Consider the following 62,180-nt stretch of genomic DNA (forward strand, 5'->3'; position numbering starts at 1 on the left):
TAAGATATGAGAAATTATCAAAATGGGAAGGGTCTTGTTTAGAGTTGGTAAATTGGTTCATCCGATTATTGCCTGTCGGGCCATGATGAGAACCTGAGATGGGCCGGGCGGATTTTGTTTTTAGGATTCATCGATGACTCGGATTGGTCTTAATTTTTTGTTTATTTCTCGAACTAGGGTTAACTGTTTTTTTTTTTTTTCCTGAAAACTTTTTCAAATTTCTACTTTTAATTCCTGATCTAAATTTTGATCGGTCTCCACTTTTAGTCTTTGCATTTAAGTGATAAACATAACAACAACAAAAAACTATTTGTTACTTATATACAATGTCCAACGGAGTAAAAGATTAGCACCCGGAATTATAACCTCATAACGTCGTAATTCAGTGCAATGCCATATGGTAAAAAAGGTGAGTTGCAAAGGACAACTTTTTGAGAAAAGCAATATGGTACGTATAATACTTGAATACTTAGCTCAACAATTGGAATTTTTTTCTTCCCGATGTACTTATACAATAATGAGCATGAACAATGTTGGAGGAAGTGTTTTGGAGGTAGAGGGGTTAAGTTGCGAGAGAATGAAAATGATGATGATCGAGTAGGGTCGGTGTGCTATGTGGTTGTCGTCCCACGCTAAGGTTGAGGTCATGGGTTTACTGTCTACCAAATCCCAGTCCCCAATGACTTTAACTTGTGTTTGGGGATGTAGGGTAAAAGCAAAGAATGTTTAGGAACAAATGCGTTGGGCGTGATTCCATTGTTTAACAATATGTTGACACCTCTAACCACTACAACTATTACAGAATTACATGCATGCTCTCGGATCTCATGTGCTTTTAGTTTACCTCACCTCACCTCTTCTTCAGTGTGATATCCTCCCACAATGGAGTAGTATTAAATAAAACACAACCTCCTAATCTATTGTTAGTTAGTAGTAATTGATCACGTTAAGCATACTAAAGATTTTGTTAATCATTAATTATCCTCAAAGAATTACTACAATTAGGGTACTCTTAAGGCAATAATTATAGTAATTGATGAAAATTAATAGTACTACTATTTATTACTTTTTTCTTCTTTATATTAGTTTACTAGATAATACTGATTAAAAAATAATTCATATTTGGATCATCCGATTGATTTTTTCAAAAAAATGACTTATTTTTTTTATATACAATGCTTGAAGTACTATGGATCGTTTGTCCGATTTCCCCTCAACAAGAATGACTTACCCTTAAGCATTTATGTCAACATACTAAATGCTTGGAGGATTTTGAACCGTTTAGTCAACTTCTCCAAAGAGGATGATTCATACATAATTGTGACGGATGGGTTCAAATCATATGCCATAGGAAGGGTGAAGATGGCTAGGTCCACCATATTCCCATAGACTGACTTAGATATCTCAAGAAATTAGTCTTGTATCAATATATACGAGCCAAACTGTTGAGGCATGATGACAATATTACAGAGACGTTGAGTCTTCACATATTAGATGCATACAATCATGCACCATGTACCATGTACGTAAGAGACATGACTATGCTCGTATAGTGGTGTGATGCCAAAGAACCAATAAAACTAGGACATATGGATAAATTTGTTGAGGAACATCCTGCATAAATTGGGACGGGCAACATAATTCACCTCAAGTTCATGGTTAGACATACCTAGGGGAGACACTCGTGGAGGCTTGAGATAGAATTTTTTTGTTCTTCTCTCTATGTTTTCTAACGTAAATAATATTCTTATTTATATTAAAGTTATTGTGATTTGTCTGATATGATCTCATTTTTCATTACTTTCTCATGTTTGAAACTTGAAATATTTAAGAATTGAACATTTCTTATTTTATAGAAGTGTTTTAGAAAGTTATATCTTGAATGTGTTTTAGAAAAATTCTAAAAATATTATCGTACTACAATACTCTTTGTTCAAAAAGTAAGTAGGTTTACCTTAATAAATCTCATAAGAACTCTGTCAAAAAAAAATCTCATAAGAACTTATTATCGTACACTCACATATTTTTAAGGGAATGATTAGCAAATTACACCTTAATTACGTGTATTTTTTTAAAATTCAAGTCAAATGTACATTAACAATTTACTTTAAGAATTGGATATAGATAAAAATATAATAAAAAAGATGATAATTAATATTGTTTTAGTTTTAAACTAAACAGGTAAATGAAAGAATTTTTTAAAGTAAACATTTTTTTTAAAAAAAAACAAGTGAATAATTTCCTATTCAATGTTTTTGAGGTACTTAGTTGTTAAGGAGATATTGTAAAGTACTAAGATGATAACTAAGAGGATTTAATCAGTTGGTTAATGAATTGTTGCAAATTTTTTATACTTGAATTTGATTTTGAGATAAAAAAGTATAAGAGAATAAGTAAAAGAATAGTGTTAGGAAGTAAATAAGATAAGTTATTTTTTTAAAAAAAATTGCAAATGTTTTGTTTATATAAAGAAAGTGTAAAAGAACATGTGCAAATTTGAGGCGTATCTAACTATAAAAATATGAAATGGTACAGTAAGATACATTGTTATAAATTTTACATATTCTTTGAAAAAGTCGGGACTAAAAAAATTTCAAATGTTGAAACGTTGAGTTCGGAGCTTAGTGGAGGAATGAAAGTACGTTCCGTTGACGATAAGCGTGGAGAAAAAAAAAAGGTGTGTGAATATAGAAAAAAAGAGTCTTGTCAACAAATATTTTTAAGATATTAATTAAGAAATATTTATTATATGAAAACATAAAAAGATCGTAAAAAAAGTTATGAACAATATAATTTTATACATTTGAATAAGAATTATTATTTTTTAATGAATATTTGAACTACTTGATTAATATTATTTGACAGATGAGGAATGGGTAAGAGAGAGTGCGTGACAGAAAAGGAAATGAAGTGGCATGACTCGGTCCTCGAAGTTGAAGAGAATGTGTTTCACAGTATTGTAATTGTAACGGCGGCACACAGTGGAGCACACACGCCGAAAGAAGGTACACGCGTATCCTTGGGAGTGGTCCCCATGCATTCAGTGTCACTGTGAGTGTCGCACCTTAATGAAAGATGGATCTGATTTTTCTATTATTATTTTTTTAGTTGTTTCTTGTTTCTTAAAAATTATATAACTTTAAAATTGAATTCAAACACCTCGGACAGAAGCAGAAGATAGCTCTAATACCATATCAAGACATCCGAAAGGTTCCCTTAAAAATCGATTCATAAAAGAGTGGTTTATCCAACTATATAAACACTTATCATGTTCATAAATTACCCGATGTGGAATTATTCTTAACAGATTCCTCTATCTCTATTTCTCCATCCTTTCCACACACTTCAAGACTCCTATCAAATACCACTCTTAAATTATTTCTTTAATTAGATATACTCCCCATAACGTGAATTGCCTGGATTTTCGTATATTTAGAGCATATTTGGATAATTTATTTTTCTTTATATTAGAAAACTTGGTTTAAGTTGTAGTATTTTACTATTGATTTTGAATGAAATTTAACTCTAATTTCTTTTTAAATGAAGTTATTCCTACTAAAAAGAAGAAAGAAAAAATGCATTCATTCTTTATCCTATCATTTTAATTATGCCTCCCTATTTAATGCAAATCTCTATAGATGAGCTTAAAAGATTGGTAGGCCCATTGAATCCACTTGTCTTTGAGATGAAGAGTTTATTAATCTAATCACTTATGTGAATGTGAAAGGTACTTGTAAACACATCAAACGCTTAAGTCAATGTTTAAATTAGTATAGTAACAGTATGTGAAAAAAAAAGTGTATTTACTCAATGTCTTTGCATGTAATATATTTATAGAATTCATATGTGGATGAGTCACAGCTTTGAATGTGGGTGAGTTAATACTAGACCATTTGGTCATGGCAATGACGTATTCCTAATTCTAAAATGTTTTAGAGTTCTTAATGCATGATGTGAGTGGACAACAAACATTTTATGCACCAAGCATATGAATTTTTTGTGAGCTTCAAATAGCTCATCTACCAATAAGAGTTTGTACCCAATCTCTTATTCTCTGCAATAACATATATTGTTGCATTCATTGTCCTTGTCTATTCAGTTTCTACGTATGGAGTGAAGAAAATAAACCAAATGGTTAGGGAGGTAGGGGGAATATATAAACACAAAACTATATCATAGAACACCCAAATATTTGAGACTAGAAAATAATTTTTGATGAGTTGAATGGTCAATTGGGTGATATTCCCTTCGATCAACAACCTTACAAACAATTTCCTTAACCACATGAGCAACATAAATGGTTCCACTTTTGGACTTGATCTCTTATTCTTTGTAATAACATCACATTCATTGTCCAAGATTTTTTTTATCAGCATTCATCGTCCAAATTTATTCACTTTCTAGATTATCTTCATGTGCATCGACATTTTCAAAAGACAGGGCAATGCCCTCTTGATTATCCTATTATTGTCCCTTTCATTTCTTCGTCAAGATACTACTCTAGCCTTTCGTTATCAGTCATATTAGCTAGGATCCATCTCAACAAAATTGTATTGTTGATTACCAACTATTTTCAATGAACGAAATCATAGTCCCAAATATTTCATTGTTATGGAACCTTCTCAAACGTCCCCGAAGTAGCTATAATTTATAGCTACTTTCGAAGCTAGGTTTTGATCTACAGACTACAATCTATACACCATCAAGTCGTAGAGAAACCATATTATAGAAAAGAATATTCGGCACACATGTTTTTATTGGAAATTTGTGGGTTTATTTTTGCAATTAATTTATAGGGTTATAAATGTTTATTATGTGTAACATAGCAGTAGCTAATTTATATAAGCATTTTCTTGCTCAAATATTTGGGTATTCCGTGATTATGTTTAAACTTTTTTTCCTCTCTAAATTTGTTCATAGGTTCATGTTACCCAGTTAATGGATATTTGTACCATATTAATAATTACGTGATTTGTTATAACTCCTATATTGATTGTAGAGATTTTTTTTAAAAAAAAAAGAAAAAAAGAAAATAGGGACTTATTTAATTTTTTTATATAAGAACTAATTAATATAAATAACGTACTTATTATAGGACCAAAAGGTTAATTATTATCACTTACTATCCTTATTGTAAGCTTAAACCCCTTAAATAAGTCTCTCTATTTTAAAGAATTAGGACTGGACTCATTATCGAGGAATATTTTGAGTTCATCCAAAAAAAAAAACTTCCCTAACAAAAGATTTTTTTTAACATATTGTTAAATAGATAAAAAAGAGAGACTAAAAAAAACTATATAAACTTTAACTTATTTAATTTTGGGGAGTGTTGACCCAAATGGAGGTTTGGAAGTACGTTAGCTATCCTCGTGGCCAAACAAGAGGTAGGAATAGAAGAATAGGAGGACGTGGGTGAGACTGTGGGATGAGAGGTTGTGGTTATGGGAATGAGGAGGATGAGTATTTTGCACGCAGTGCCGATGAAAGCAACAATGGCCTTCACGCCTGGGTCCACATTCATCCCTTTCTCTTTGTGCTTGGGGCTTGTCGTCAATCACACGCCACACACCTCTCTCTCCTCCTCCATTCCCTAATCTAATCAAATTTCTTAATATTATAACCACATATCATCAAATTCTCATTCTTATTATATAATACTACATCACATGAAAAAGCTACAAGACATATATAATGTAACATGAATACGATGTATCTGAAATATAATAGCTAATCTATATACTTATCCTCCTCTTTCCTTCTTACCCCACACTCTCAGCTTTATTGCCATATGCATTGGTATATACTACATACTTTGCTCTAGCTCTTATCACTACTAATATTTTTTTTAGGTTGTTCCTACTAATATTATTAATAAAAACACTTGTAAACGAGAAAAATAGGGTTTGGATACTAGCGATGAGGTTGGCGTACCCCTTTGCCTTAATTTGGTGGGACATGCTCGTACTGTGTGCTTCTCTTTTAAGCTATGCTGATTAAGACTTTATTACTTTGATTGATTCCATTACCCAAATTAAAGCGATATTACTCTCTCTCTCTCTCAAAAAAAAAAAAAAAAAACTCTAAGGATAAATAACTTTTCATTGGTGCTCTATAAACTAATCCATTGCTACTATTGGAGCAGAATGTGGAAGATCTATTGAGGATAAGCTTAATTTTAGTTTGTCTTAGAATGCGGAATGTTCAAGAATCAAACTCCACTTTCACTGATCTGCCATTATACCTTCTTCTTTACCCAATTATTTTATGAGAACTAGTAATTTAATTTACCCATATGGTGGAGAAGTTTGGAAAAGAAGGAAGGTGATATCTATACACATATATGGGCCATTGCCTTTTTTATTGACTTTACAGATTCATTTTCGGCGAATAAAATTGACTTGGCGATCTTCTTTTGTGCTAAGAAAATTTTACTAGAAAAAGGAACGGCACCTTTTATATCATATATCATATCATATAATAAAACAACATGACCAGGAAAATAAAAGGTGTATTTAGGTTTGTAATTGGGGTTGTAAAGCGAGTTATAATTGGCCTCAACCAAGCTGAAAGATGCTTTATTTTGATGATCAACATACTAAAAAAATAAATTTTTCTGTTGCACGCCATTCAACCCAGAAAGACCTGTAAGAGAATCAGGTGATTAGGATTGGCCAAGTTATTCATTTACATGAAAATGAAAAAGAATGGCCTCCTAGCCAAAAAGAGTACAGCAAATAGTTAGGAAAATTATTAAAATTCATAATTTCTTCGCTAAATTTTTGCTAATAAATTAAAATTATCATTGATTATTACATGAGAGAATACATAGGAACTATAGGATGCACATAGTAGTGGAGAGTTCAAAACGGTGGGTGTTTGGTTTAACATAGACAAATTCTAAGTGAAGAATTAATTTTATAAAAAAAATTTCATTTAAAATTAATTTTATTAGTATTCATTCAAACACATATAAGTGATTTTTAATAATATTTTTTTTTGTCTAACAATTAATAAAAATATTATTAAAAACTTTTGACAAATGTTATTAAATATGAATAAGTATTATTAATATATACAAAATATTTAATAAAATATTACAAAAATATTAATAATATTTATTCATATTTAATGATATTTTTTTAAATGTTATTGAAAATTTTTAATAATACTTTTACTAAATATTAGGGGGAAAAATATTATTAAAAGTCATAGATGATATGTAACAGTGAATCTACCCTCGTAACGTCTTTGGTACATTAAAAAAAAAGACGAGTGAATAGTTTTAATTACTTTAACTTGTTAAATAATTATTTTGGTTATCATAAATTCTTACGAAAACGAAATTCTATCTAGGTTTGTCGACTGTATAACATTTTAAAAGTTATGGAGTACTTAGTTTCATGAACCTAACTGAAATGACCGATTGTTGTGGGTCTACAAAAGAAATTATCAGTGGACCTAAATATTATTTATATAGCAATAATATCGTTAATTGAGTTAATAATCACAGAGAAACTCAAGCTGCGTGTCGTTCATTTATTTGATATCATGTAATTATTGGGCAATATTCATGTTGAGCAGCAATTATCAAAATGTCAGACATTAGTTACAATTAGAGACTCAAATTGTTTGGTAAGAGCGTGTTGACCAATCCATTTACGATTTTACGCTAAATTTTCCTGAGGAAACCCTTCTTTTTTTTAAAAAAATATTTTCATTTTCTCAAAACTATAATGTCTTTCTTTTCTTTCTTTTTTTTTTTACTAAAAATTCAATTTTATCAAATTCGAGTTCAACAAGTATGATCAATATAATCAACTAGTTAGGATAAGATGTGGGAATATTATTTCCCATGGGATTCCCCTATAGTTCCTTTGTTTTCTTTTGGGGCAATAACCTTCTTTTTACATGCACAAAAATATTAATCTAATTAAAATATTTCCTCAGATATATTCTAAAATTGTAAATATATAATTATATAAAGTGCCTCATGTATGTACCCAAAAAAAAAGTGACATATGTGATAAATAAGGACTGTGATATATTAACTTAATATCAGCGTAACTCTTTTGCATTATTTAATTAATATATTTTTTTGAATAATTTTATCTTAAAACGATAAAAATCAATGTTGAATCAAATAGTTATAGGTTAAATTAGTATTTTGATTTTTAATTTATTATTTAGGTTTAATTTAATCATTTAATTTTTTTGGTTCAATTTGATTTTCTAATATTTTAAATTGACTTATATAATCCTTTTGTTTAAATTATACTTTGTGGTATTTTAAAATTATCACTAAATAATTTTATATTGATACAAAATGTATATTTTTTAAAAAATGGATCCATTATAAAAATTGGAGGATCAAATTATATTAAAAAAATTATAGGATTAAATAACTATATCACTATAACAGACTACAAAATATTAAACTTTTAATTAAAATTTTTGTTAAGCAATTAAAAGATAAATATATATATGTATCCAACTGATATGAGAATGAGATTAAAATTACTACCCACATAGACATGGAGAAAATATGAGTATTATAAATACGAATATAAAGACGAATCCTATATGATGTTATCCAAACTGTATCCATTACCATCCCTAGACTTGAGTACCTAGTATATATGAGATTATAAGTTTTAATCTTAGTATCAGCATTATACACACAAAAAAGTGTTTATCAAAATCAAATCAATGTAATATACATTTTTGAAATATACGAGAACAATACCATTTGATTATTTTCTTCATTTTATTTAATTTATACAAAAATTGTTATGAATAATCTAAATAATATATAATTTTTTTGAAAGAAGATAATATATAATTCTAATTCTAATTCAATAGCTATATAAATAAATAAAAAATTATATACAGTCATTTTTTTTTTGGCTTTACCGGAGGTAAATGTCAATATACAAGGTTATTAATAATGTAAAAGCAAATACAACTTACATTACTGTAAGTTTATCTCTCCTCGATTTTTTTTAACTCACCAATAAAGTCTGACAAGTGATAAAATTAATTGATAGGTAATTAAATTTTAAGGATGTTAAGGTTCAATTTCTAATTAATTGGATATACGAAAAGAGATTTATTAAGAAAGACATAATCTATTTGGTAATCTTTACATTTTATAAAAGATTAATCTTGTATTATTTACAAGAGAATATCCTTATTTTACAAAAAACAATTTTCAATTCAAAATTGTGATATAGGAATTAATAAATAGTCATGTAAGTGCACACGCAAAGTATATATAAAATTCTACATTGGCAGCATAGAATATTTTACATTAGCTACTCAAATAAATATTTAAAAATGCATAATATTATGTAGGTGATATTAGAATCATACAGATCGAATACGCATATTTCAAAATGCAATTTCGCATATATCCAATATTCTCTTTGTTGAGTTTGTCTACACCTGTATACTTCACAGTTCACACAAACAAATTTAATAAAAAAATTCAGAAAAAATACAATTGTATATAAAACCGTGTATGGCGTGGGAACATAACTAGATATTACTATTACTTTTCCAGCTGAAGTATGTCTAAATTTAGTTTATTATCTTATTAATTATGTATTTTCTTGGATCACTAATTTCATCTTTAAGTGCTATGGTCTACGATTACAAGCGTATGGCCCGGGATTCGCGTTTCTCTTTAGTCTTAACTTCCATGGATGTAGAAATGAGAGATTTGAAATTGAAATAAATACATGAAATAAACAACCGCTTTAGACTTTAGCATAATTATTTTGACCAAGATGATCCTAAAATCAGGATACGTAGGGCAGCAATGTCGACCAACATATAGGAAAATAAAGTAGTCGACAAAATATTTTGTATATTCCACTACTTAAATAGGGTTATTTTTTTTCCCTATAAAGACCCCTATTGATCAGTTCGCGTATAATAATGAAAATAAAAGAGGATTATTTTTTTCCTCTCCCTATGCTGCCAATGTAGAATGCTGTATATACTTTGCATGTGTATTTACATGACTTTCCCATGGCGATAAATATAACCTGCGTTTTACATATTTATGACATGGTCAGATTCGAATTCCCACCCCCTGTTCGTAGTGACTGGGAGTCAAAAACTAAGAAGTGAATTAATACATTCTACTCATCTTATGGTTAGATCCAATTTCTTTAAATTTCTGTAAAAAACTTATATTTTTATATGAAAATATAATATAATAATTTAACTATGTATTAGAAAAAAATTGTATATTAATTATTAAAATTTGGATTTGCTTTTATTGGCAAAATATCAACTTAATTAATAAAAATAAACTGTTAATTTAGATATTATAATTTTTTTGGATAATTTAAAAGGGGAAAATCCCAAAAACAACTGTAGATTTACACTAACACGGTTTTAAACACCAGATAGAAAAAAATCTTACTACATCATATAATTTGTATATATTAAATTGTCAGCATAAACTATTTGTATTAAATAATGATTAAAATAATGAAAAACGTGTTTTTCTTTTTATTAGTAGATGACATTTTTTGTGATATACTCTAGCTTTTATTTATTTTCGATAATCTCTCCTCTTTCGTAGTATTTTCTAAATCTGCCGGTGGACAATTGGTTAATTTGATGTAGGAAGAAAAGAATTTGTCTATATATATATATAAACTGTATGCAGATATGGGTGAACTGGTGTTATTTGAAATTAAACCTAGCTAGCTCGTCCGCATGCAAAAAACCCTAATTATGTTGTCTCAGTGATGCGCATACAAGTCCATCAACTCTCAAATATCATATTGAGGCGACACAGACATAATTATGGAGTCAAGAAAAATGATGAGCTCGTTTCTATATATAAAACCATCTATGAATCAATGAATATTTCCCAACATACCTCTCACATCTCAACTACTTAATTACCATTATTCTCTCTCCTCTCACACATAATATATACGCAGAAAATAATAAATATATATTCTCTAATCGATTAATATCTAAAGAACTCACAATATATAATCAGGAAAAGGACAAAAATATAGAGTCGTTTATGTGCTGCATTTCGACTGCTAGCTGGAATTTATATATGACTTAATTCTTATTGTTATAATAAATGGTTAACCTCTATTTTTCTTTTTCATTAATTAACATAAGTAATCGGAAGACAACAAAAAATACTGTCATCTTTGTAGCTCACCTGATCATTGCATCAGTTTGACGTAATATATACTAGTTGAGATCATTTTGTGGTGTACATGTTAACACTTACTGGGTTGAATTTAGAGGAAAAAGTTAAGACCCCACGATAGTTGAGATCATTCTGATGTGTCAACACTTATGGGGTTGGGTCCAACAGAAAAAGTTATAGGACACCTAAATAGTTGAGATCATAAATGTGTCAACGCTAATTACTTATGATAAAAGATACATGAAGGAAAAAAAATTCTGACATATCAACACATCAAATAATTTGTAATTAAAAGATCTAATTTAATTGATTAAACAGTAAATTATTACAAATCCTATGATATGTGATTAAAACGTAGCTTGTTATCCGATATATTTATTCATGGCTGTAAGCGTATCACCAAAACTTGTCCTCAATAACCCCCCCCCCCAAAAAAAAACTAGTTGTGGAGTGTGGACCATGCACATACGGTATAAACTATGATGCAGCATGGGACAAAGGGTATATTTGATTTGATTTGAAGGAAGCAGGACATAAGATAACACATTTTTGACAGTGGCAGTGCCATACAAAAGAAATGAAACGAAACGGTATCGGGTTTTGTCTAGTGTACATTGCCCAACGTCACTTTACAGTTTTTACAGCGCACGCGTCGTAAATGAGAGTGTGGGTCGCATATACTGTACTTATTTTTTTCCCATTTGTTTCTCACAAGTCACAACCTTTGCGAGATGAGTGGTAATAATAAGAGAGAGAGAGAGAGAGAGAGGTTGCAAAGTGCCAAAATGAAGTAGTGCAAGAAAAGCAACAGCAAAAGCAACAGGCAAAACAGCTAAAGCAGAGGGAGAATGATGTGAAAACAAAAAATGTTCGCTTATTCTGTCTGATATTTGGGGTTATTCTCTTATAAGCAACCCCATCTCTCTGTCCCAATCCCAACATACCCCCAACTGGTCCTTTTCCATTCTTTATACAGACACACACACAATAAAAGAAAAGAAAAACTACGTTTTCCTTTCACTTCTCTTTTTCTCCCTCTCTCTCTCCCATATATGATCCAATATATTATAATACAATAGAACCAACAACTGTGACAGACAAACTCTGAGTAGTACCTCTTTTATTCTCCTCCTCCTCCTTCTCTTTCATTCTCAAAGCACTCCCATAGTCTTTTCTTTCACCACCCCCTTAATGAAACCTCTTGGTTTGTGTGGTTGAAATAAACAAAGATAAGTAGTAGTAATAATAATAAATCGGGTTGGACTTGGAAGGGATGATGACGGTGAGTTCAGCCTGCAAAGATGGGAGCAAGGTGGCACTGGACAACGGCAAGTACGTTAGGTACACACCTGAACAGGTTGAAGCACTGGAAAGACTCTACCATGAATGTCCCAAACCAAGTTCCCTCCGCCGCCAACAACTCATCAGAGAGTGTCCCATCCTCTCCAACATCGAACCCAAACAGATAAAGGTTTGGTTCCAAAACCGAAGGTAAATTAACTAGTCCTCCTACTCTCTTGGCCTCTTTGCTTTCTTCAATTCTTTTCCTTCCTCTATTCACCTCATCAGAGAGTGTCCCATCCTATACTTAGCTTTCAACATTCATACGCATATATATATATATATATGTGTGTGTGTGTGTGTGTGTGTGTGTGTGTGTGTGTGTGTCATGTTGAAACTTGAAAGTAAATGAATTTGATTCATTTGATCAAAAGGGTCGTTTGGTTTGTGTAAATCTGGCTTTTTTTATGTTCTCTTCATGTTTCTTGCCTCCTTTTCCTTTAACCAAGTTTTTTATTTTCTATTTTTCCTTGACAAATATTTAAAAAGATTGGGGTTAATTTTTCATCTTCCACGACCCCCCTACCAAAGTTCCTGTTTTTCTTCTTTATCTCTTCTTCCTCATGGCCTTAATTATTTTTTTTGCTGTTAATTATTTGAGGGGACTAATAATTATGGTGTTTTTGTTCTGTTGGTTGTTTCAGGTGCAGAGAGAAGCAGCGGAAAGAAGCATCACGGCTGCAAGCTGTGAACAGGAAGCTAACAGCAATGAATAAATTACTGATGGAGGAAAACGACAGATTGCAGAAGCAGGTGTCACACCTCGTCTATGAAAACAGCTTTTTCCGCCAACAGACACACAACAACGTAATAATTCTATAAAAACATGTTTCTTTCATTACATTCTATTTTTTACTTTCTTATGCTTCCTAGTCTGTTTGGTTAAATTTATATATATCAAGGGGCCTATGCAAACAAAAATGAATACTCATTACTCATAACTATTGCAATGATTTTCTTTCATCATGTGATGTACGGTTGAACAGGCTACGCTTGCCACAACGGACACAAACACAAGCTGTGAGTCGGTGGTGACGAGTGGTCAGCGGAACTTGACACCGCAGCAGCATCCGCCGAGGGATGCTAGCCCTGCAGGGTGAGTGAACAGTGAACAGTGAAACTGAAAAAATAAAAGCATGGTTCTTGTTGGATCCTATGTTTTTTCTCTATCCTAGTACTGATGGAATATTATTATTCTCGTGCTTTGCGTTGTCTTCTTTGTCTCTATTCTGCAGACTTTTGTCCATCGCAGAGGAGACTTTAGCAGAGTTTCTTTCAAAGGCCACTGGAACTGCTGTCGAGTGGGTCCAAATGCCTGGGATGAAGGTTACCGCACTTTTCTTTTCAAACTGTTATTTCCATTTCTATTTACTGAAAAAATAATTAGTACATCCACCTTCTTAAATTAAGCAAACCAACTTGTTAATTAAACACATCACCTTTCTACTTCCTAGCTCCTATCCTCTACGGACTAAACTGTTTTCCTTATTTATTTTGTATTTTATCAAGGCCTCATACTAATTTCGTTTTGAAGCATCAATTAAACAGCTTGATTTTATAATTTCTGAGAACACACACATCAAATGATTTCTTGGTTTTCTCTGGTTAATGTGATAAGCGGATGTGGACTTTTACTATTTCAGTTATTGGGTGTGCTAATTTTATTTGAAAGGGCACTATTCTAGTGTTGTGTACTATTTAATACTTTGGCCATGCACAATTTTTTTTTTTTGGTTAATTGTGTAATGTAAATATTAATTTTTGTTCTGAATGTTTGTAGCCTGGTCCGGATTCCATTGGAATCGTTGCTATTTCTCACGGTTGCCCTGGAGTGGCCGCACGTGCCTGCGGCCTTGTTGGTCTAGAACCTGCCAGGGTATAAGTTCCTTCCTCTTTGATATTAATTTAGATGACTGATTCCATTGAAGTAAGTGTGGATAAATTGATTGAAAATGAAAATGGAAATGATGTGTGCAGGTTGCCGAAATACTCAAAGATAGGCTCTCATGGTTTCGTGATTGCCGAACTGTGGATGTTCTAAATGTGATGTCCACTGGAAATGGTGGAACCATTGAGCTGCTTTACATGCAGGTACTTTAGTCTAGTTAATATATATAATGATTATAATCTGTATCTCAATAAATTAGTATATGGAATCATTGAGCTGCTCTAAATGTGATGTATCTCAATAAATTAGTATAATTGTGATGAGTATTTGGAATTGAATTCTTGCTAAATAAACATTTCAACCTGTGTCATCTGGTTTAGTTGTATGCGCCAACAACTTTGGCACCTGGTCGTGACTTCTGGTTGCTGCGCTACACATCACTTTTAGAGGACGGTAGTCTTGTGGTATGTAGCATTGTTATTTGTTATTTTCAGAATAGTTCTTCAGTTTTATTTCACTCCTTCAGCCTAACTCAAATGCTTATGTGATTGTGACAATGTTAGGTCTGTGAAAGATCACTAAATAACACTCAGAATGGTCCTGCTATGCCCCCAGTGCAGCATTTTGTTAGAGCAGACATGCTGGCAAGCGGGTATCTGATAAGGCCTTGCGAAGGAGGGGGATCAATTATTCATATTGTTGATCATATGGTTCTAGAGGTTTGTATTGTAAATAAATAATACCTTTATTGGATGATGTGAATTTGTTCCTTGCTTGATAATTTAAAATTGACTTGCTGGTTCAGCCATGGAGTGTACCTGAGGTTTTGCGCCCACTTTATGAGTCATCAATGCTGCTTGCTCAAAGGACAACTATGGCGGTAAGACTATTGTTTCTGCCTATTAGCTTTCACTATACTCTTGTGATTGTACAACTTAATTAAACTTTGTATTTCCACTTGCCAAGGACAGTTCTAATTGTATTTGTAATTGTCATTCAGGCCTTACGTCATTTGAGGCAGATTTCTCAAGAGGTTTCTCAGCCAAGTGTAACAGGATGGGGAAGAAGGCCTGCAGCTCTACGTGCGCTGAGCCAGAGATTGAGCAAGTTTGTGCCCTTAATTATCCTTTATTCGAGATAATTGACTAGTTATGGAAATCTAACTTAAACTTCCTCTGTGCAGGGGCTTTAATGAAGCTGTCAATGGGTTTGCAGATGATGGCTGGTCCATGTTAGAGAGTGATGGCATTGATGATGTTACCCTTCTTGTGAATTCCTCACCTAGCAAGATGATGGGAGTTAACCTTGGCTATAACAACAATGGATTTCCTTCTGTAAGCAGTTCTTTGCTATGTGCCAAAGCATCCATGTTGCTACAGGTATGCAATTAATACACAATCAATGTGGATAAATGCTTTTCCTTTCCAATTACCATCTACTTTCATTGTATTAAGTTGTCTCATGCTCTCTTTCTGTCCTTGTAGAATGTCCCTCCAGCAATTCTTCTTAGATTCTTGCGGGAGCACCGATCAGAATGGGCAGATAGCAGTATTGATGCTTACTCAGCTGCTGCCATTAAAGCTGGTCCTTGTAGCTTGCCAGGGGCCCGACCCGGAGGTTTTGGGGGTCAGGTTATTCTTCCACTAGCCCACACAATTGAGCATGAAGAGGCAAGTTATTTGGTCCTAATTAAACACATACTTTTTTGGCCTTCAATTTTTGAATTAACATTCTTGTGGTTTTATCTTGAGTGTTTATTGCTTACTTGCTGACATTTGATCTCTAAAACAGTTCATGGAGGTTATCAAGCTTGAAAACATGGGCTATTATAGGGACGACATGAATATACCTGGTGATGTTTTCCTCTTGCAAGTAAGTAATTATTTTACAATAGCATTTTATACAACATATTTCTTTCCAGGTGCTCAACCCTATAGCTAATCATCCATGGTTTCCACTCTTTGCAAAGAATAAGATGCAACCATATATCAGGAATGGGGATTTGAACAGTTGTAGGGATATTTTAGACTAGGGATCTATGTTTGAAATATGAACAAGTGTTGATTTGGATTTGAATTGAATAGCTGTAACAATGATATCTGCATATAGATAGTTCAGAAGGTTCTTTCCAACATCAAGTCCATAGCTAACAGTTCTTCTGGTTGCACCTGTCCGCAGCTTTGCAGTGGAGTGGATGAGCATGCAGTTGGCACCAGCGCAGAACTTGTTTTTGCTCCAATCGATGCATCTTTCTCTGATGATGCGCCCATTTTACCTTCTGGTTTTCGCATCATACCTCTTGATTCTGGCACAGTAAGTCTATTAGCTAGCATATAGTTTGATTGTATTGTTTTTGAAATTGGTTGTTTAAGTAAGGATTTTGATTTTCTGTTTTCTGTTATATTGTTGGTCTCTTATAGTGATATGATATGATGCAGGATGCTGCTAGTCCAAACCGTACACTTGATCTGGCTTCTGCACTTGAAGTTGGAACAACAGCAAACAAAGCAGCTGGTGACAACTCAGGTCATTCCGGGAGCACAAAGTCTGTGATGACAATAGCATTCCAGTTTGCGTTTGAAGTCCACCTTCAGGAGAACATAGCAACCATGGCCAGACAATATGTTCGTAGTATCATTGCATCTGTTCAAAGGGTTTCATTAGCACTTTCTCCTTCGCGCTTTGGTTCTCACAATGCTTTCCACTTACCACCTGGCACTCCTGAGGCACAAACACTTGCTCGATGGATCTGTAACAGCTACCGGCATGTTACTTCTAACCTTGACTATGCATAACTGAAGTTTCTTGAATTACCATGGAAGCATGACCTATATTATGATTATCTGTTTGGCAGGTTCTATCTTGGGGTAGAACTTCTAAAATGTGAAGGCAGTGAATCCATTCTCAAGTCTCTTTGGCATCACTCAGATGCAGTTTTGTGCTGCTCTTTAAAGGTTATTTCTTTATTCCCACTTATGCTAATAAATTTCATTTGTGATGTTCTACACTACTACTTTTGTAAGAATTTGATTATTTTTTTTTAAATGGATGTCAGTTTTCATTTCAGCTTGTATTAGACAATTTGTTGTTTCCCAAGTCATGAGCCTATATATCCTTATCCTTATTTACCGTCTTTTAAGTTTTATTTCCATCATTTTTCTTATTCTACAATGATAATATTAAGGAAAGTATAAATATATATGATTTTTTTGCCAGGCATTACCCGTTTTCACGTTTGCAAATCAAGCTGGACTTGACATGCTTGAGACAACATTGGTTGCACTTCAAGACATCACTCTGGAAAAGATTTTTGATGACAATGGAAAGAAAACTCTGTGCACCGAGTTCCCCCAGATAATGCAGCAGGTAAGATGTATTTTTTTACTGGACCGAATAAAAATAATTTTTCATTTTGATTACTTAACTAAGTAGAATTTTATTTATTTAAATGCTATATCATCAGTGCTTCTCTGTTTTAATTAATTGTTACTCGGAACAGTTGGACTTCACTTTGTAACGATGTATGTATTATTTTGGTGCAGGGTTTCATGTGTATTCAAGGTGGTATCTGTTTATCCAGCATGGGAAGGCCAGTATCCTATGAGAGAGCAGTTGCATGGAAAGTGTTAAACGAAGAAGAATCTGCTCATTGCATCTGTTTTATGTTCATCAATTGGTCCTTTGTCTGATAGATTAAACAGTATTAGGATGTAGGAAAGAAAAGTAGAACAGCACAAGAGTACCTAACTTTGGCGAATCCCTAGAATGCTTTAAACTCTAGTGGGGCATATGCGCCACCAAAATCTATCTATAGTCCCATTTGTTTTTTTTTTTTTTTTTTCAGTTGTTGTCTCTCCTTATTTTCTTTTATGCTTCTTTAATATTCGTGCATATCACTTTTTTTTTAAATAATTATGTTTTTTCATATTCTAATATTAATAATTCACGTCATAGCAACAAGAGCATGATATAACTCTGGCTGAGCAACCATAACAAAGCCCTTTATTTGAGAATGTTACAGTAACAGTCCACAGCTTTCAGTATCCTTTTCGTAACATCCCCAGCCTGTAAATTTTGAAGTACATGTTATAAATGATTAAAATCTAAAGCACTTGTAAGATATCCCAATTTGATATGCCGTCTAAGTTTATATATCTAGTTCATACAAAAGAATTTGACACTTGACATTCTCCCTTCTAAGTATGTTTCTTTTAAGCCATAATTACACGCAGTCCATATTAAGCAACATGAAAGATGAAAGAGTAGAAACTTGAGAGTTGAGAGGGATACGTTTTGCATTCATTGATTCCATCATCCTGGTGAAAATTTATGAAAACTGGGTTGGAGATAAATGTATATATACAAAAATTTAATCCATCATATTATCAATTTTAATATATAATTATTTTTATTTTATTATCATATTTATTGTTTTATTAAATTATTAATTTAACAAATTCTTTTAAAAGTTTGTTATCATGATAGAGATTATGATAATGAAAAATAAATTCTTTATAATTTTAATTTAAATTGTTCTTGATCATAAGATTATTATAAATAAGATATCAATAATCCAAATAGATTATGTATATTTATTGGATAAATATTAATAGATCTCATTTATTAATTTACATATATAGACGAGTCACATATGAATGTGATTATTGAACTTACTCACTTGAAATTTTCTAATAATTAAATTTGTTATGTTTTGATTTCGGACACCTAATGCTTTAGAGCATTCATTGAATGGATATTGAATATGACTAAATATCTATATAATTAATGATTAATCAAAAAGAAATCTATGAGAAATGAGTTTCTTAAGTAATTATAGGTTAACTCAACTCAAAAGAGTTTCACAGTAATATTCTATTCTAAAGTTAACCGAGAGCTCGACAGATACATGTTAAATGTCTACCTTGATTAATATATTACCGATTTAATATTAAATCCACCGAATCACACACAAATGAGTGTTTTGATCTCAATTAAAAAAATTATTTTACTATTTGATGATCAATTAAATTAGAGAATTTAATGTGATCAAATGATTAATTAATTTCCTAAGTAGAATATTATTATATATTTTTTGCAAAAATATAAATAATATAAATAATTTGAAATATTTGGTGAAAGAAAAGAAATAAACTGAAGAATTTTATGTTTGAAAATCTTCACATTATTGAAAAAAAGTTTCAAGAGTTCATCCACACGTAAAATATGTTGTCCATTTAAATATAATTTAAATATAAAATAGATTCTTTTTTATTCCGCATAACACCTTCTTCCTTCAAACTATTCTCAATATTTGAGTGCAAGTTTAACATTTCCCATGAACCATGACATCTTCTTTCATTATCTAGTCAGTACTTAGGACTTTCCTCTCCTAATTTTGTCCTGATATAAGCAGTCTTTAACTGGTGCTATATATGATAGAAGTTATGCTCTGACTGAAACTATTTCCTTTGCTTTATACATACGTGACATAACTGTAACTAAAACCTGAAATGGTAAAGAAATTATAACTTGCTCAGCAATTACCAATTGACAAACAGTAGTAGTAAATTCTTCTTTCATTTCTTAATAGTTGCACAATTTGGAAGGAAGGAGAGGTAGATATTTCCTTGTTAACTTGTGGGTCCAATCAAGTCTACAACACTCATTTAGTCATCTTAACGTAACAAGAAATTCTATAGTAATTAAGAGAGTCTATAGCTCAAATCACGGCCAATTGATGGCACCATAAGTCTTAAAGTCTATGGGTGTCGCTGTGTAGGGGATAAGGAAAGAACATCACTACCTCCTCAAGGGAAGAACTCACAATAAGGACGTTGTGTTTTAGCAGAGGTTTCTGCAAAATGTCAGGTTAATTTTGTTTTTTTATTTCTTGGTCTGGACTTGACTACCAGAGGATTGCATGATTTGATGAGTTTTCTTCCGGATACCCTGTCTTACAAAATAGGATGATGATTCTACGAATCTACATTTAGGAGCGCAATTTTGACGGCCTTGGATGATTGATTCCCTTATGTTGTCATCATTAGTTCTTGTCAAACGATTGCAAAGAAAATGAAAAAAAAAAAAAAACAAGAATTTAGCATACGTATGTGCTCTGTTTGCGGTGAAGTTATGATTATCATCTTATTTCTTTTGGCCTTGTATTCTGTTGTGATGTGTGCATGAAAAAAAAAAACAAGAATTTAGCCTTTTACTGTTTTTTTTCTTTTAAATTATTTTTCCTATGCTTAACCTATTTTTTCTTTATCAGATAAACCTGCAAAGACGAAGGCATTTAGATCATATTATAGCATTCCTAAGAGCAACATCTCACCTAATTTCAAGGAGAAACTAGGTTTATGTGAGAACCAGATTATAAACTTCCTAAATAAAAATAGACAAAGGAAAAAACTATGCCTCCGCTGCGGTCAAGGTTTCCCCTACCTCATAAAGATTGGCGAGAAGTGTATCGAAAGGTAACATGCTATTTTCTTATCATCTTTGTTTCTTTAGTGAATTGGGTTGAACAACAGATATTTCCCACGTGAACAACACGTAAAATAATGAAGATTGATGGCTTTTAGTGTGAGAAATTTTCTTGCACAAGAAATTACAAGGTTTCTAATCCATTGATTATTTGTTTTTGTTGATTTTAGTTGTCAGATTAAATTCATGAAAGAAAGTTACGAGTTTGAATGAAATGTACCAAAATCTTAACTACTGCTCTATGGATAAAGAAAGTTTTTTTTTTCTTCTTATTATTGTTAATAGTAGTATATGTTTTTAAGAGACTAAAATCAAATTTTTTATATTTTAAAAGGACCAAAAATATATTTTATATTTATTACTATTATATGCTAAGCTTTTTATTGTTGTTTGTTCGCATAAATTATTTTTAATGTGTTTAACCCTGTATCTTTTATTTTTTATTTTTTATAAGCACAACTCCCTTCCACAACAACCAAAGTCATATAAACTTTGAAACGTTGGAGAAAGTTATGACATTCCTTCATGTTTTCAAGAGAAACATTTCACCTAATTACATGTTGAAAAGCAGATAATAAATTTCATAAATATAAATAGACCTAAAAACAAGCCTATACTTCTGCACAAGTTCCCCCACCTCATATGCACTTCATATCACAATGACAACCCCAAGTTACTCATGTGCAGTATCATAAAAATCAATTGATATGAGTAAATTTTACACTTTTATATAATTTCTCACTTATCAATATGAAGTAAGGAAGAAAAAGCATGTTCAGTATTCATTTTTTATATTAAAGTCTATTTTTCTTATATAAAAAGTATGAATTAAAAAAGAATTAAAAATAATAAATATGAATATATAATACAATATCATTATTAAAATTTAATTACAATCGTTACAAAAATAAAAGTCATACGAACAAATATTTACTACAAATCTTCATTACAAAGTTTAAGCTTCGATCAATAATCAATATTTGTTTTTGTCTCCTTTATTTAAGTCAATGATTATGTATTTGTTAATATATTAAATTTGTTACTAATAATAAGGTCTGTTAAATTTAATTTAATTAGATTAGATCAATGAATATTGTAAAATTCAAGTCTCCATCAACAACCTATGCTGCTTTTAAAACACTTTTTTAAATTATTATTTTTTGTAAAATATATATTTAAATAACTAAATTAAAAATAAAGTACAATAATATATATACATAATTTTTTTTTAAAAATATACCCTTAGTTATTTTAAAGTTAACTATGTATTTACAAAATCATCTAAGTTATTATAATATTTAATGTCACCACTTAACATTAAAATTATCAAAGTTAACATTTAACCATTAAAACTGTATAATAAATAACATGTTATTACTCAAGATAAATATAAAAAAAAATATTTTTAATTATTAAAATTAAATATTAAATAGTATTAATGTGAGCAGTTTATATAATTTTCATTATATACATATATTAAAAAAAACATATGATCAATGGATATGATAAAATTGAAGCTTTGATCAATGGTCATCATTTGTTGAAGTGAAGTTTACCATATAATATAAACAACATCATCAACAATAATAATAATACTAATTATTATTCTAACATCTACCATATTTAAAATTTGAAAAAAATTAAATTAAAATTGAGTACACTAATATATATATATATATATATATATATATATATATATATATATACTTAATATTAAAATTGTCAAAATTAATATTTAATTATTAGATTTTTATATATAAATAACATTAATGTCAACAACTTAATTCTTCCTTAAATACAATTACAAGCATTAAATTTAATTGGATTTAACGGCTGTTATAAGTTGAATGATCGATCTAACTGTTAGAAAAACTTCAAGTGAGAAACAAGAGCTTGTCCTATAAATTTAATTAGATGATCAAACCATTTTTGCCACTGGTACCCCTCCATGGTTTTGTTCCTTTACTTGTCCTATAAGTAGAGCCCTCCAGCTGAGAAACAAGAGCTCTTGGAGTCTTGGTACTTTTGCAGCGATGCTGCTGCAAAATTCGTGTAGAACTTGGAGCTCATTCCCATCACCTTCATTTTTAATCATCTAGCTTGAGAGACATCATTGAGTAAAGGAAGCTTACCCTTATATGTGTTCTAGTGATTTTATTTGTTTATGACGTATGATAATGTTGTTGAACATATCGGACAAGCTAGTTGTTGATCAAGGTATACTTGCAGTTAAGTTTTTGAAGTTATGTGAAAGTTGTTTAAATAATGGTAAGAATATATTTTCTTCATTCAATTTAGTGCATATTTAATTTAACATTTTTAAAATAGAAATTACATATTTTCCTTTTTTAATAAAATTCTAAAAACTAATAATTATTTAATTTTTTTAAAACTAAACATATGCTTAATCCGAATATTTGAATAAGCTTGACTATTTTTTTTAGTGGAGTTGGATAATGAATATCAACAACGAACAAATAACATGTTGACGCGGTAATTCTGTATGACAAAGTGTCTTCTTTCATCTTCTTTATGATAGATATTCAATTATTTTTGTGATAATTATTATTTAGAAAAAAAATCTCGTCATGACTACTGGTCATCATTGTCACGATTCCATTTTCAATGAAGGAATCTTTATCAATATTTTTGGTCACTTTATTTAACTGTGATTTGTCAACAAGCACAACCATTTGCTTCAAATTTACTCGAAATGGTTAGAATTGTAAAATGATGAGACTATTGAATATAATTCAAGCACCTTTAAAAGCATAAAAGAAGAAGCTGTTTTTACATGGTGGTAAAGGTGTTGTGACTAAAGGTGATTACCTAATGGAACTGTACTTAATTTCTTTAAATAGTTTTGGTTTTGTATTTTGTGGATAGAATAACATGCTTGAAAAAAAGAAATTAAAGGTGATTAACTAAATTTTTTATAAAAAGTTAACTATCAGCCAAATAAATACTCACATTAGTAAAATTACATAATAATAGATATAAATGGTTGATGTGTGTCTATCACATAGTCAAAAATTAGTTAAACTCAAAAACAAATTGCAATTTATAGAAAGTACGGACGTTTTATTAAAAATATCTGATATTCAAATTCAATAAGTACTTTTTTAAAAAAACTTACAATTTGAGTTATTTAATTAAAAATATTTTTTTATTTAAAAAAACTAAAAATATTTTTTAAATAGCATGACACTGACTTCTTTACTAAATAAATTTAAGCCCAATCAAACCTTAAATGGGCTAGCTAGGTTAGAGGCCTTCTGTCAAGAGTATAATCATCATTGCCAATTCAGAAAGAATAATAATTATTTTGTTTATTATTTAAAGAAAAAAATTAAATATTTTTTAATTACTATAGTATTGAATATTTTTACTTCTCAATTTCACTTAATATTTAATGTTTGAAATAGTAATTAGGATGTAAGATGATATATTGCTCATTCAGATTTAGACTGGACTTTTTATCTGTACCCACTGCATTATAAAACAACTCCTGGTGGAATTGAAGGACAAGGGGGGCTCACCTTCCTCGTTATGTTGCTCATTTGTGTCCATTAATTAGGCCATTAGCTTAGGCATAGCGTGAGGTAGCTATATGGATCTAAAGTTGAAATTTATCTGTATATGATTATAAAGCATTTCACAGATTTGAATCTCTCGGATTCCATTTCAAGAAAACGTTGAGTGGCTATAAATGATTAAAAACTCAAGCACGTCTATATATGATATCCCTATTTGATATATATGCCTTCTAAATTTATATATCTAGTTCCTACAAAAGAATTTGACACTTGATATACCCTTCTAAGTATTATTCTTTTCCTAAAGCTATCTTTATACAGCGTCCTTATCATTATCAAGTTCAAGTATCATGAAATTGAAAGGTGAAGATCGATTAGAGTCTGTCAAAAAAATAAAATAAGGTGAAGAGTAGAGACTTTGAGAGTGATATATGTGTCACATTCATCGATTCCATTTCTTACCTTCCACTAATTCCTTTCCCCTTTGAGTCCATTATTCTGGCCAAATTTATGAAAACTACTCTCTATATTTAACATTTTCTACGAACCATGACCCGACTTGCTTCATCAGTACGTACTTAGGACTTAGTTTCCTCTCCTTCCGTTACAACGGTTTGTTTCTTACATCTACAAAGCAAAATTTATATATGATGAATCAAATTAAATTAATATAATTTTGATAATTATTATATCATTTTATAATTTATATAAAATGTGATTTTTGTGTGGAAGAAATTTTTAATTCAAAACTAAATTTTAGAAAAATATTATTTAACTGAAAAATATAAAATAATCTAATAATTATTAAAATTAGACGGATATAATTTTATTCCTATTATATATATATAGATCCCTTTACATCATGTATAAAACATTATACTTACATCAAATCTTTTGTTAATTTCATTTAATTTGAGGGTTTAGATGATTTCAATTATAAAATCTAAAATTAACTTTAGTTAGTGAGGTGCTTTTCTCTTCTTCCTAAAAGATTATTGTTTCTCACTCCCTCCGGACTCAGGCGCTGTCCTTCTAGACTCTGTTGTCAGCACAATGTCTTCTCGGTCTCCATGGCCACAATCACTCACCCACGCGTCCACTACTAGGGAATGCTATGCTCTCCATGTGTCCATGGCCCTTCTTCTCCATTTTGATTTTCGTTTCACCTTTTCCAATCCCTTGTTCTTCTCTATGGGTTTCCAGAACACCACACAACACTACACACACGGGATATAAGACCCAGGTTCCATTTTCGTTTGATGACCAATATTATTCCTTTTCAACCAAATTAAATTCTGTTTATAATTAAACAACGACTAAAAATAAATCAGAAACAAAGATCAAAGAATACGTTTTGAAGAGTGTGTTTTCACGTGCTGCTTATAAAGAATGGGTTTATTTTCAAAGGTCAGGATATTGAGAAGGTTTTCTTTAAGGATTCGATTTTATGTTATGGAATGGAGTACTAATAGCAATATTGTTATAAGCCGGGATATACTGTGTAATGTATACACTATACACTGTTAAGTTGCCTAGAATTTCAATGGGCCAAACTCTAACGTCCTTCGATACGAGAGACAAAAAGTTTAAACGAGTCTAATTTCAATTGCCAAGAAATAGAGAAAAACACGCGATTAACTAAAGCTAATATTAGATTTTATAATCGAAATAATGTAAACCGTTAGATCAAATGAAATTAACGGATAAGATAAGATTTGATGCAAGTATAATATTTTACACATGTTATTGGATCCTAACCCTATATATATATAAAATTGATTTAACTGCCTGAAACTATTTCACTTCCTTTATACATAAATTACATAACTGTAACTAAAACTGGAAAAGGTAATTAAAGGAATTATAACTTATTCTGTAATTACCAAGTGACAACCAAAAGTAGTAAATTAAGCTTTAAACGTCTCCTTTCATTTCTGAACTGTTGAAATTAAGAACAATTTGGTATCTGAAAAGGATTTAATGCAAGAGAAAATACAGCATGTATTGATAGTGTAAATTATATCATCCCATTACAATTATGTACAATAGTTATCTTGATTTTTACCATAATTATTTTAAAAATTATGTTTAATATTTTATTAATTTTTTTATCGGTAAAATTCGAACACAAATACCAAAAGATTTACAAAAGTTCATACATCTTATTCAATTAAGTTAAACCTCTTGATTATCTTGTACAGTTGGGTAGCATATACATGTGAGAACAAAGCTTAGTTTAACTCAAGAGCAGGTCAAGATAACAGGGCATATATAACAAAAGGGCACTGGTTTGGATTTTACTTTACCATAGTTACTGTCAAATGGAAAGGAAATCGACCCGAGTTCACTGAAAGTGTCTTTTGTTTTTTGAAGTGGTAGGGATTGATGTGATCTTTGACCCAGCACCTACACTAACGAATTAGAGACGACAAACCGAGGTATTATGGAACAAAGTTGAAATTACAGACAAAAGTAAAGTATCTTTTAGATTCATTACTATAGAATGACTACATCCCTACTTTCATTTGACTAGATTTAAAACAAAGCAAGATTTGTGTCACCATTCGATTCGCTACATCGGATTAAGCGAAAGTCACAATAATAATTGGCGTATCAATATGCATTTTCGGCTAATTAAGCACAAGTGCTGCTACATGATGTCGATGTGGAAATCTTTCAATGTTCATTTATTTACTCATTACTTTTTAATTTTAAATCCAAGTTAACACCTTATAACATTAAATTGTTTACATGTCTTGTACTCTTCTTAGCCTCATAAACTAATGGGACAATTTTGTGAAAATTATATGTGCATATATAGCAGCATTAACATATTCTCTAAGCAGTTTTAATTTCTCTAACTAGATGTTTAGTGCTTGTTTAACTACCTCCCTACAGTGTCTAATGTATCCCTTTTCCTGTTGCGTACCATGCTTGGTTTCACGCTCAAGATTGGCAATAGCTTTCATACTAGAACTTTTCTAATATTGCATGGGTCAATAGCACTAGGTAACCCCTTTTATCTCCACTTTGAACTCCATAAATTGTGTAAGTGGGTGGGTGTGTGCAATATCCGATGGGTTGCACGTGGATCCAATACTATCATTAAGTACATTAAAGTCTGAAAACAAAAGCCAGCTGTCTTTTATGAAAGAAGCATTCATGAAAATTGTGTTTGTTATGATCTACTACAAAGTAAGAAAAATGCAAAGACATTAACAATTCAAACAGTTCCTACTATCAAAGAAGAAGACTTTACCAAAATAAAATTAGAGGTAAAGGGGCTTTTTGACTTGAAAGAATGTAGCCAAATGAACTTTTGCATGGTCTCCGAGGGCTATAATTGAAATCTTGGGGGGCTTTTGAGAAAAACAAGCATTGCTTGCAGCAGATCATATCCATGCCAGCCAGACTGAGCTGGTTTGCCCCTCATAATGTCAGCTAGTTTTATATTTTTATGCTTAGACTCATCTTTGCTGATGGAATCTTCTAACTGTGGAAACCCTCCAAGAGTTCTGATTGAAGAAAAGAGAAAAAGGATTCTTGCACTACCATCATTACTTAGAGGCCATAACATGAGAAAACAAATTTGTTAAAAAGAAAAAGGAGGAAAAATTTATTAAAAAAAAGGGAACTTTAGCACTATCATCATAACATGGAAGGAAGGTGGGTCACAGGAGAGTTTGTGGTCTGGCCTGGTTGGGAAGATCCCCATGTACTACTACTTTTAACTACTAAGTGGAATATGCATTTAGTACTTCTTAATCACACACTAACCCAAATTAAGATAAGGATTACTCTGGAGCCCATGTAGTGCTTATACCACGAGAAAGAAAGAAATTTAAGGAATGTATCTGGTCTAGGGTACATAATTATGCGATAAAATCTCCTTTCCCCCATTTTTCCTGTTCTCTGTATACTCTTATATATTAAAATATATAATTGAAGAGAGTGAGATTTTCACTTTTCTTATTTTTCAATGAAATATTTTTAATATTATCTTTCTTCTTTCTTTTGTAGATGCATTTTACATACTTGTTTATAACTTCACAGAAAAAAAAATACTTGTCTTATAATTAGTACAAAATGATAATTCTCAACCATTTTAAATGATCGACCTGGTCTTTTTAGTCATCTATCTCTTCTAATTTTACCTCCTTTATATTTATCTTTAAATTAAATTTAATAGTACTTTTAAAAGAAATTTGGTTAAAAAGGACCTTTATTATAACAAAATTAATCATTTTTTTTGTAAATTCACAATATAATTTATATATTCCAATATATTTATTATAAATTTTTTCTGATAAAAACAAACATTTATATTATGCCGTACTAGTAGTTATAACACATGCTAAAATGCAATATAATTTGTTATTTATTTTGTTGACCAGACACTTGTAAATTCGAGGTACAGAAACAAAAGGGTTATTAGGAAATAGGGATAATTAATTAGGATAATCAAATACTGGTCTTAGCATGCGTCCAAATATGTAACCAAGTAAGAGACAATTAGCAAAAAAATAAAATCCGATGTTTGAGTATGATTTAAGTTTGTTCTTTATGAAAGGAGACCAGACGCCCATCTTCAGTGATTGTGCATGTACAGCCATCATCATAGATTCAAGCTTGCATCATGAACACAAAAAAAGAACGGGAGTCTCCCAGAAGCTAAAAATCTAATCAATGTGTCTTTTATCAGTCCTATAATCATAACCTCGCTAAAGGTCTCATTTACAGTGTGCATTCAAACCAAAAAAAGAATAAATGCGTCGCCTTATCATTGTATTTAATATCAAAAGTTTCTGTTGAATGTCTGTCTGTCTGCAGGTTAGATTTTGTGATTGTATTATTATGACAATCAGAACGTTGAATGTGATTGCATGATTAGGTCGCAGCAATACCAAGCGTAACATATATTTTAGAATTAATAAACCATTTCTATATTTATATGTTTCACGTTACACAGTAAAAAAAATGTCTCATGTTAATTTTTTTAATACATAAGAATCAAAGATATATACCAACCAAAAAAATATATCAAAAAATTTATCATAACTCACTTAATTAATTAAATTAAACTCCTAGTATATCTCACGTTAATTAAATATATATATGTTTATTCTTATAAAGTTTAATTCATATCTGTTGTAACTCGTTCCATTTAATATATATCTCCTCTAAATAAGGCAATTCTCCTTCTTGTTAGCTTTTGGAATTAAGTTTAAGAAATACTAATGAGTGAAGATGGACCAAAAAAGAAAAGGAGTACTGAAGCATTTGGAACCATAACTTTCTCCATTTGATCCTACCTAGCTAGCTAACATCAGGGTTATAATTGATGGGAAATTAAGATGAAAAATAGAGACCATAAAAGGCGTATATTTAGTATATATGTAACTTAGTCTATAAAGTATAAACTGTGTATATTTAGTATGTAAACAGAGTGCTATTGGCTTTTGAGCTGAGATATGTAAGTGAGCATAAAAGTCACATAGGTAAATCGAAGAGTTCCTTGACTTGCTTCTTCTTTCGCTGTCAAAAACTGGATTTCTGCATGCAGCTTTGAGTGGCGTGACGGTACGCTTATGGCTTTTTTATCTAAAATTTTATCCAATTTTTTAATTGGGGGTATCTTTTCAAAAATTATTCAAAAGCAAATAAGTCGTAAGAAGAGTTACGACTTTTTGATGAGTGAGAAGTCATAACACTTGTTACAATTTCTTTTTATTTTTTTTTATTTTTTTAACTGAAGTCGTAAAATTATTTACGACTTCATTTAAAACTCTTTTTCTTTACGACTTTGAAGTCGTAAATTTTTTTTTTTGGTTTTATGATTTTAAAGTTGTAAAATTTTTTTATTTTCTTTTAAGGTTTACGACTTTGAAGTCGTAAATCTCTTTTTTTTTTTTAAAAATTATATTTCTTTTAAGCTTTTTTAAATTTTAAAAAAATTTATTTAAATGTATAATAAATAATATTAAGTTGACTTATTTATTAGTATATTTTTTTATGATTTTATTTGATATGTTATTAATTTATTTTAATATTTTATTATTTAAAACATGTTATATATTTTTAATATTATTTTATTTAAAGTTTAGATAATCTATTAATAAAAATACATAAAAAATTAAAAGAAGATATTAAAAATTTGAAAGACTTTAATTTAAAAGTTGATTATATTTAAATAAAAGTCGATGAGCAATGGTATGCACGGTCAAATTGAATGAATGCTCGTGTGATTATGAACAATTTCAAACACTTCGACTACCTTGTTCGCATGTAATTGCAGTGTGTGCTTTATGCAATTTAAATTATGATGACTTTGTTGGAAAACATTTTTAAAGTTTATTAACATCACTTTCATTTCCTTGGAAGTGAAGACACATGACCTCAATATTTAGGTCCACATTTTATGCCTGATTCTTTGAAATGACGACAGATATCAAGCAAGTCGACCACTACTCGAATACATAATGAATGATATGAACGAACTAATTTCAAATAGGCCTAAGAAATGCTCATTATGTAGGAGTGTATGTAGAAGTGAAGGACACAATCTACTAATTGTTCATATAAACAAGTACATGACTAAAATAACTTGTATTTTTTATATTTTTCTTTCATTTGTATTGTCCGTTTTATATTAATGTATTAATTATGTTGTTTTTAATTTTTATTAATAGATTATTTAAACTTTAAATAAAAAATTTAAATAAAACAATATTAAAAATATATAACATGTTTTAAATAATAAAACATTAAAATAAATTAATAAAATATCAAATAAAATCATAAAAAATATACTAATAAATAATTCAAATTAATATTATTTATTATACATTTAAATAATTTTTAAAAATTTTAAATAATAAAAAAACGTAAAAAAGTTGTAACTTTTAAAAAAAAACTTAAAAATTAAAAAAAAAGAGGTTTATAACTTCAAAGTGGTAAACCTTAAAAAAATAAAAATGATTTTACAACTTTAAAGTGATAAAAATAAATTATTTACAACTTCAAAGTTATAATTTTCTTTTAACTAAAATCATAAATAATTTTATAACTTCAATTAAAAAATAGAAAAATAAAAAATCGTAACAAGTGTTACGGACTTTTAAAACTTATCTTTTTGAGTATTTTTTAAAAGATATCCTCAAATTAGAAAATTGAATAAAATTTTACTCAGATGTGGTAAAGAAAGCCGTACGCTTGTTGGATAATGCAATTCTTTGCTTTGTTTTTTTGGTAGCGACGAATTTTTGCAGAGAGTGTTGGACAACGGGACAAAAAATATCATCAAACCAGTAATGAATGAATAAAGTGCAGTTCCACAAAATGAGTGTTGTTGTTGGGCTTCCACTCCGTATAAAGATCAAAGAGTATTCACTTTCCGATTTCTGTGATTATGATGCGGCTAACTCTTTTCTTCCATTCCCATATGGGGTTGCCATATACAGTACTACTGTGTTTTCGTTATTTTTTAAATTAAAGGCCAAACTCTTTCAAAGTACATAACCACGATATCACGAGTCAACAATTTAGCTTCTTTATGAAAATAAAAAGATAACAACTTTAACAGCATCATAATTTATCACATAACATCAATATATTTAATCATATTATTTCAGTAGTTGATTTTCCATCATATATACCCTTTTAATTTTAAAGAAGAACTACCATTGCATAGATTAATTTGTACCAGATTTTTTCAGTTTAATTAATAGTTTTAAGTTCGAATTCTAGATATTTAATTATGTTAAATATTAAAAAGATTTTTTTATTCATAATAATTCTATTTGATTTAAATAAAATTGTTTAATAAAAACATGTGATCATCTAAAAAAAAGCATCATTTCGAAGGAGAAAAATTTGTTAAAATGATCAATCCTCTTATAACTTCAAGAGGCTAGGACTTGTTAAGAGAGAGAAAGGAATGAAACTTAGCATTTAGATGAAATAATGAAGCATAAAGATTAAAGATGAAGTCATTGATGGGAAAATAGGCAAGAGCTCAAAATAGAAATTAATTAACGTGAAAAACTTCTCAATTCAAGGTTAAAAAACATGGATTGTCCATACCAAGGAAATAACTCCTCCATTATAATCAATGAAGATATAAGAGAACCTCCAACAAATGTACTAAAACGTGCTACAAACAGTCAAATTAAAATAAACTCTCGTACAAGACAAGAAGATAAAACTCCAAAATATAGAACAGATAATGTGAAACACTTATCTCTTTTTTCAGATATCGTCTTTCCGATCCAACCGAAAATTTGAAGTATCACGAGTATAAAACCTTTTATCCAAAAATTAGCCCAATCCAACGGTAAACAAATCCATAGTTACAATTTGAAAAACTAGTGGGTATGTGAAAATCATGATTTTTCCTCTCCTTGTGTCTCTTTCAATGATTTGTAATTATTTTTTCTTAAGTGAGTCTCTCCCAGTGTATCTCACCTTCTAATCTGACCCCTCTCCAATTAAATAAATCAGACATACGAACATTTTTTCATTTGGGTCTTTACTCCCTTTAGGAACAGAGTCCAACCAATCCAACAGTCATGTAATATTTTAAATGATTATTATGTAATAATTTAAATAACTTCCAATCTTAAAACTATCTGTTTATATGATTGCATGGCTCATTTTTATTTCTCTCACCCCTATCATAAACACTTCTCTCACTTCCTACATCACTCTCTATATCTCTATAATATATGTATCAAATTACTCATATGCAAATATTTGGTTGTTATAAAAAAATAAGAATAATAAATATATAAAGCACTAAAATTTATTCCAATAATCTATAATTGTATGATGAGATTATAATATTCATATTCTTAAAATAAAATTATATATTTTCTTCGTGTGTGTGCATAAAACTTTCTTTAGTTAGTATGCAAACCAGGTAATAAACAGCTAATGGAGTTAATAAAGATCCGAAGAAAAACTGGGAGAAAATAGGCCTCTACGACTACAAAGATATTCAGCTGTTGGGGGGGGGGGGGAGGCATAGGCAATAGCCCTTGCAAATGAACAGGAGTGTATCAATTAGCAAAGAGAAAAAAGTTGATGTCACGAGAAATATAATACATATTACATAGATGTTGCTTTGCTTTCATATAATTAATTTATTAATCACATTCAACTTATTTACATTTACTTTACACTCATCAGCAGTATGATGTCAACATACCCTTATGTAAAATATCAAGCAAACATATCCCTAGCAATCCCTTCATCAACAACTTACTTATGCTAAACTAAAAACCTTAAACAAATTATATAAGGATTAAACAAAAAGTGACAACTCAAATTAAAAAAAGAAAAGAAAAGAAAAAGAAAACAAGAAAAAACAAAATCTATAACCATAGGTCAGACTTCAGAGAATGCTCAGCAGATAATATGGAAAATCAGAGAGAGTTGAGGTTTTTGAGTGGTGAAACTCAACAAAAAGTGGTTCTGTGAACAGTCTCTAGGGCTTTGAGTACGTCTCTTGCGCATGGCCTTGCGGTGGGATCAGTAGCGGTACAATGCAGTGCAAGATTCATCATCTCAACAATGTCGTTCTGATATCTCAATGCATCTCCACCCTTCATCACAGGATCTATCCACGTGTCAAGATGACAGTCAGAGTAGCAATAGCGGGCCCACTCCACAATGGTTTTATGCATGCCATTGCCAGCTTCTATGTCCATGGCGCTCCTTCCCGTCAATAATTCAACCAGCATCACTCCGAACCCATATATCTCACTCTTCTCCGTCACATTTTTCCTCTCTATTACCTCTGAAAGTGTAGAATTAATCACCATCACTCACATGGATCCAACCACAAAACATTAAGCCATATTGTATGGTATGACATAACATAACATAAGACTGATAAGACATTATGGATTAGGATTATCATGAAATCCATAAAATTTTGTACGTATTCATGAACTTGTGAGTTTGTGACCAAACTTTATCATCCTATGAAAATGTGACGACCAAATTATATAATTAAAGTTATGGCAACATGCAACAAAACCATATTAATTTATTTAACTGGAGAGTATAGTTCTAGTTGTATCATGTATGCGTAAACAAAGAAGAACGAAATTAAGGGACACAATAGTGATTTAATTAAGTAGTAATTAAGTACCTTGAGCAACGTAGGGCGAAGAAACGAAACCCTTGACATCCAAACACGGCATTAGGGGAGGGGTGACCTTAAGGCGAGGGACGCCCTTAGCGTCGACCCAAACTATCTCCGGTGACACCTCTCCAACCAAAAGCATGGATGAAGCTTGAGAATGCAAGAACTTAAGTGCTTTTGCCACGCCAACGGCGATTTTGCAACGCCGTTGCCAACTTAAACTGTTGACAATTTCGCTTAACTTCTCCCCCTCCTCGTGCTCGTACACCAAGTACCCTCTCTTCCCACACCTACACGTCGCAATAAGGTTAATGATATTCGGGTGACGAACCTTTCTAATTTTTACTGTCTCTTCCCACATACTCAATGGAAGTGAATTCAAGTCGCTGATTTCCTTCACCACGAACTGCATGTCGTTTTCCATGCACTTCCCTTCGTACCAAACCCAGTTTGTTCCTTTCGACACAACTTTTCCTTCTTTAACCGTTTTCAAAACATCGTCTACATTGATCAACCTTGCGGCTTTGGAATAAAAAAATTTCACTTCCCACGTTCCGTCTTCGTTTTCCACTCTTCGCACCTCCGAGAAGTTCTTCCTCTTGCGAACGTATAAGACGAGAAAAGAAGCTGCTGCGAACGCAACCAACGCTAGTAGAAAACACAGCATGATGAAGAGCCAAGTTGGGTTCTGATTGTTGTTTTTGCACGGTGGCAAACCGCTTGAAGCGTCACCGTCGCGGTCACAAAGGTTATTGCCAATGACTGCACTCGCGTTGATGGCAAGAAAAGCGCCGGTGGAAGGTAAGCTTCCATGAAAATGGTTGTGTGATATGTTCACTTGAACGAGAGACTCCACGCTTCCCAGATTCTGCGGAATCTGGCCGGAGAATTGGTTTTGCGACAGGTCGAGGAGGCCGAGAACCGGCATCTCTGAGAGCTTCACCGGAATCTCACCACTGAGCTGGTTCTGACTCAAGTCTAAGGACACAAGCTTCTTGCACGAGCAAATTTCTTCAGGGATGTTACCGAAGAGTTTGTTATTGCTGAGCATCAATTCCACAAGCTCTGGCAAACTTCTGAAACCAAGTGGAATAGAACCTGAGAAATGGTTATATGACAAGTCCAAGTCCTCAAGATTTTGAGTACCAAAAGAGTTTGGGATTTCTCCTGAGAAGTTGTTGTTTGCTAAACTCAGCATTTGAAGTGACGGCATATCCCATTTTCTGTCATCGATTCTTCCAGAAAGTTGGTTACCAGAGATATCCAAGAAGTATACCCGAGGCAGCGTGGATAACTCCGATGGTAAATTCCCGGAGAATTTGTTGGTTTGGAGTCTAACACGGCGAAGGCTTCTGCAAGAGGTTAAGCTCTTTGGAATCTCTCCTTCGAAGGAGTTGGAGAAGAGGATAAGCTTGAAAAGACTACCAGAATAACATATGCTATCTGGAATCTTCCCTGAGAGGTTGTTGGTGGAGAGGTCCAACACAGTGAGGTTACTATGCTTCCCTAGCTCCTCAGGAATCTCACCTGTTAATCCGTTTGACCATAGCTGAAGAACCTGAAGCCTAGGCAAAGATGCAACACCCTTTGGAATCTTCCCAGTGAACTTGTTTGAGAAAAGGTGGAGAATCTCCAGGCTCTGGAGCTTAACCACACGCTCGGAAATCTCACCCGAAAGAGAGTTATCACTTAGATCGAGAGAAATCATCTTTTTGAGCTCGAAGATAGATCCTGGAATTGGACCACTTAGTTTGTTTTGGTAGAGAAAGAGATACTGAAGCTCGGTGAGGTGTCCGAGAGAGTGAGGAATAAGTCCAGTGAGGTTGTTGTAAACAAGATCGAGGTGATTCAAAGAGAGTAACTCTCCAATGCTACTTGGAATCTCACCTGAGAGGTTGTTGTAGCCTAAGTAAATCCACTTCAAGCTCTTCATTGCTCCGATTTCTTCTGGTATCTTATCCACTAACTGGTTTGAAGCCAAAGTAAGGTATTCCAAAGCGGTCATGTTGGTGATGGAATTTGGAATCTTTCCAACCAGAACGTTTCCTCCGAGATCAAGATACCTCAGGCTTGAAAGCAATCCAATTTGGTCGGGTATGTTCCCCGAAAACATGTTGTTCGAGAGATCAAGTGTTTCGAGGTTTGAGAAAAGCACTGAAAACAAGGGTTGAGGCAGAGAGCCCGTGAGGTTGTTGTTGCTGAGGTTAAGGTAACGGATTTGAGACAGAGAATTGTGAGAGTGGGTAAAAGTGATTTCCCCAACAAGCTGGTTATTGGAAAGGTCGAGGTTTGTGAGGTAGGGAAGCTGAAAAATGGAAGAGGATACCTCACCGGTTATGTTTTTTCCTGAGAGCACCACAGCGTTAACGTGGGAAGAGTTAGCGTTGTTGTCGCAGTTGATGCCGTGCCACTTGCAGATAGTGGCAGAGGAAGTGAAACTGACCCAGTTGGAGAGAAAATGAAGTGGGTCGTGGAGAGAAGCTTTGAAGGACAAGAGAAGCTGAACCTCATGTTGATCTCCATCGGATAAGATGAAGTTGAGCATGAACATGAAGAGGAATATAAATTTCATGGATCTTGCCTTTGAAGATATTGAATAAGATCCTTTGGCCATGTCTATAGCTTCCTGATGATGAGTTTTTTTATTTTTTTGAAGCTGCAATTCAGTCTTCTATCTGCCTTGGATTTAACTCCTCGGATCCCCAGCTGTAAAAAGTGCATAGCATGATTAACGCAACTTTTTAATTATGTTAGTGATCAGTGATCACAGTTCAATGGTATGTCAAATTAAAATAATCATGGGCAAAAGGAAAGAATGTACATTAAAGTATTATGAATTCCTATTTTTTTTTATGTCTATATAAAAGGACAAGGGAATATATGTCTATTTGTAACAAAAATGAAAAACATGTATACAGCTTTTGCAGGTGGCTATGAGTGATGCGTTTGACTTCTAGCTACCATTAATTTCATATGAGTCAGTTCATGTTAAGGTCCATTATGCATGCGCCAAAGAAATGAACTTAGAAGAGAATTTGCAAAAGTGGCATAGATAATGAAAAGATATTATTACGTACCTAACTATCATAATTGGAGGAGTACTTAGTTTTCTTCTCACGATCGATGATGCTTGGGGTCAAAATGAATTGAGAGTAGCGAAGAATTGGATTGGAAGCAAACAAATTAGGAAGAGAGGGAATCGATGATGAATTCTTGGAATTGAAATACTATTTGAAGAGGATGGGTTGGACGTGAGAGAGAGGGATGTGTGCGTGCTTAAATAGATGGGAATGGTAGAAGAAGTGGAATTGGGCACGGGGTTGAGAGATAATTACGAAAGAGCACCTTGACTTCTTTGAAATTGGTGTTTGAACACAAACGGGTTGAAAGGGAAACAGGGACAGATGTTGGAAAAAGGCTATGATTTTGTCGGATTGTTACCAAAATGTTCTTTTTTCTTTGACTGATTCACTGGCATAGCACTTGAGAAAGTGACAAAGAATTTCTGTGAAACCGTTGAAAACAAAACTCTTCAAACTCTTGCTATTATTATAGTATTAAAAACACTAATGGAAAGGTTTCAAAGGTGTAAAGCATAGACACGGGAATAGATAAAAATGTAACCTGGTGAATGGTCATGTGTCATCAGCTTCATGTTTCTACTAATTAGTTTCTAACTTTCTATAATTTCCATATATGAAAAGTATAAGCTTAATTAACGGTGGATCAATGTTATGAACGCTTTTGATTTTGATGTATTCATTTACTGACCTGACTACAGTAATTATAGTGCGAATTGAGAACAAAGATATGATATGGAGGCTGCCGTGGAGTGCATGGTTAATTTGATTTTGGTAAAGTTTTGGGTTATGTTGGTACCTCAGTGCTTGTTTTATATATGTTGTCAGAACCTTATATATGTATGGTTTTTATTAGATGTTTTAATATATGTTCTGTCTGTCGGACAAAACAACCATGCGTGCAAAGAAGGTAGGAGGGGTATTTGAACAGAATAGCTTATCAAATTCTATTTCTGAGATGAGGACAACACGCCCATGAACGCCAGCAATCTTAATGACTTGTTTCTTGACAAATCGTGTTGTCGGAAATGGAAAGGGGAACAGGTAGAAACAAATTTTGACGACATTTTTTAGTTTTTACCGGACAACATTTAGATCACGTCATAGATTTTTGTGTTTTCTTTGAGTATGTATAATTGAATTTGAAACAAGTTATAAATTCATATAAATAACATCTTATAAAACAATTTACATAAAAGTTTAAGGTAATAAATTAATAATGGTAAATAATTTTACAATCATGTAATCACAAATGATCGTTGTTATTAGTATGACTTTTCGGATTATTTTATATCATTAATACATAATTTTATTTCTCTTTATTTTATAATATTTTCTGCATTTTTCTCTTTTTTTTATCACATTATTTAATTATCAGTTGTTACATTTCATATTTTCTCTCTCTCTCTTATTTTAAAAATTTATTCTACAATTTGTTGTAGAAATAATTTTTTTCTATATGAAACTCCTATTTTTCTACGCGCGTTTTAACTTTGTGGCTTACATGGCGATTGCATTACAATATTTATCATTGAGTGCATAAGGTTATATTCATTGGTGACTTATGATTATCTTTCAGACGCTTTCATAACAAATCTCACTTATTCCTTGGACTCTCTCAAAATTATAATTGAAGGCACACACACATGCGTGCACAACAAATTAACATTGAAGGGGGTGGTCGTGTAATTTTTCTATGAATCAAGGGCAGGCGTTGGTGGAGGGCAGGATACACCAGCTAGCTTTCCCTTGGCATGTTAAAAAGCAAGATTCTTGAACCACTTTTGCTTGGACTTTATTTTCTTATCTTGGATTCTCGCTCTCACAAAGCAGAAAGAGGTGCAGAGAGATAAAAAAAGAAAAATAACTTTAAGGGAGAGAAAAAGGAAAAGGGTAGTGTGTGTGTGTAGACTCTGTACCATACTAACACAAATAGGAGTTACAAGTGAGGCAAAGGGGAATGAGCAGAGCCATGGCTAAAGAAAGCTGAAAGAGAAATTATAGGGCAAAATTAAATAGAACCACAAAGTAGAAGAGAATGTAAAGAAGAAAAAAAGTTGCGAGTCTTTTACGTTACATAGACTGATCATTAGTACTGAGCCCGTGGGCACATTCACTTTATAATAAGAAGCAACAATAATCTCTTTCTTTCTTATTCAGTAGTCTTCAAAGTTCAACCCATCTATATATCACTGTGTGGTATGAGAAGTAACGGACCCACTCTGTCTTTCTCGAAGGAATATACAGTGTGTGGTCTTTGTCACACCCGGCATGCTTTGCCCATCTCCATTTTCTAGGGTTTTACACTCAAAAATCTCAATCCACCAATCTCCTATCTCACTCTCATCCTCTAGCTCCACGCCGGCCCAATTTCTTTTTCCTTTTATTTTTGTCGTTCATTCCCACTAGCTTCATTGATTATAATAAAATCATGCACTTTTAACATTCATAATAAACAAACATAGCGCCCTCCACATACACATAGAATATCGGCATTAATAGGCATATTTTAACTAGTGGATATACTCTCATGCATTTAGTATGGCAAATTGGTGTGTGTATATATATTTCTTAAGATTTTTGGTATGATGCTGTAACCACTTATGCAAACTTTGTGGCATATGTAATACACTATATATTTTAACTCTAATCCTGCATATATTCAATGAATATATATCCGATTCTATATCTAGCTAGAAATCAGAATTGAAATTAAGTAGCACTAATTAAGCAGTGGTGGAATTAAGCAAGTCGACAATATTTACAATGTTAACATGTGTACAGTTCAGGGTTCACAAAATACACATTACATCTTACGTGGCACTTCATGACATACGCCAATTCTCCATATCAGTCCTGACATGACATCTTACATGGTATTTCGTGACATACATCAATCCTCCATGTCAGTCGGGTTTTCTAATTAACAGGTTATCTCTAACTTATTATTTGAATATATTATCATCTTTTATCTCTTGGCAAGTATTCAATTATCTATAAAGTTACACATTGTCTATGAGATATAATTATCTACTAGCAATTATCTCTAAGTTACACATTATTTGTAAGTACTAAATTGTCTACTAAGTTCCCTCGAACCCCGAACACATTAGCACACGAATTGAACAAACACTCCTGTGCATATACTCTTATACTTTCTCTCTCTTATTCTCCTAACTTACATACTTATTTGAGCGTTAGAGTCCTTTGTTTTGTAAGTCCTCTCTCTTGTCCTCTTAACAAAGGTCGCTCTCAATTCGACGTGTGAAATCCAGTAGTCCACCTTAGCCACGTCTACCCTGATGTGTGTCAGCTCTGAATTTTGGTAAGTACATTTGGTGTCCATCATTGGGTCGTGGTAAAACATACCTCGTTGTTCTTTAGAAAATAAACATTTTCCAATGCCTACGTGTTAACTCGTTGGCAAGTGTACCAAATCGTCACAAGTAGTAGTACTTGGAAGTCCGAGTGTCGAATCCACAGGTACTTTATTTGTACTTAGATTAATGCAAATCCAATTTAAAAGCAAGAGATAAGAAGTTAAAATAAAAGATAAAGGAAGCTAGTAGATAAGATAAAGAAAAGATAAAAGATTTAAAGATAAGATATTTAAAGATAAAATTAGAAGATAAAAGAAAAAGATAAAAGATTGAAAGATCAAAATAGAAGATAAAATATTTAAATTGAGATATGATAAAGATAAGAATAACTACTTCTAAGAAAACCCAACAATAAAATAAGAAACTTCAAACAATAAAATAGGGAATAAAATCTATATAGTAAAATTGCTAAAACCTAACAAGTCTAATCAACCTAGATATATGGATTCAGGATTTGTTTGTTATCAATACCAGTGAACTGATTCTACCCCACATCTATCCATTTACTTGCCCCTGATGTCTCATGATGACAAGCCTACCTTAATTACCTATCTTCCAAATGCCCTTTGCGAAGACTCAATAACTAAGATGCATTAAGATTAAATTCTAGATGTTTGCTAAAGCATGGGCATCGGGTCAATGCTAACCATATGATTTCTTTCTTTTATTGTTCTATTAAGCGTTACCCTCTCCCGAGTAGACTAACCCTTAAAACAGATTCACGCATTCATTCCTTACCCCTAATTAGGCTTTACCCTCTCCCGAATGGACTAAAGACTAACAGAAAATAAAGACTGAGATGCAGAATAAATGAGAAAGAAAAGCAGATAAAAGAACCTAGAAGGAAAACCCTCTAATGATAATTCGATAATTTCTTCCTTTTATTGTTCTATTAAGCGTTACCCTCTTCCGAGTGGCCTAACCCTTAAAACAGATTCAAGTATTCATTCCTTACCCCTAATTAGGCTTTACCCTCTCTCGAGTGGACTAAAGACTAACAGAAAATAAGGTCCGAGATACAGGATAAAAAAGAAAGAACGGTAAATAAAAGAACCTGGAAGGAAATCCTCTTTTTATTGATAACTCTTGAAATGCTCCATACATCATTGGCTTTTTAGGCCTGCCAGGCCCTAGCTAGGGGGTTTAGTCACTCATGTTCATGAGGGCTTTACAATGAGAAGAGGGTGAAAGAAAGGGAGTAAATGAAACCCCTAGGAGAGGGGGTTCTATGGTGGTCTGCTCTGTCCCTTGGACTGGCTCTCTATTTATAGCTACTGAAGTGGGCTTTGGGCCTTCGTAGGAGCGCTTAGCGCGTGTACTTCCTGGCCCGCTGAGCTCGTGACGTGCGTTGAGCGCGCGTATTGGGCTGAGTCTTCTTCAAATTTTCTTCTTTTCTTCAATTTTTCTGTCCTTTTGCTTGTTACACCTCCAATTTTTATATCTGCAACCAAAAATTCAATTTAATTAATTTTCTAACTTTTAATCACAAATAACTGCTAAATAATTAATTTCAAACCAATATTTGACTAATTTTCTACTATCAAAATACAATTATTTAGCAGTTATCACTACGTCCTAAACAAATGCATGAGTATGGGTGATTTGACCAGAATCAATAACAATAAACATAGAAAAGAACAATAAAAACTAGAATTGCATTAAATAGATAGTAGTGAAGAATTACATTACAAGAGTTTGACCGCTAGGCTCCCAACAATGGGAGGTTTAGCCTCTCATTGTCATGAGAGGCTTTATACTTTAGGGTTGATGGGGATGTAAGAAGAAGGATAGATAAGAAGGGAAGAAATGGCTATAGAGAGGGTTTCCCCTATTTGAGATGCTCAGACTTTGGATGTATTCAGTAGAGAACTCTGAGTCTCGATGTGTCTTTCTCCTTTGCTTTCTACTCCTTTTATAGGCCTTAGTTAGCTTAAAATTCACGCGACCTTGCGCTAAGTGCGACATCTGGGCTCAATGAGTATGACGGTGATCACGCATTTAGCATGGGATTCGCACTAAGCACGCCTTCAGTATCTTCATGGGTCTTCTTCGTGCTAAACTTGGGCTAGCCGTTGAGCAAGGCATCGCACTAGGCCCGTCTTGTGCCCTAGGCGAGATGTTCCAACTTTAACTTCTTCTTCAAGGCTTTTTCTTCAAGTTTTTGCATTAATTTACCTCCAAAGCACTTGTAGTTTCCCTTCTTTTGAATCCTACTGGTCAAAAACTAAAGTGATATTAAAATCCTCATCATTCTCTTAAAAACAAATAATGAAGTAGAGAAATTCTAATCATTCTTGTTTGATTTGACTATCAATTAAACCTAAATTTCGCAGTTATCAAACAGTTATGATCCTTACTCCAACACTTCCAATTCAGGATGGAAAAATCATTCTAACCTTTTCTGGGGAGTGTAGAAGAACGAGAATATGTATAGACATCCTTACCTGAAAAATCAAAATTAAAATCAAAGGCCTATGTAGGATGAGAGGAGGCTAACTATGCAGGAGATGATGATGGAGCATATGACCAAGAGTGATGAAAGGACTAAGTCCTTGGAATCAACAGTGTCAAACTTTGTCACTCTTATGTCTCTGTTAGCTCTTTGGCAAGTGTACCAAATCGCTCATAGTAATAATTTCTCAGTAAGTCGAGTGTCGTACCACAGGGATTTTGTTGCACTTATGTGAAGTACTTTTCAGTTTGCAAGTTATAAAATTCGTGTGTAAAATTAAAGGTAATCTAAATCTAAGAAATTTAAAATAAAAGATAAAGATAATAGATAAGATAAGATAAAAGATTTAAAGATAAGATTAAAAGATAAAATTAGAATATAAAATATTTAAATTGCGATAAAGATAACTACTTCTACGAAATTCAAATAAATAAAATCTAAATCTACTAAATCTAAATACTTACTCCTAAAACCCAACAGTAAAATAAGGAATAACTACTTCTAAGAAAAACCAACAATAAAAATAGGGAGTAAAATCTATATATTAAAATCGCTAAAACCTGACAAGTCTAATTAGCCTAGATATATGGATTCTGGATTTGTCTGTTATCAATACCAGTGAACTAATTCTGCCCCACATCTATCCATCTACTTGCCCCTGATGCCTCATGATGACAAGCCTACCTTAATTACCTATCTTCCAAATGCCCTTTGCGAAAACTCAATAACTAAGATGCATTAAGATTACGTTCTAGATGTTTGCTAAAGCATGGGCATTGAGGCATTAAGTCATGCTAACCCAATGATTTCTTTCTTTTATTGTTCTATTAAGCGTTACCCTCTCCCGAGTGGCCTAACCCTTAAAACCGATTCACGCATTCATTCCTTATCCCTAATTAGGCTTTACCCTCTCTCGAGTGGCCTAAAGACTAACAGAAAACAAAGTCCGAGATGCAGAATAGGCAAGAAAGAAAAGCAGATAAAAGAAACTGGAAGGAAAACTCTCTAAAAGATAACCCGATAATTTCCTCCTTTTAGTGTTCTCTTAAGCGTTACCCTCTCCCGAGTGGCCTAACCCTTAAAACAGATTCAAGTATTCATTCCTTATCCCTAATTAGGCTTTACCCTCTCCCGAGTGTACTAAACCCTAACAGAAAGCAAGTTCCGAGATACAGGATGTAAAAAGAAAGAACAGTAAATAAATAAAGAACCTGGAGGGAATTCCTCTTTTTATTGACAACTCTTGAAATGCTCCATACACCATTAACTTTTTAGGCCTGCCAGACCCTAGTTAGGGGATTAGCCACTCATAGTCATGAGGGCTTTACAATGAGAAGAGGGGTGAAAGAAAGATAATAAGAATATAAGAAAAGGGAAGGAAAAGGAGAGAACTGAGTGTCAGAGGTCTGAAAACTAAGCTCTTAGGAAGTGTGTATGTTTTCCTAGGCTAACCCTCTTATTTATAAGTGCAAACTTGGGCTTGGGCCTTCGTAGTCTCGCTGAGCGCGAAGCCTCACGCTTAGCACCACGTCGCGCTCAGCGCGTGTCGTGCGCTTAGCGCCTTGCCTTCTTGTGCGCTGGGTGCGTCCTACGCTTAGCGCCTTTCTGGACTTGGGCTTCTTCTGATTTTCTTCTTTTTTCTTTATTTCTGCTCCTTTTTGCTTGTTGTACCTCCCTTTTTCACATCTGCAATCAAAATTCGAATTTAATTAAATCTTTCCAAATTAAAGCATAAATAACTGCTAAATAATTAATTCTAAGTTAATTTTAGACTGATTTTCCACTATTAATTCACTATTATTTAGCAGTTATCAGTCTCAAACTGAAGCAAATCATAAGGAGAAAGTGAATGTTGTGACTACAAGGAATCGGAGACCCATGACTAAGCTGAAGAAGAAAGTAAAAGTGGTCTCGCCAACTGAGAAGGAAGCTCTTACTGAACAGAGCTCAGAAAAATAAGAGTAAAAAAAAAGTGGTATTGAAACCTCCTTAGGTAAGTGTTCCCTTCCCTTAGAGAATAGCAAACAAAAGTGAAGATAAGACGTTATTTGCAAAGTATATGAAAATGCTGAAAAATTTGCACATCAATATTCCTTTCATTGAGGCAATTGGTCAGATGCTAGTACACCAAATATCGAAAAGAAATCATTTCAAACAAATGAAAGTTGGCGGACTTTGCGAAATTGGCCTCAATGAAGAGTGCTCTATTGTGATTTAAAAGAAGTTGCCTCTTAATCTTAAGGATCTAAGGAGTTTTTCAATCCCTTATGTCATTGGCAAATTGTCCTTTGATAGAGTATTGTGTGATTTAGGTGTTAATATTATTTTGATGCCTTATTCTATTTATAAGAAGTTGGGGTTACAAAAACCTCAACCCACTGACATTTCCATTCAGCTTGCAGATAGGACCCTTACTTACCCAAGGGGAATAGTAGAGAATTTGTTGGTGAAAGTCGGAAAGTTCATCTTTCCTACTGAATTTGTAATCCTGGACATAGAGGAGGACGAAGAAGTCCCAATCATTTTAAGATGACCCTTCCTCAACACTGGAGGGGCCTTGATTGATGTTAGAGAAGGGAAACTAACTTGGAGGTTAGATGATAAAGAGGAAGTGTTTCAAATACTTGGTTCTTTAGAAAGATCTTCCTTCTCCTGCAATTTTCTGTAAGCTAGGCCTCGTCCAAGTGTGGGGTGGACAGACTCTCTGAGAAAGAATCTGAGAAATGGCATGAGAGATAAGAAAGAAGGAGCTAGTACCCCTGTTCCTGCTTTAGGCCACAGGGTAAATGGGCATTCTAAGAGTTTGCTGTAGAAAGGAAACATCACCCTCTTCGAGGGTAGATGACTTGTCCCTTATGATTCATCGAGCTTGAGACATTAAACAAGAGCTTCCCAGGAGGCAACCTATGGATTTAGTGGGTTTCGATGCCAACAAAGTATTTTTTTAAGTTCTACAGTTCCTTCAGCAGGAGCATCCAGTAGTCACAGGACCACTTCTTCATGGATCCACCTTCATCTTAAGAAAGTTTTGTGTTTTTGGTTTCTTTGTTTTTCATATTTCATTTTTCTAAGCTTAGTTTATTTTAGTACTCTTTTCCTTCCCGTCCACTTTTGTTTTTCATCTCTACTTTGATTATGCATTGGGGACATTGCAACTCTTAAGTGTGGTAAGGGGGTTCATGTTATGTCATTTCACCCAAAATTTAATGTTATTGTGGCATTTTTGCTTATGACCTTTATGTGATTTTTCGTTCTTAACTTTGCTTTGTTTTTCTATCAATTTTTAGGAATTCATTTTTTGTAATCCCTCCAGTTTAAAAAAAAAATTGAGTTCACCACTTCACTAATATTTCCCCACAAAGGCAACAAATTAGCAAAAATCCATGGATGAACAATTCCCTTTAAGCTTAGGCACTGAAATAAGTTTTAAGCTTGATATATTGTAATGTATGATGTATGGTCCACTTGAATCGTTGTTAGGCGTTTGGCAAGTGTACCAAATGTCACACATCCGAGCACGATTGTGCTGCTGATAGCATCGCCCATGTTGTTCTAGAGCCAAAAATCAAAATCAACGTCACACATTCAAGCACGGATGTTGTCTTTAGCATGGCATATGCTGACTCAACACTGTCCATGCTGACCTCAATGTTGCTGCTTAATTATTATTAGTACAAAAAGTAAAAGGGATGCATTTTTTGGTGAACTTTAACGTATTTTCAAACAACAAGGATTTCTAAGTGAGAGAATTGTACCCAGAACAACGGGGGTCCTAATATGTAAGAATTTTCTATCTCTTTTATTCTCAATGCTATTTCATATGTTGTTTGACTTTGTTGTGATCATGGTTGGCTAAATCCCTAGAGTTCGGATTATGATGTAGTTGTACTCATGTACTCTAATTCTTTATTTTAATTGAGTTTTTCATTGTTATTCAATTAATTATGTTGTTCTATTGTTTTCCCTTTTACACTGGAATTGATCACTCTAATTAAATACAATTTTAATAAAAAAAATCATTTTGAAAATAAATAATTTTTAAGAACTAGCATTAGTTATTCTCATCTAGTGTCACATAAAAAATTGGAATAAAAATTGCACAAATTATAATACTTGAAAAACTTAATTTGCACAAAACTTGAAAGATCAAAATTACAAAATTGTAATATACATCTAGACGACAAAAAATGTAATTAATTAGCCTTAAATCATTTAATTTAGAAAAAAAAATATGTTTTTAAAGTTTCATTAATAAAACTTTGTGGAAATAAGTAAATAATATAATTAAATAAAACTTTTATATTTTAAAGTATTTATAAAAAAAATTCTTTATATTTGTGGTTAGGATTTTAAATTTTTAATCCCTTTTATCACAATGGCATTCGTGCCAAGTTTTTAATGACTTTGTAAATGATTAATCAAAATATCTATTAAATTATTTTTGGATGATTTATTAAATATTTTTATATAATTTTATGTTATTGAATTTCACTTAAATAAATCATTTTTATTTAAAAAATATGTTGAACAATAATACATTTTTAAACATTTTATCTTTTATAATAAATACTTAAATTTCTTTAAATAATATTATATATGATAAGTTATTTGAAAAACATCTTTAAAATTAATTTTTATTCATTCAAATCATTTTTATAGTTTCATTTTTTATGCATAAGAGTAAAATAATAAATTTAAGTCCGAATTGTATCTTTTTATAGTTTCATTTTTTATGTTAAAAAGTAAATTAATCCAATAAATAAAATCTGATAAAATTGTATATATTTAAAGTATTTTATAATTATATTTAAAACTATTAAGTAGCTAATAATTAAAGTAATATTTTTTTGCTTAAGTTGACTTAATTTAAAGTAACATTCGCTCTTAGGTTTAATCCCAGCCGTCGAAGACATTAAATTTGAGTGCTGTTCATCTCTCATTCCGGAGCTTTATAATTAAAATATAAATAATTCAGACATCTCAGTGTCTTCTCTTAATGATACACAAGAAATAATGCTAGCTCGTGTTTAATGGTTGGGAGGACAAAGAAAAGAGGCCAAAAATGAATTGTTAAAATAATGGAATGAGAGCCTGTAAAAAAATAAAATAGAATGAGAGGCTAATTTCTGTGTAAAATAAATGCATAGGTACCAAAATTCTTATAAATAAACACGATTCACTATTATATATATGATGTTTCAATAACTGATCCATTTTGTATAAACTTATGTCATATAGAAAAGTGGAATCGTGCCAATATGCTGTAAAGAGAAGTAGTGTCTTGGTTTAGTGCTTTCATATGCATATGGATTAATATGACGCACTTTTCAGCAGTTTGTTTATACTAATATATTTGTGTTGTCCGTAATAAATTCACTCACATTTTTTTTGTTTATTCAATATAGAGTGAGGTGTGCATGACGTGAAGCCGATCCATTACCTTTAATGGGGGTCTGAATCTCTTTAAAATTTGTAGGGTTTCATGTTCTTATTTAGTGGTCCAGTTCAATCACTCAGCTCTACTTTAATTATTCTTTGATAGATTAAGCACAATTATGTGGTAGAAAAAGTTTTAATGCGCTTTCAAAGAGAATAAATTGAAGTAACCCGTGCAGAAAATATTTATTTATTTTTCTTTTCATAAAGGGAAATATAATATATATTAATTTTGAACTAAAAGGTCCACTACGATGGTGACTAACTCACTAACATGGGCTAGTAGTAGGATGAACCAAATTTTGAGCACCACTTGGTGTTAACCCGAACGATGGTGTCAAAACTCCATAGATTCCTCTACGAAAAGTGCTGAATTATAGTCAATTTCTTTGTTAATCATTCACATGAAACCCATCTAGAAACCCTTCCAACTTGGATTTAAGCTGGCAATGATCCGCAAATATATCAATACGAACCAACAAATTAACAGCCATTGAATCAAATAAAGTTGATGTTGATGGATTTGTAAATTAATTTTAAATTATTAAATGTAATTAAAACTTAAAAGAGTGTATTAGATTGAGATTTTAAAAAACTCTTGGTATAAAAAAGAAGTCGTGTAGATATTAAGAATATTGTAATGACTTATAAAAAAAATAAAAGACTTTTATAATCAAGATTTGAAGCTTAAATTTTAATAATTTATATTATAAAAATTTGTAAGATTTGAAAAAACTTTATAAATTTATTAAAAAATTATCAAAGTCTATCAAAATTCATCCTACAAAATAATTTCATCTAAATTTTGTATGATTTTGAATATCTGTAAGTTGTAAAAAAGTCTTTATTGAATATCCTCTTTAAGAAATCTCATTAATCTTGATTTAACATCACATGACTTTTTTTGTAGAGAAAAATCTTTTAAAACCTTTTAGAATTCAAATCCAATACACCATATAACACCTTTGTTTCTATATAAATCACGGGCAACTCATACAACGGATTTATGTCATTTTTTTCCATGAATTCAGTATTCTAAATTTTTTCAAGCTAATGGGTATCTGAGAAAATCTAATAGGATTAAACTATTCAAACAGGTTGATTAATTGGAGGCCACCGAGTTGTAATTGGATTAAATGCAAGTATGCAACACAGATGGTTTTTTCCCAAGGAAACATAGGCAGAGTTTGATGTGGTGATAATTTTACTAACAATAATTTGGATTGCATGGGGCGTTTCTCAACTAATTTAAAGAATTGCAATGCTTTCCTGCAGGCAGAACTGCTAGGAGCTATGACAACAGTAGAGTTTGCTTACAGTAGAGGGTGGAGGAATTAGGTCAAACATATCTCACAATTTTGAAGCTATTGTCTCATTTTATTTTGTTTATCATTTTTCTAATTAATATATCTCACATTTTCTAATATAATTAAAAGGTGAAATTTTTTATTTGAAAAGAAATAAGATATTTTTAAAAATTTATCCAAACACTTTCATAAGCACTTATAGGAGAAGATAAGTTCAAATAAGCTTTTCATAAGCTATTTCAAACGGAAAAAAATGCTTTTATTTTGACGCAACACAGAAAACTATTTTTGCACTTCACTTTAATGAAGTGTACAACAATTACGCTTTACACAAAATAATTCATCCCTCTTAAGTCTATCTTAACCAATAACAGTGCAGAAATGATGTAAAAAATGAGGATAAAGTTAAGACCGCAAAAAATGCATTAAACCTACAATGGCGCATCATATACTTAACCAAATAAAAGTTGTATTTAGAAATATCATAAATTGTCAGATATTAACATAATTATTTTGCTCCAAATATTACAGATATATATATTCTAGTTTCAACAAGACTAACAATAAAAATAAAAATAAAAAATTGGCACACTACTGGGTCAAAAGGGTGGTCAGCTTCCAGTCTGTTTTAAGTTCCTAACTGCATGAAAGGCAACCAAAGTTAATAAAAAAAAAGTTAACTAAAACACGAAATTTAATTAGTCACATAATTGTACTGGAATGTCTTTAAATCAAATAACAAATCAAGTTAATCAGTGTAAGTTGTTCAAATTATATAGAGACACGAACTTTGAGGGGGCAAGAGTTACAGATTCGATCCCCTTTTTAGCCATTGAATTTTCATGACTTTACCATATATTTAACTCATTTACATAAATATAACTAAATAAGGTGGAAATCCCAAAGAATGTAAAACATCCATTTTCCTTCGTAAGGGACAAGGACTAGGCTATTTACTAGCGTCGCAAATATCACCAAGATATGTAAAATGCATACATATAGCATCACAACACATGCATGCTCCATATGGACTCGGAATATTTGGTACATCACTATAGTCATTAAATTGAAACTTGAATAATACCCGGATGAATTTGATCAATAGTCTAATTTTTATTCTATTGCTCCAATTTAGTGACTGGGATTTCAACACTTGAGAAGCTCAAATTTTTTTCAACATGAGAAAATCTCTTCCCGCACTAATTAACTACATCAAATCCAGATCTTAAAACCATGGGCTTTGTACTTCTTTCCAAACGCCCTCTGTTTGATAAGTTTGTTGTCTTGTAGTTCATTTGTTACTTTCACTAGGACAAATTTTACCTTTAGTGGCAATTATCTAGTGTTAAAAAATCTTCTTTAATAATAAATTAATAATGAAAAAAATAATAATATTCAAATATGTGAAAACATAGAGAATTCTAATTGTTACTCTCCTCGGCCTAATTTCCTAAAGTGGATATAACTGCAAAAGTACTAGACGACACACCAACGAGGAAACGTGAAATTTTGTTATTTGCAAATCGATCAATATATAGATATAGCATCCTTATATTTTTATTATAAAAAAGAAAGCTAAATAGAATTCGTTGGATGTCTATTTTTTCCAATTAATGAAGGTTACATAATAACAACTGCAGCACTGGTTAACAAAGTTCATTTTATTGTTGAGAGGGAAAGATAATATAAGAAAGTAGTTATGTTGTCAAGAAAATAAGGTCAACGTCATCAGTACAAGGTACTCTAATTGAGTCTGAAACAATTATATTTTAGGAGGCAGGATCACCACATATTTATAATCTCAATTAATTTTTATATGACATGTAATCAAAATTTTTTAATTTACAAGAAAAAATTAATAACATTTAATTATGTGTATATCATATAGAGATTAGCAGAAACAAGATGCCAAATCACTTAATAATTTCATGGATAACTAGAGGTCCGACTAAGCTTTTTTATGCTTAACCCCTTAGATTTCCTATTCTCCAAACTTCTTTTGGCTATTTCCCTCATAGAAAGAGTTATCGAGAGTTGGGGGTTAAGCCTAGTGGTGGCGTTATATTCCTGGCAGAAATCCCTGTGAGAGTTCAAAGCATCTTGCATGGCAACCTTAGGACTTCGCCCTACTCTTTCCTTAACAGCTTCAGAACAAAGCCCACAAACCCACTTCCCACAATAACATTCTTGAACCTCTGTGATATAAACCGTGGTGCAGTCCTCCTTTATCCCACAACATTGGCATTCAGCTTGTTCCACCTCTTCAATAGCACCAAGTTGTCTCTCCAACTCCAAGTCATTATAGTATCTTCCAATTTCCTTCGACACGTCCGAGACAGCCTTTCGAAGCTTTTGCTGATTCTGTTCCTGTGTAGGAAACAAACACATACAAAGTGTCAAACTATATGTATGTTAATTGAGAAGAAGACAAGAACAAATAAATGTAAAGTAGTTAAGAGAGTATTATTGACTAGAGAACATACCATGTAAGAAAAATCAACTATAGCTAGCTTGCTCTTAATTTGTCTTTGGTGCCATTTTGTGCGAGCATGTGCTTATTTATACATAAGATGTGGTTGAGAGTAACAATATAAAGTGAAGTTAGATAAGATTTTTAAGTGGCGATGCACTTGATTGACAAGTGACAACTCGAATGCCTTTACAGACTAACTGTATTTGTACATGCAATGTCCGTTATTCAATACTTATTAATTAGTCCACTAGCCCTGCAACAAGCTTGCTACATTGATATGGTTTAGCTAAGATGTAATAAAGAAATGTTACATCTACATGTTGAGTAATAAATCTAATGCACTTCATCACACACTTATAGCTAGCTAGCTATTCCCTGTTTGCAAAGACATTTGGAAGTTGGAACTAGTTCTAACCTTTTTTATCTCTGCCTTTAACTCGTGAAGGTTCAGAAAATGTTGCATGTATGCAGAGCAAGTGGCCGCTACTATACCATATATACCGAACTTTACGCATACGTGGACTGCTCTCTATGGCTGGAATTTAAATAAAGAAGTAGTCTATTTAAGGAAATAGAAAAACAGCTCTATCACGGTTATGTAGTTATTAAAACAAAACCGTGGCACACAGCATAACCAGAGCAAACAAATGTAAATTAACAAAGACACAAACCAAGATGAATTATTCAGTGGTCACCTGTTTATAATGATAAACAATTTCTATATAACATTTATTCAAATTTTATAATTTATAAGAAAAAATTGTTAACAATTATGTGTCGTATAAAGATTAGTCGAGCCAGACATTATGGCAGACTATCTAATAATTTTTTCCTAACTAAAAGCTTGTAATTACTTATAAGCCAAGACTTATAAAATTACATTTATCATAACCCGCTCCCTCACGTCCATGCCCGAGACAAGACATTAGAGTGAGAACAAATATTGACAACCTAGTGGCAACCCTTATGCATGAAAAATAGGCAATCCACTAATAGATTTAGCGTAAGCTCTGATATGATTTTTGAATTTAGGTATAAGAACTAATTCAACATCATAAAACCAATTTGTACCGTGAGAACTGTGCAAACGTTATAAGAACTACATTTGATTTATTTCTAGTCCATGTGAAATCTCAATTACCATTTATTCCTTATCCTGCCTACATATCTTTTTTGGTATGTAATGCTTCCTCCAGCTTTGGTGTCTGCAGGAGTTGAATCTAGCAAAGCCAAAGAAAGTTAACTTGTTCCTGATTTTTCTTGCAGCATGCACTTTCATAGATAATTAGATATATGTGCTAAATTTTTTTCGTTCACGTTGAGAAAACTCCTTACAACACATGATGCATCTATAGGAGATTTCATATTAACTAGTATATGACAACTCTCTACTCTTCAGCTAGCACCTCCTGAAGTTTCCTGTTTTAATACCTGTATGGGAGTGTATAAATAATAATTTTATAACTTGTGAAACTAAAAAAGCAGCTTGTGTTATATCTATGATCTATGTGAATTATCTTTGAACTAGCTAGTGAGAGACAAAAACTAAGTGTTGCTTTCAGGTTAATTTGTGAACTGTGATAAACAGAAGACATGGATGGTGTTAAACAAGGACGGTGTTAACCAACTACATGTTGGATAACGACAAATTTTAAAGGTGATTAGTTTACTGCACGTAATCATCAAGGAGAAGAGAAACTTGGTTCAATACATTATCCCTATCTTGAATACGACTTGGAGACCTATCGAAGGGATAAGGATCACTTAGAGCCAGTAGCTACGTATCAGCCATATTGTGGAGGGGAGAAATGATTTTTGAACACCACTTTTTTTATACCTTTCGTAATATCAAAAATTATTAAGAACGGTAAACTAGAAGCTAGAGACTTATTTTTTAAGCGAATAAATTCCTTCTTTATATATAAATAGACAGGTGTATAGATAACTAACAGCGTTGAGTACAGTGAACATAACAAGGTTTGAATCTCCTTTGAAAGAAGATATACCTGTAAAATAGATATAAAGATAAGATAAAAGAGAGAGAACTTTTTTTCTCTTAAATATTATATTATTATTAAGAAAGAAAGAATATAAAAACTGTGGTGGGTGAGGCTCAAACACAATGAAATCTTGTGAAGTGGGTTCGGGGACCGCAACATGCAAACCATGCACTGGAAATCTCTTTTGGCATTGACCATTTTGGTGTATGAGAAGTAATAGATAAAACAAATTATCGTTTGAGAAGATTCTGATCAATTAAACTCCAGCGATAAATTCAGAATCTTCTCAACCACACACACACACACACACATATATATAATCTGTTTTATCTTTTATTTGGTATACGTGTTTCCGGGACTCCCTTCAAAGTTCAAATCCAGTTCGTGTTGCACACCATATATATCACCACTCACCAGGAACTTGTGGAGATGGAGTTTGTGCGTAATATTGGCAGGTGCTATGCTCTGACAGAACTCTGAGAAAAATAATCAAACTGAATCCTTTTAAAACCCAACCATAAAAAATTCAACCGTAAACCTAACCATTTCTTTAAAAGAAGTGTTTCTGTCTAGCCAACTATTTTACAAAGCAATTTAATTAGTGCATTGAACCGATCCGTTTGAGAAAAATATTAAGGAAATTCAATCCCTTAAAAATTATATATTTAAATTTAACTTATATATTTCAAAAAAATTTACAAGTTACCACATTGAATTTTCTTACAAAAGTTACCTTAGTCCTTTAATTTATATGCGCAATCGATGCTGACATATTAATTAAGTCCTCTCTTAGCTTCATAAAGTTCTTACCGGTGATAAATGATGTGTTTTTTTACGATGTGTATGCATATATATTTATTTAGAGAAGAGATATATTGTGCAGAAGAGATATGCTCTTGTAAAATGATAACGGTTAAATATAAGTTATTTTTTATACAAAAAATATAATAAAAATATCTTTAAAAATATTTATTTAACAGTTATTTATGTTTAATGTTAAGAATTGATTTTTTTTTTCTATTCATGACTTACAAATATGAAAAAAGGGATTAAAAGTTAAAAAGATGTAGAAAATAGGAAATATTTAAAAAAGGCTCAGCCCAAGACGCACTAAGCGCATAGCACGCGCCCATCGCGAAAACAAGTACCCCCTTATGCGAGAAGAGACGAGCTTAGCACGAAAACACGCACTGACGCTAAGCGAAAGAAAACGTGCTAAGCGTGAATACAAGTACCCATGCTAAGTGAGTAGCACAGACTTAACGCGAGTACACAGGCCCAAGTCAACAACTATAAAAAGAGAGTCAAGCCAAAGACAAAAGATACACTGAGTCTCATCATTTTCTATTCCCTTTTTTCATCAATTCTCCTTCATCAGTTTCTAAATTCCTTTTCAAGTGTGAGGCCCTTATGACTATAAGAGGCTAAACCCTTAGTTAGGGTCTGACAGACCTAAAAAGTCAAAAGATGTATTATATGATTCATATCTATCAATGCAAACAGATGTTTTCTTTCCTATTATCATTTCTTATTTTAATTTCATGTATCATTTATCTTTGCATTATCTTTGGGGGTTAGGTGTTCGACAGAGGGTAATTCTTAATAGAAATACAAGGAAGGTCTAACATGCATCAGTTTTAGGGATTAGTCGTTCGAAAGAGGATAATTTTTAATAGAACTAAAAGGAAGGGACATCTTAATAAAATCATTGCTAGACATAGAATGATTGCATTATGTCCATGCATCAAAGCAAACATCTAGAAATATAACTTCATGCATTTTATCTATTGAATCTTTGCAAAGACATTTGGGAGATAGATAGATAAAATAGGTTTGTCATCGTGAGACATCAGGGTAAATATTCTAATAGATGTGGGTAGGAAAAAATTCACCTAATTGATAGAGAAAAATCTAAAATGATACATATTAAGAAAATAAGATATGCTAGGTCCTAACATTCTCATCTCATTGAATTTCCTATTATATCTTTTATCTCTTATTAATATCTATTGTTTTAGTTATTGTTTCTTTTAGCTCGTCTTTTACTTTATCTCATTTTTTTCTCTTATAAATTGAAAATTATCCAACACAGGTGCAAAACAAAATTCGTATAAAAATTGACACTTAAACTTCCGAGTCTTTATTACTTAGACATTTTGATACACTTTTCAAATAATTAACATAAAAAGACTTCATAAATATTTCTATTTATATTCATTACAAGTTTTTATGAAAAACTTACAAACTCAGACATAATCTTCATCACAAGTTTTTAAGAAAAACTTGCAAACCCATCTTCGTTATAAGTTTTTGTGTAACTTGTAAATCCGTTTTTTTCAAGTGACATTGGATCAGATGAGGTAATTTTTTCTTGTATCAAGAAGTTTTGTTATAGATCTAACAACCTAATATTAAAATGGAAAATAAATTCATAATATTTTTAAATTTAAATAATATCATAAAGATAAAATTTAAAACAAATAATAAATTTTTAAAAGATAAATAAAATTATTCTTTTCTAAAAAAAAAAGATATATATCATACATATTCTCAACAATAAAAGCAAAACCAGATGTTACGTACTGGTTTGACGGACTGAGCAAAAAGAAGTTCTATTGGAGGAAGGTTATAAGCACGTTTGGCCTACCTGTTAATATATTAATCTTCTTTTGAAGAGAAAAAAAAAAGTACCAATAATCATCATATGTGTTAATGGAACTCAGTTTGCTAGTCCTACTATTAGTGATTTTCTATAGAAAAATGAGAGAATCAAACAAGTATTTACGGCAGTCAAACATCCACATAGCAATGGACAGATAGAAGCAACCAACAAAATTATTCTAAATAGACTCTAGATGCAGGTTATATCATACAACTCCTCACTTATATATATATATATATATATATATATATATATATATATATATATATATATATATATATATATATGCGCGCACATGTGGCTCTTGGAGAAATGGGAGAATCCAGTCCTAGGACAACATTTATAGATCCTAGGAATATAATAGGTAAGGGAAAACGATTCTATCATTACTCCTAATTTTACAACTAAAAGATATAAAGATAATATTTTTATTATTTATTCATATTCTTTCATGGTAGTTACATAGTATATATAAAGATACTCACAATTTCCTTTAAGAGAATTATAACAAACTCATTCTAGAATTCCCCTAAATTATTATTCATATTTACCTATTATTATTAACAGACAAATAAAGGATAATGAATCTAAGAGTCTACAATTTTATTGGCCACGTAATAATATTCGTAACAGAATAATAGTCAAGAGTTGAATGTCAACCTAGCTAGATCTGACAGAACAAGACGGGGAAATTACGTATATCAAGAAACATGAAACAAAGTAAAGTGTGAGAAGCAAGTACAACTCCAATGTGTTACCAAGATAAAATCATATGAATGCATATTTAGTTGATATTTGTCAAATTGTTGCAATCATGATCGGATAGCAATTCGATCCCTCAGTGGAAAAAAGATCGTAAGAAGTTTACAATGAAAACCTGGACGAGGTGATTGACCAATCAGCACTCTTTTAAAATCTAATTATTACTAAAATGAGGTTGTTTGAAACTACTAAAGATCCTTTTTTTGGAAGTCTCAAAAAATTATACAGAGAATTGCTTTGTAATGCTTTTTGTGACTGTCATAAAATAACCACCAGTAGCTTCAAAGCAATCTCATATTGATAATTAGTTTTAAAACAGTCAAATTTTAACAATTATTCCTTCCTTTCTATAATAAGTATCGTAAGAAAAAATAAGTCACCAAATAAGTGTTATTTTAGTTTTTGATTCTGGCACTAAAACTGGAGTTCTTATATATTGAGCCAACGGATGCTTATGAGTTATGAAAAAAAACTATATAAAAGAACAGTAAGAAAACTATATAAAAGACGAGGAAGAAGAACAGTAAGAAAAAAACATCATTACCGAACTAATTAAGTAAATTGAAAGTTATATACACTGAAAACCTTCAATTCATAGTGATTTCGATCAGGAAAATTAGTTTGCTAGCTTCTGTTACAACATCGATGATTAAAAAAATTATATTAATCCTATGTTGAAACTTGAAATGACTATATAAAGTCGACGTAGCCGTCAGTAAATAATACTTAGTAATGGCCAAAGAAACGTGAATTGGAATTTGTTCGGCTAGCTGTTCGGAGCTGAAGTAATTCTAAGACGATATGAATAAATTAACACAAATAATTGTTTGACATATACAAATTTATGTTATTTTAGAAATACAAATACTCATTTTTTTAAATATTTGTAAGAATTTAATTTATACACATTATAATATAAAACATTTTTTACTCAAACATCTAATAATAATTTACCTTGTCGGCACATTTTAAAATGTTCTAAACTCAGTGTATGTATTAGTTAAAATACTTTTTATTGCATGCATGTATATCAAATGAGCTTATAAAATTTATATATTTTAGTGTAAAATATTTCCCAAACATCTAATAAGAATTTAGCTAAAATCGCCACATCTTATTAATAAATAGAAAATTGTGATGACATGATTATAGTCGGATTGCATAATTGTGTAAAAATATTTTCAATAATAACTCATGAATATTTTATATTACAAACATTCTATTAACAATTATTTTTTTCTTCATCTCTTTTTTCACCATATGATATCACTTATACATATATTTCAAATCTATTTACTCTAACTATATATAAATAAACTCTACTTTTATTACTTGCTTGTATCAAATAAATTATCCTTATTTGTCTATGGTGTGGATCAATCTCTATGTGACATGAATGATAACATTTAATTATATGGAGATTGATCGGGACCATGACCTAATAATGGCCTAATAATCTCTCTTAAACATACCTAAAAAAAAAGAAATTAATGCTGCAATAGCAGAAATTAAATCTCAAACCAAAAGTTGATCAAGATCAATCAAGACATCACGATGTACTTAATTTTTTCATCATCCCTGTGCCCCAGACTTGCTTGGACTACCCTTAGAATCATCAGGAGTGTTGGACATGGCCTTTTTCTGAGTCTTCTTCAGGATCTCTTTGACATCTTCAGCTTGGTACAGAGCAGGATATGACCTACCAAGCCTATTGAACCTCACACAATCGCTCATGTGCTCTTTGAGAGCTTTCTCTCGCTTTCCACCATTCTTCTCCATCTCCACATTCACAGCTTCACCACACAACCCGCATATTAACCTCCCCAAGAACATTTCACGCACGCGCCTTATGTACTCGCGGGTGCACTCCTCGAACATTCCACAACACTCGCATTTCGCATTCTCTACCTCGGACACGGTTGGTAATATGTACTCATCATGTGTTTCTTCTATGGCCACTTCTTTGTTGCGTTCAATTAAGGTTATATCAGATACCGTAGTGCTTTGAAAACCATTAGTAAAGTGCTGGTTTGGGGCCATATATCTCTATGAAGATGAGAATTAATATATATATCTATATATCAAAGCTAGAGAACAATAATGTTTTGAATTTTGTTCCAGTAGTTTGTATGTATGTATATGTATTTATAAGAGTAATTAAAGAGATTGGAGTAGCTACTAATACTATTACCCATAGTATAGGATATGGGGGTTTGTGGTAAATAACATATTTAGAAACTTAGCTAAGAGCAGATGTATGTGGACTCCAATTGTTTTTTCCTAATTAATTAACAATGAAAGGGACAAGAAGAGAAGGCCTGAACTTAAACCAGATATTTGACTAACAGGTTGGCATATGCATAGATGATGACTTCAATTTTGTTCAGCATGCCTAATATTCTGAGACGTCACCTTTCTGTTAACTTAATTTGAAACCCAAAAGGACACTTAAAATTTCAACACGCTTTACTGGATCACGTATCCAAGTAAACTATACACTACACAGCATGCATTAATTCCATATAAAGCACCAGGCAATCAACTTGAATAAATATAAGAAATAAGTAACTTTTATTTATTTATTTATACACAAAGATTAATTATTATATTTGTGTACCCAATTTTTTTTTATCTCACTTCAGTCCTTTTTCTGTTAGCTATCATTTATTTCTCATCATATTGTCATCTGTTATATTTATCAATTTTTTTCTCTCTTTTTTATTTATTTTTGTTATAGTTGTCTCTTCCTTTCATGGTTCATATATATACTCCAGATTTAATTAATTAGAAGATATAAAATTGGTTTGATCGGTGATTGAGAAAGAAAGAAAAAATCTATGGGTTTCATTTTTTCTGTTAAAAAAATTAATAATTAATAATTAATATTTGTTAATAAGAAAAACTCCAAATTTAATTAGAATGTGTGTTGAAAGTTTAACTTTTTCCGATATATATATATATATATATATATATATATATATATATATATATATATATATAATTGCAAAAGAAATGTCATACAACACACACTGGATTAGTATTAATTTGATAGTATTGTATGTGATTTGTCTAATAAAAATAAATTGATAGTATTAATTCACCTTATTATATGTTTGCATAGCGAAAAGCCGGCAATGGATACGAAAAAAAAAAAGTATTAATTCACCTTATTAGGCTTTTCTTCGATACGTTGTCTTTCTTTAATTTCTCTCTTGTGTTGTGGATAGGCTGAGAGCGAGTGAGAGTAGTAAACAACTAAGACCCGGAAGGGAAACCAAACCAAACCTCTGTACTGGACACTCTGGGTACTCAATGCTCCACAACAACACCAATACCTCAAAAGTGATAAAAAAATATATATAAAAAATAAATAAATAAATAGTACAATTGTAGAAAATGACTTATTGCAGAACAAACAGAAAATATTATATCATGTCGCCGGAAAGATATAACTAACGAAATCCGAAATCATGTGATGAGAGAGGGAGTTAAATTTATGGAAGGGAAGAAAAGAAAAGGTAGTAATTAACGTTCACGAGTTTCTTGAAGGTTTGAATAAAGAAACCATTTAAAACGTTTTCAGTTTTGATATCTATAACTTTGTCTTTAGGATGAAAAATACAATACCTTCTCTTTTTCTTAAAATAAAAATGATCACGAGGTGTTCTTATAATGATAAAATTCTCAACCCTATAATAATAATTAACATGCTTCCATAAATTTTAAGCATCTGCATATATATTGCTGGTAAATCGATCAAACAGAAAGGCTCTAATAATTGAGTGCATCGATCAAGTTGAACATTGGAGATAATATTCGATCATATTTTTTGTAGAATTGGCTGCTAGATGACGTTCATTAGAGAAGAAGCTAAACTAATCCTAATGTATGGCATTAAGTTGAAAAATGTAGAATTAATGGGTAATTTGATCGTATTTGGTTTTTTAGGCATATGATCACAATGAGTGTTTTGATTGTTCACCGAGACTAATCTTTTTTTATCTCTAGGCATTTATTGGTGGATTGTCCACTTTCAACCAAATTT

The 62,180-nt window shown here is 31.7% G+C and overlaps 4 protein-coding genes across 4 annotated transcripts; 1 reads left to right on the forward strand and 3 right to left on the reverse strand.

The window, feature by feature from the left end:
• The first annotated feature begins 12,083 nt into the window (after positions 1-12,083).
• On the forward strand, positions 12,084-18,295 carry LOC114409131 (homeobox-leucine zipper protein ATHB-8-like). Its single transcript, XM_028372451.1, has 18 exons — positions 12,084-12,676; positions 13,171-13,333; positions 13,513-13,622; positions 13,762-13,852; positions 14,307-14,402; positions 14,504-14,617; positions 14,795-14,878; positions 14,978-15,133; positions 15,220-15,294; positions 15,415-15,521; positions 15,598-15,793; positions 15,899-16,084; positions 16,206-16,286; positions 16,593-16,727; positions 16,853-17,178; positions 17,269-17,368; positions 17,631-17,780; positions 17,957-18,295. Exons 1-18 carry the CDS (start codon positions 12,459-12,461, stop codon positions 18,101-18,103), a joined length of 2,535 nt encoding a protein of 844 aa, XP_028228252.1. The 5' UTR covers positions 12,084-12,458; the 3' UTR covers positions 18,104-18,295.
• Positions 18,296-33,539: 15,244 nt separating this feature from the next.
• LOC114409132 (probably inactive leucine-rich repeat receptor-like protein kinase At2g25790) lies at positions 33,540-37,844 on the reverse strand. Its single transcript, XM_028372452.1, has 3 exons — positions 37,661-37,844; positions 34,590-37,289; positions 33,540-34,232 (listed from the first exon to the last, which is right to left on the reverse strand). The coding sequence occupies exons 2-3, from the start codon at positions 37,195-37,197 to the stop codon at positions 33,892-33,894; spliced, it is 2,949 nt and encodes a 982-aa protein (XP_028228253.1). The 5' UTR covers positions 37,198-37,289; positions 37,661-37,844; the 3' UTR covers positions 33,540-33,891.
• A 14,220-nt stretch (positions 37,845-52,064) lies between these two features.
• Positions 52,065-52,728, reverse strand: LOC114408087. Its single transcript, XM_028371208.1, has one exon. The coding sequence runs from the start codon at positions 52,624-52,626 to the stop codon at positions 52,165-52,167; it is 462 nt and encodes a 153-aa protein (XP_028227009.1). The 5' UTR covers positions 52,627-52,728; the 3' UTR covers positions 52,065-52,164.
• Positions 52,729-59,406: 6,678 nt separating this feature from the next.
• Positions 59,407-60,235, reverse strand: LOC114408088. The gene has a single exon (XM_028371210.1). It carries the CDS (start codon positions 60,173-60,175, stop codon positions 59,708-59,710), a length of 468 nt encoding a protein of 155 aa, XP_028227011.1. The 5' UTR covers positions 60,176-60,235; the 3' UTR covers positions 59,407-59,707.
• Positions 60,236-62,180: the final 1,945 nt, after the last annotated feature.

The sequence above is a fragment of the Glycine soja genome, chromosome 4, assembly GCF_004193775.1.
Source record: "Glycine soja cultivar W05 chromosome 4, ASM419377v2, whole genome shotgun sequence".
Taxonomy (NCBI): domain Eukaryota; kingdom Viridiplantae; phylum Streptophyta; class Magnoliopsida; order Fabales; family Fabaceae; genus Glycine; species Glycine soja.

Excerpts from the sequence above, each read along its gene's own strand:
- LOC114409131 (XM_028372451.1), top strand. The coding sequence starts at position 12,459 with ATGATGACGGTGAGTTCAGCCTGCAAAGATGGGAGCAAGGTGGCACTG. Across the intron at positions 14,618-14,794 it reads TTGAGCTGCTTTACATGCAG|TTGTATGCGCCAACAACTTT; the intron begins GTACTTTAGTCT and ends CATCTGGTTTAG. Across the intron at positions 15,794-15,898 it reads AAGCATCCATGTTGCTACAG|AATGTCCCTCCAGCAATTCT; the intron begins GTATGCAATTAA and ends CTGTCCTTGTAG.
- LOC114409132 (XM_028372452.1), bottom strand. The coding sequence starts at position 37,197 with ATGGCCAAAGGATCTTATTCAATATCTTCAAAGGCAAGATCCATGAAA. Across the intron at positions 34,233-34,589 it reads TTCGCCCTACGTTGCTCAAG|AGGTAATAGAGAGGAAAAAT; the intron begins GTACTTAATTAC and ends CTACACTTTCAG.
- LOC114408088 (XM_028371210.1), bottom strand. The coding sequence starts at position 60,175 with ATGGCCCCAAACCAGCACTTTACTAATGGTTTTCAAAGCACTACGGTA.
- LOC114408087 (XM_028371208.1), bottom strand. The coding sequence starts at position 52,626 with ATGTGTTTGTTTCCTACACAGGAACAGAATCAGCAAAAGCTTCGAAAG.